This window comes from Plecotus auritus (assembly GCF_963455305.1).
Source record: "Plecotus auritus genome assembly, chromosome: 11".
Classification (NCBI taxonomy): Eukaryota; Metazoa; Chordata; class Mammalia; order Chiroptera; family Vespertilionidae; genus Plecotus; species Plecotus auritus.
This window is the reverse complement of record NC_137777.1, coordinates 13,780,203-13,852,291: the sequence shown is the minus strand read 5'-3', so window position 1 is coordinate 13,852,291 and position 72,089 is coordinate 13,780,203. Positions and strand designations below refer to the sequence as shown.

General features: G+C 41.6%; 1 protein-coding gene across 5 annotated transcripts; it reads left to right on the top strand.

The window, feature by feature from the left end:
- Positions 1-35,132: 35,132 nt before the first annotated feature.
- YWHAZ (tyrosine 3-monooxygenase/tryptophan 5-monooxygenase activation protein zeta) lies at positions 35,133-63,148 on the top strand. 5 transcript variants are annotated; one of them, XM_080646866.1, is made up of 7 exons: positions 35,133-35,230; positions 35,878-36,063; positions 38,942-39,246; positions 56,883-57,006; positions 57,968-58,131; positions 58,210-58,305; positions 61,134-63,148. In XM_080646866.1, the coding sequence occupies exons 3-7, from the start codon at positions 38,953-38,955 to the stop codon at positions 61,191-61,193; spliced, it is 738 nt and encodes a 245-aa protein (XP_080502992.1). In that variant the 5' UTR covers positions 35,133-35,230; positions 35,878-36,063; positions 38,942-38,952; the 3' UTR covers positions 61,194-63,148. The 5 variants fall into 5 exon arrangements, with proteins under 5 accessions (XP_080502992.1, XP_080502991.1, XP_080502990.1 ...); XM_080646865.1 differs by having other exon boundaries at positions 35,181-35,230; positions 35,812-36,063; XM_080646864.1 differs by lacking the exon at positions 35,133-35,230 and having other exon boundaries at positions 35,571-36,063.
- The last annotated feature ends 8,941 nt before the right edge of the window (positions 63,149-72,089 follow it).

Genomic DNA, 72,089 nt, shown 5'->3' with positions numbered 1-72,089 from the left:
GATATTTTTTGCCTCAGAGAGCATCTAAGAGCAAGTAGCTCTCCAAGGACCTCAAAGGCCTAGAACTCTGCCACCCTGTATTTCCTGCTGAAGACAAATACCACACCCACATATCCTTAAAGGCCCCCTGGGAACACAATGCCGCACCTGCCCCGGGCCAGGTTGGACCACGTGGCCCATCATCCACCCTAGTCCTGGACACAGCTGACCTGAGCGGGGAAAGCTGGGTGATCTGCTCTGACTAATGAGGAAAGCCAGTTTGATTCTTGCTCTTGGGAACCTGAAGTCGGAACTAGAGGGGGTCCCACCATCAGCAGAGACACTGAAGGAAGCAGCACAGAGGCTTGGGTCAGGTGGTGCTAGAAGGGCTGTGAGCCAGCGGAAGCTCTGAGGAAGCACAGGGTAGTAAAAGCTATGAGACGGAGGAAAGCTCTTTAAAAATAGAAAGAGGTGAAGAATTCCCCAGATCCTTGCCCCAAAGGTCCCTGGAGCTGCCCTGGATTCAGGACCATATCTGGCTTCACTCTGCAAGGCCTGCCTCGTCCACAGATCCTGTTTTCCAGAAGCTTCCATCACCCTCACTGCTTTGCAGTTTCTTCACCACAAACCTCTTCACTAGAACTGCACTGAGTGACCCTTTATTTCTTGCAACCCAAGGAAGCTAAGTAAAAATAGAAACACATGAGCGTTTGCTGTGTTGGAGACACTGCAGGGGAAGACAACATTCCAGGAGATGGTGCCTATGCCTTTGCTTTCACCTGTGCTTCTCTCCACAGCAACACACCCTCTGACGGTGCTCCACAGCCTTTCTACTCCACCTGCGGCCCCAAACCCACCTGCATGGATATCACCTAGGACCGTGGTCGGCAAACTGCGGCTCGCGAGCCACATGCGGCTCTTTGGCCCCTTGAGTGTGGCTCTTCCACAAAATACCACGGCCTGGGCGAGTCTATTTTGAAGAAGCGGCATTAGAAGAAGTTTAAGTTTAAAAAATTTGGCTCTCCAAAGAAATTTCAATCGTTGTACTTGAAAGATGAAACAGAGGCCGGAACCTGGATGCCAGGATACAGGCTTTATTGGAGAGAAGACCCCTGCTGGCTCCCTTCCAGAGGGGAAAAGAGAGCGTGCTGGGGGTGAAAGCGCCTTTTGAGGGGAGGAAAGGAGGGGACGGGGCTTAGGGTACTTGGCAGGTGCTGATTGGTGGTTTCATATAAGGCACATGATTAGGCACTTAGGTACTTAGGAATCGGGGGCTTAGGGTATTTGGCAGGTGCTGATTGGTGGTTCAATGTGTAGTCCATATAAGGTGCCTGGTTAGGTGCTCAGGAATGTCCAGGCCGCAGGTGGAGTTTACGTCATTGTCCATCAGTTGGGGGAAGGGAGGATCTATCAGTACTGTTGATATTTGGCTCTGTTGACTAATGAGTTTGCTGACCACTGGCCTAGGAGGTCCTTGAAAAGGCAGAATCTGGCCTCAGCCCAGACCCGCTCAGCCCCAAGCAAACTGTAGGAACATTGAAGTTTGAGGAGCACTGACTGTGTCCCCCCAGCCAATAGTCCCAAAGTCATTGTCCCAATCATCTTTTCCCTGCTGGCCTCCCATCTGCTGAGTTGATAGCCAACATCAACAATTCTATGGATGTTAAAGCTATTGGCAAAAGCCTCAGTCTGAAAAATGCAGGCTTCTTAAAGCTGTTCCTTTGCTTCAGATTTGGTCTTTCATTAGATTTGGTTTGCAATGGTATTGTAAATGCTTATCATTTTTCAGAGGTTCACCCTGTTTTGGTAAAATCCTGTTGAGTAAATCCAAGGACTGAGAAAATCTGTTCGTCTCCCCTGTTCTTTACTGTAGATGATCTCTAATGAGCATTTTAACTACATTCTTTCAACATGCTGTCATCCTTGAGAAGTATCTATAGTTTCAGGTTATAGCTTGTTCTCAGCTCAAGACACCAGAGAAAGAAAAACCTCATCAAGAGACGAAACAACAAGAAATAAAATGAGACCATTTTTCTAGGAAAGATCCATGTTTCTGGTTTCTAAACCAGAAGCCCTCAAGTGTCTACTTCATGGGTCAGTGGCTGGGCTGGGGGTCCCATGCCTTCAGGGCCAGCCATGCCCACCTACATTTGCAAGCCTGCCAGCAGGTCCTCAGAAAGGGGATCTGGAACTGGATGAAGCTCTGTGTGCACCCACCTCTGATTTTTTTTTCTTCCTGCCATCCCTCTTTTCTCTTTTGTGCCCTTTATTTATCTTTCCTTCCTCCCAATAGGATGTATTAATGGTCCACACATTGTGGTGTAGGCACTGAAGTAGTAGCCGTAAACAAGACAGACAGACATAGGCCCACTTCATGGAGTTTTCCAGCAGGGAGACCTGTGAAATTAGTCATCAATTAAATCAGTTCAATTATGAGTGCTGTGTAGGAGAATTTCGGGGTGATAAGAGAATGTATAAGGGGGGACGTGACCCTGGTCTTGGGGCTGCCTTAAGAAAATGATGTCTGAGCTGAAGCCCAAGCGATGAGTAGTGGTGAGCCAGGCAAAGGAAGAAGAGGGGTCTCCTTGTCTCCCGATTGACCTCTTTGCCCACCCCACCAACGAAGAACCCCTGCTCCCACTTGGCGTCTCTGGCTGTTGACTCCACACTGACCTTGCCTAATGCCCTGTGCTGCTGACAGCTCCACAGCTTGGACACTTGCCTCTGTCCTTGTCTGTATCTGACCTTGGCCTGGGCCATTTTCTGCCCACTTCTCCCACATTGGTGCTGACAGCTCACAGGATCACCACCCAGCTGAGAGCAAAATATGTGATGGCATCACTTTCCTCTTAGTTTATTAGAAAGCACTTTTTTCCAAACAGAGTTATTTTTTGCTCTCAGGACAATAACTGGCTCAGTGCAGGGTTTATGTTTGTGGTGTGGTCAGTGGTTGTGCAGGAAACCATTTCTAACACAGCTGCATCTTCTTGGTGCCAAACGCCCGCTAGGGCTTGGTGGGGTGGTGAGCAGGAGAGCCGTGCTTGCGGGGTCAAGTCACGTTGCCTCTTGCCGATGCCCTCCTCCAGGCTGATGGCGACTGGCGTGAGTGATGTTTCCCACATGTTTCCTCCCCACAAGCAGCTGCTGGATTCCTCTCTCGCTCTGAATACATTCAGTTGTTTTGCTAACTGGACTACGGCTTCTTTTTTCAGAACGTCCCAGGCATATTTGGGGGGTTTGTGAACAGGTGCTGCAGGAAGCACGATTCATTTGTTTATTAGGATATTACCCTGTGTTTTGAAAAACCATTTGAAAAGGGAAAACGGCCTAGCCGATGCCTTTTGCTTTTCTCATCAGGCCCGACACTGTAAACGACTGCTGTTACCTTTGGTTTACCGAGTCCCCATCTGGTTAGGTACTTTGATTGATGCTGGCTGTAATCCAGAACAGCTGATTTGGTTTATTTTAAGAAGGTTTATTTTAAGAAACTTTTGACATTTAAGAATTTAATTGGAACAATCTGTACCCAGAAATTTTTTAATGCAGTCTAGGATTAAAAGACGTTCTTCAGCCTGTGTAGGGTTTAAGAAGAAAGCAAGGCTTTCCACACCTGTCTAGTCTCTGTCCTTCAGGAGTCTGTTCAAGGTGTGGTGAGAGAATCCTCAGGCTGGGACTTCCATCAGTGATGAGAGGGGACAGAGTGGCTACTTCCAAAAAAAAGACTATTCTGACCCTCAAGCCCATTCCTTAAGTGGCTCACCTAGCTCTTTGAGGGGGGCGGGGGCGGGCAGGCTGTCTATCCGGGGCCAGCTCCCGGGAGTTGAAGGGCATTCAGTCCATTCTCATGAGGTAGTCATGCCTAACCTGGGACGGACTCAGGAAATCTGCCTCATTCCCTTGACCAAAGGTCAAGTTTTCCTGGTTCTGAGAGGCAGAAAGACCGTGCTGTTTCCGAGTTCCTCCACCCTGAGAAGTAAAGTAGCAACTGCAAGTTCAAGGGCCTGGCAGGGTTTGATACTACCAAGAAGCATCTCAACTTCCAGACTCTGGCCTGACTGTCCAGGAACATCAGGTACAGTCCCCAGAATTCTTAGTACTTTGGTGAGCTACCGCTGATCCTCGATCTCCGATTGCTGCTCATTGAAGCAGACCTTCCTAACTCCAAGAGTGGACGAGAGATGGAGAAACCAGAGCGCTTCAAACCTGTGGATCCTATGAAATGGAAGAGAGTATCATGTTCACCGTTACCCAGGCAGCAACTTGCAAGCCATACCTTTCTCTGGCCCCTGCTTCTCTCCCAGAGTCCACCTTTGCTGCCAGGTATCGCCACATGTGTGCACAACCAGCACTCAGACTCAACAGGTTTCCCCTAATTCTTCTACTTCCTTGTTTCTCCAGGTGGCACCCCCGTCACCCATTGTCCCAGTCACCAACTTAGAGTCATTATTCAACTCACTTTACTGCCATAAGACTCAATAATAAACTGTATATTCCTGGTTTCTTAATTTCTCTGAGCTCCAGTCTCAACAGCTATTTTTTTTTTTAATGCCTACCTATGGAGAGCCTCAGATGCCAAGAGTTTGAATGTTATTTGGGAAACAAAGGTTTGGGGGTGGGGGGGTGGGGGGGAGAAGGGTGTTAACTTTTCTGAGCACTATGTGTCAGCCTCTATTAGACATTTTACACTGAAGCTTTAGACTTAATTAAAATATCCCTCCCTCAGCTTTCACTCCTAATTGCTATTATTCTCCTCCTTGTATTTTACTCTGGGCAAACTAGACTTTATTCTTTCTTACTTGAGCAAGCTTGAATGTGCTCCTATTTTTTTTTGTCTTTGATCATACTCTTCTTTCTACCTGGCATATACCACCTCTCCAGGGTGAAATCCTACCATCCTTTAAGGTTTATCAGGGGTGTACTGGTTTGTATTGAACAACCAGTTCTGCAGATAGAAAGAGTCCTGATTTGTAGAGTTTGCCAATTTTCATCGTGTAAATACTCTCACTGTTGCCCATTTCAAGCTCCCAAGCTGATATCAACGGTCTCAGGAAATTTCTGAAAATTGAGCTCTTAGAGACCAGAGTGAGCCGGCTCTCGCACCACTGAGTCTACAGTTTCGCCTTTCTTAACAACCCCGATCTGTAGAATGTTTTTCTTCCTCTGAACTTTGTTAGTCATTTTTACTCTCTTGTGAAAAGTTGTCTCCATTACATTATGGTTGTAATGAATTCCTATGAGCATTTTCATTACCTTTTTAAGATCATGAACAGTGTGTTGCTCAGCTATGAATTATTCACAGTGGTGCCTAGAACAATAATGATGTTCAATAAATACTTGCTGCATTAGACCAATGCTGAAGATGCTCACTACCTCTTGACACAGTTGTGGGGAGGATAACAATGAGATCAAGTATGTAAAGCACTTCCAGAGGGCTTGGTCCAGGGAGTGCTCCATTAGTGACAGCGAATTTTACTATCAGCTGTGGCTTCTGGAATTAAGGGAGCACAAATATCAGGTCCCAACAGTGGTCTTCAACAACTCCCCCCACCGCAACACACACTCATTATACTCAACTGGAGAACTTTTAAACCCTCATGCCCAGGCCAATGAATGGGACACATTTATTTTGTAATTTCCCCTCCTGATTCTGTTGTGCACCGAATTTGAGAATCACTATCCTATATGCTTCCAATTCTCTCCTTCACTGATGAGTCAGGAGTGTCAAAAAGGAAATAGAACCAGCTAGTCCTTTAAGAAAAAAAAATCCTCCTGTTCACTAAACAGTTCCAGTAAATAGGAGGAAAACTCACTTGCAGGGCTGCTTTATTTGGTCATGTTGGGTGGAGTCACCTGGGAGTGGAAAGGCTGGGAATGAGTAATCAGCCTTCTGTAGGGGCAGAAGAGACAGGAAATACCTCTTTGTCAGCACACTCCTGTAGTGAAGTTGTTCAAGCTGGAGAATTTTCTAAGCATCTCATTTAAACTAGATTTGGTCCTTGTGGTAATGTACTACAGGGTAAACATAAGTGAATGTTATTTTATTTTAAGCATAAGTGTATGTTCCCAATTCTTTTGTTCCACTGGGATTTTGTTGTGTTGAAATAACTGAGCTATATTAAGGCTCAGAATGATTTTATTCTCATATTTATGGTAATGAGGATGGAGTTCAAGTCAAGACAATAACGCATTTGTATTTGTATCTTCTGGAAGCTGGGATTGCTTTCCCCTTAGAGTTGGTGAAACCCAAACAAAGTGGAATCTGATTGGTCCAAAGCCACACAAGGGGAGGCCAAACAGGAAGTAAAAGATTCCTGTCCTGATCACTTGACACACTTCATCTTTTGTAGATATTTGGTTATTGTGGTTTTTATCATCTCTCTCATATTAAAGGTATTCACCAAATAATCCTTCTAAAGGATTTGACCTGAACAATAAATAAAACAATTCTGCTTTAAAAGGTTACTCCCTTTGCTTTTCTTATGAGAATGATGAGTCTGGTAGTTCACTTTAAAGAAGGGGGTTGCAGAGAAGAAAAGAGTTGTGTGTGTGTGTGTGTGTGTGTGTGTGTGTGTGTGTTACAAAGTTAAATTTTAGAGGTCTCATATGCTACCTTTATTTGCTGTCTCCCTATGAATGTCTTTAAAAGTACTTTTTAAATTTATTTCTGAGGCCCTGAATAAATGTGCATGGAAGTGTGAGATGGCTAATGGAAATTAGCACTACTGGCCCTGTTGGACCACACCAGATGCTTTTGCAAAAACCATGTTTATTCTACTCTGAGTCCAATTTGGAACTTACTTATAAAACTCTAGATTGCCTTTGAAATAAACATTTTAGCCCAATGTCATTCAATGGGTTATAATTTTTTCCCTCCTATGATATTTGCACATTGTTAAAATATGTGGATTATTGTGACTTTTAAAAGAACTCTTAGTAGAAGACGTTAGCTCAAGGCTGCATAATGCCATAACTCCTTCAGATTTACAGCATGATCAGTACTCTGGCTGCCATGTGACTCGCAGCCTCAAAACCATGACTTGACTTTTTATTACATTTTCTCTGTTCTGACATTATGAATGGATGGACATGTATATACGATTCCAACTTCCCGTATATCAAATTTATTTAAAGTACTACCAACAGGGATCACTAAATACCAAACTAGGAATCAAGAGCTCTGATATTGTCCTAAATATTTAAGTGATTTTGAGTCACCAGATAAAGTTACAGGTCTGGCTATCGAATCGGACTGACTAAAATATCTAGCAGATTTTACCTGATGCTGCAAGTCTAAAAAGAGACAGTAGCAATAGAAATCGGAAAAGTCCACCTTCAGGTGTCATACATCAGTCTTTGTTCTCTGCACAGGACTCTGTGATAATCTCTCAGCCGGACTGATTGCATAACTATGCAGGGAGCATCTCAGACTCCCCTTCTGTTGAGAAAACGGGAAGGATTGTACAAGTTCCCTGAGCTCATTGAAATCTGGGTCCTACCCAGAATCAAGTCACCTAACGCCCCAGTGTGTTGCAGTAGTGATAAAAAGGATGAGAAACCAAGGTCCAGTTGGGTTGCTAGGATGAACTGCGAGGAGGAAAAGAGGGAAGGGCTATTGTTATTGCAAACATTGTCTGAGGGGAAGAAGAGCAATGGATGGGCCCAATTATCGGAGTGCCTAAGGACCCTTTGGAAGTCTCATTAATTGTAACTACAAAGGAAGGAAACCCTTAATATACTAAAAAAGCAATACGCTTGCAAATATACCCCATTTTAACCCTGTGAATAGCTAGACAGATAACTTCAGAAGATCCCTGGCACCCTTACAATCTTTTGCTGTCAAATATAAGAAACATGATAAAAAGAACACTGAGAAGAGTTCTACTTTGTACTTAAAATATTATGCAAGCTTGAGAATTCAGAAGGCAACACATGACTCTACGCGGCCTTCAGAAATATTAACCATCTGTACTGACAAACAGGGGCATCTAATTTTCTCTTTTATGCTACCAGATTGATGTGAAAGCCAGGGAAAGAATGTTCGGGCTGAAATGAATAGAAAGAACATTGTACATGAGTAACAGGATAATTAAAGCATGAAGGCTCCTACATCTTGAGATAATGGCAATGCTGTGTGTGGTTTTAACTAATTAAATGGTTAAGAACAATTTGCCTCAGTGACTATCTTACATTTGAACATGAAACTGCTAACAACTGAGAATAGAATGATCGTGGAGCTTGTAAAACAAATAGCTTTTGGCCACCAAAGGTGTAATTACAAGTCGGAGAACCCAATGTGAATTAGTCCTACAGAGACAATTTTCCTCTTGACGCTATAGAATTCCTCGAGATTCATAGAGGGCATAGCTCCCTTCAACTACAATACATCCTCTTCAAAACCTTTTACCATGTGAGAAAGGAAGTGTCATTACATGTTGGATTGAACATGTTCTTAACCCAAAACAGTACTCCACAGCTTGAAAAATCACATACCTCTTCCTCAGCCCTGACCCCTGATAACTTTTGGCAGTTTCTAAATATCAAACCCACCCTGGAAGCAGGAGGATTTTTCAATCTGATAATGTTCAGAAGAAAAAGCCATAGAGTCAGAAATTAAAGCCACAGGAGGAATTCCAGGAACGTTGTGCGCCAAGTCAGCAGTGTTCAAATTAATATGTGGTGGTATGAGGTCATTGCCTCCCAACTTACTTTGAAGGGGACTTGTTCCTTTATTGTTCAGTTCTGAGTGATTTGCTATAAATCAGCATCATTACTTTTATAGTCAAACCTTTACAGACTTGTTGCTGAGTAAATCCAATCTTCTAGGCTGCAAGAATGATGACAAGAAACAAATTCAAGAACTATCTTGAAATTGATTTTCAAATTACTTAATTTTCCAGTTGAATCATAATTATGTGTAAAAAGAATGCATAAGAACAAAAATGGAAGGAGATTTACCAGAACCTTAAGATGAATCAGATTAAAGACAATTTTATCCTCTATTCCTGTAAAATTTACTTCCTGCATTTTCCACAATGATTAGGTAATACTTTGGTAATCAAGATCAAAGAGAAAAGTTTAAAACTGAAAAAAATTCTCTCTCTATCTGTATATGTATATCCCCTTCCCCCACAGAATGGTGCAATCTAATCCTAGACATTTTTGAGCTTGTCCAAGTTCCATTTTATTGTTCTCAACAACAATTTCCTAGGTAGACCAGGAAACAACATGAGAAATAAAAACTAAAATACAAATTACCTTTTTGTAACATAGATTTCCCACCCCCTTTACTGCAAAGCAATCTTAATACACCTTTACTCTCAATTCTCTTAAAGGCAAAGGGAGCCGGCTCTTCTCTTCCTTGTCGTCCCTAAGAGGTAAAGGGTAGGTGGGAGTCCATTATCCCTTCAGTAACCTCTGCTCCCCTCTCCCTCTCCTCACAAGTCATTAAGCCTCCCGCCTTCAGATACTGAGTATTTAGAACTGTAAATGATCATTTCTGCATGTTTTAACCAATCCTGCCAGCCAGTCAAGATAAACAACCTTTTTAGAAGTTGGCCCCAGATTCTTCCCTCCCGGTGGGACGGGTTGGTTGGCCCTCCCTCTGGGCCTCAGACCAATCCCTGGAGAAGTCTTCTACATTTAGGAGGTGGGGCGGGGTGGGGGGGGCGGGGATGACTGCTATCCAGCCAGCCCTTGGTGTCCTACACTCAAAGAGGAGGAGCATGACTCCTCTGCCAGGTCAAAGGGTATCTGTGTTTTCATCAAGATGCACCCCGACTTTCTCGAGGTCTGCTGTGGAAAAGATACCCAGATCCCTTCCTCCTCCAAGTCCAGCAGATCCAGAGGCCAGATGTGACCTTGAGAAGTTTCTGTTTGTTCCTGGAGAGGGAGTTGCACCTGATGACCCCCAACACCTCAAAAGGGCTGTGATTCCAATTCCAGGGTAGACTAGTATGCTTCAGGGTAAGTGAGGACACGTGGGAGAGCCTTCTCTCTGCTTTTCCAGGGTGGTTTGTTTGTATCTGGGAATAGTGAATCTTGTCCCAGTTCCGACCTCTTGCTCGGAGACTTAGCCACAAATTTCTAGCATCTCTGCAGCAAGGACCTAGGCATTAGGGCATGTATTTTGCACTCACCTCACTCCGGTTCCCAATTTACTTTACTACCTTTGTTTTCCTTTGTGTCATTTTTCTTGTTTTTTTTTGTTTTCTTTTTTTTTTTTTTTGTGGTATTGTTCTTATCCATTTTATATTGTGTGTCTACTTTAAAGCTTCTTAACATCTTTTTTGGAACAAAGTAGAATATAAATAAAGTCAATCAATTTTTTTTAAAAAAATATGTGTGATGGCGTGTTTCCTTTTCTGCTTATTTCTGTCTTCTTATCACAGTTTCCCCCTGCATCCAAAAGGGGATCCCAACTCCACGGATCTGATTACACACAGTATCTTCAATTACGAACACTTGGTGTCATTTGACTATAAATTTCAGCGAGCAGGGATCAGGTCTGACCAGGGATCAGGTCTGACCGGCAAAGCGCTGTGCAGTGGGAGGGAGGAGCCGGCGAAAGTGTCACTTCCAGCCGCCCTCCCCCTCCCCCCACAACTACCCTAGGTGTTTGACCTTGAGCAGGGCCCTTCTTTCCGCATCTCCATTTCCTTGTTTATAAAATGAGGAGGTTGGACCAGGTCACCTTTAAAAACCCTTCCAGCTCTGAAATTCACTGACTCCCTCACCCATTGTGGGCGCTTAATAAATAACCAGCACACGGCCCCAGAACCTCAAGAATGACTTGCGTTTGGACACTTGGGTCAACAAATACTGACTTGGTGTCCACTCAGCCTGTGGCTGCTGTGGGGGACGAATCAGAGCCAGGCCCCTGTCGCTCCTGTGGAGTCTTCAGACCAAAAAGGGAGACTTAGACACTTGTTTGTCCCCACTGCCTGTGGGTTCCAAGTTTTTCCAAGATCACTAGAAGCTGAAACTCCTTGCCGGGATAGAGAACCAAAGGCACAGGAGAAAAAAGCAGCATTCATGAGAAAAGGAGTTTATCTACTTTTAGAAAAATAAGATTGTGTTAGTCCTTTGGAGTAGAGGGGGAGAGAGATTTTTTCAATTAAGTTTTCATTTTAATACTCTACACGTCAAAAGGAACATATTTAAAAATATGAAAGGTATTATGTGTGATTTAGTTTAGCCACAAAATGATTGTGCTTGATATACTTGCTCTTTAAAATTAATCATCATTCATTATAAATATGCTGATGGATATTTGCTCTAAATTGTTTGCACTTTTTAACACAGAGAGAGTCCAAGTTACTAATAGCATCTTTTAAGGTTTATGAGGAATGGAGCCAAGTTAAGAATAAACCATCAACACTATAAAAAGGCTTGTGTGCCCATTAAGTGTTCGTGAATGCAAGCAGTGCCCGCCATTATCAGAAAAAGACTGAGAAAGAAGGGGGGATGGCCTCACCAAATACTATTTGTCACATAAACAACTTTCTCCTATTCCTCATCTTTCTAAACTGTTCCGGGAAGTCTTCATACCCATGGCTTCATTTTAATCATCACAGAAGATGATTTCTCGATACACAGAGGATTTCTCTTGAGATGCATCTTTGCCTTTCTAAAGGACAAATTGTTGTGTCTTTCCCCTTAAGTATCAACAGACAGGGCCAAGTTCCTGCTCGTGTGTTAGAGGGTAGATGTGAGAGGTGTCAGCGGCAGAGCTGGGCAAGGACCTCTCACCCCAGGGTGGGAGGGATGTGGTCCCCAGAATCCCGGACCAAACATCTGGGCAAAACGCCTGAAAATCTTTGTGTCCTGCAAAATATAAAACCTTATCTCCAACATCAGTGGCCAAGTGTGCTTTGTAATTCTAACAAATTCAGGAACACTGTAATTTATGCCTTCTAATTCAGGGGCTTTTCAGCACGCTGACAACTTCCTGCGTCTTAACAAGCGTTTTCATTTGCTTCCTTCCATCCTTCCAAGTGGAAATGAACTTGAAGTCGTTGTGTGTGTGTGTGTGTGTGTGTGTGTGTGTGTGTGTGTATTTATCAAAGTCATGGCCTGAAGGATAGCTAGCAAAGGGGCACTTGGTTTTAGACAAGTCCTCTGGGAGGTTAAAAAGGCTGAGTCACTGCCCTCCTTTGAAGCTCCAGGTCTAATTTTCTTTCATTGGAGACTATTCAAAATAGGGTGAATGTATGTAGCATTTTTTTAAATGATTAGTTTTAATAAGTCGAATTTTTTTTTTTTAATCGTCACCCAAGGAGACTTTTCCATTGATTTTTAGAGAGAGGATAAGAGAGAGGGAAAGACGGAGAGTACATAAGAGAGACACGTTGATTGGTTGCTTCCTGCACGAGCCCCAACGAGGGCCTGGGCCAGGAGGGAGCCTGCAACCAAAATATGCGCCCTTGACCAGAATCAAACCTGGGACCCTTTGGTCCACAGGCAGAAGTTCCATCCACTGAGCCAAACCAGCTAGGGCCGTGGTCGGCAAACCGCGGCTCGTGAGCCACATGCGGCTCTTTGGCCCCTTGAGTGTGGCTCTTCCACAAAATACCACGGCCTGGGCGAGTCTATTTTGAAGAAGTGGTGTTAGAAGAAGTTTAAGTTTAAAAAATTTGGCTCTCAAAAGAAATTTCAATTGTTGTCCTGTTGCTATTTGGCTCTGTTGACTAATGAGTTTGCCGACCGCTGAGCTAGGGCAATCATTTGAAACTCTTAACATGTACACACATACAAAATACAATGCAATCAGTAATAATATAATAATTAATGACAAATAATAATAACAATGCAACAAAATAAAGCTAAATAATCACAGAATTTATTAAAATATTAATTCATAACACACAATTATTGGTGTAGCTTATTATGGGGCTCAAGTCAAGTTACTATATGAGGAGCGTTTTATTGTAATCCCATCGGGCATTTTGTGACTAGATATTTAATTTAATCTGAAGATAAAGGTGAAGCTCTTAAACAAACTTGAGACCCAAGCCCAGTCCTCCCCTCTCTCCCCACCTTGGGGTTGTGTCATGAAACTGGCCTTAAAGTCCTCAGGGCCACCTGCCAACAACATCCTCATCAGCTACAGTGATCCTTAAAACTAAGGCACGAAAAGTGGTTATTTTTTTTTTAAATAGCCTCTTATTTTTTAGAAAACCCTAGGAGTGGTACCGACCACACCTTTTCTATCATTCTGGGATTTTAAATGACATTGTTTATTCCTGTGCATTCTTTTCTTTTGAAGAGAGCAGCTCTCCTAGGAATAATGTTTTATATTCCCTATCCCTTTCTTGGATCTCCTGTAGCTCTCTGGAAAGCACCCAATTGATGATGTCACGAAGAAGCAAGTTTGGGCCATGAAAACAGCAACCCATTGTGGTCATCTGCAAGTCCGTCCAGCTCTCCCCCACTGTGTCCTTGTTTCCTGCGGAGTCAGCAAGCCAGAGTCACCTCCATGGTCTGTGGGACCTCCCACATTGATAACGTATCTGCACTCTGTTCGTTGTCTTCTACTCTCCATGAAACAAACTAACCAAAAAGTCCTTGGGGTGTTGGCATCACATAAGCCAGTTACCCCTCTATCCATTAATCTGTAAACATTTTGAAAGATAATGCTCGACTGATTGCTGCTTAAGCAGACTGCCTTCCTGGGTCATATTCTCAGAGCCTGTCTTCAGGGCAAACACTGCGCTGATCTTAATAATTGAAGCACTTCCTGCCAGGATGCACTTTTTGTTGTAGATTGTAAGTGTTCCAGAAAATATAGATTGGTCTAGTCATTACCCTGCCCCGGCCCCTGGATCAGCCATGAAGCCAGTAACATTTTTTATTGGATAGCTCCAAATATTTGATTTCTCCAGGTTAATAATTAGATGCTCCTTGCAACGATGCTTTAAAAAACAAAAACAAAGAAGCAGCAGTGGGCATGTTAGATCAAGTACACATGGAAGAGATCAATGGACAGATGTAGAATGATATTCACTGTAAGAATCTTATAACCACGTTCAAAATTTTATTTTGATGAAGATACAGTTGAAAAGCTTTATGAATATCTCATCTTAAATTGTATTTATGATTTGTCAAATATGCCAATACAAAACATGTTCTTTTTTTTTTAATTTGGGGAGCAAGTCTTCAGACATGTATGGGGCAAACAACCCTACCCCTCTCTGTTACACCCAGGGCCTCACCCTCTTGGTGCTCTGCAGTGTGAGACCACCGAGCAGCCAGGTGTACTGAGAAGTGTACAAACAAGTCAGAGCGGGTTCCAATTCCGACTCCAGCAATTACTAGCGGCGAGACCCAGAGGAAGTTACTTGACTACGTTGTGACTCCATTTACTCCCAGAGCTTGTGTGAAAAGGAAAAAATACCTGGTTTTACCAGAATAAGTTTATAGTCGACAATGCTAATCCCCATCCCTCTGGGAGGTGGAAGTAAGGTCTCAGGTTGATGTAATATCTTCAGGCGAGGACACAAGCACTCCCATAAGAAGGAACCCTTGGCATTTTGTGTGAGCAATGTGGAGCCCTGGCCAGTGCCCTCCCATACTCATCTTCTCGTCCCTCAACCTGACTGCCAACTGCCACTTGCTTGCAACCACCTGGGTGGCCATCACTTGACATGCTCACCTCTCCCTCTCCCCAGGATGAGGAGGGATCAAAAGACAGGTGTGGCTGGTGCCCCTCTCTAGAAATAGACAAGAACCCTCCCCCTGTGGGAGACACTAGATTCACTCAAATGATCATGAAATGGTCTTTAAAAACAATCTCACCCTTGCCTTTGACTATTTTTGAGAAGTATTTTCATGTGGAATGGGCAAAGCTTTCCTTACAGACCTAGTAAAATTTCACATTTGCCTACTTATGCTTTCCACGGCTGACTTTCACCAGAGAAGACCTGTTTTGACTTTATCCAGCACCCACTGTGCCACGCCCACACCAACACCCACTGTGCTCCCTGACCCATCTGCCACATGAAAGGCTTGTCCATGAGGTGCTCCTTTCCGAAGCCCATCTTTCTGATGCGAAGGCCTCTGAAGATTAATAAGGATAGTTGTGCTAGTGGGAGGAGATATAAGCTTTTACTAGACGTTCAGAGATAGTCACAATCAGTCAAAAAGTAGAAATGAATTCGGATTCTCTGCTTCCCCTTCTCCCTGCTCCACCATCTTCCTTCTAGTTTCCTGCGCTTCATCAGAGTTATGGTTTCTGGGTTTCTCCTGTCATGGCTTTGGCTTTTACTACCAATCCATTCTCTTTTACATTTTTCTGTTGTTGTTTCTTTGTAATTTCCTTTCATTGCTTTTAACTTGTCTCCCTTTCTGACACTGGCATTATTTCTTGCCTTCTAATTTCTCATCTCTTCCATAAAAGGAATAAGCTTCATTGTCCCTGACCAAGTCTGTCTATTTTTTGTTCTCTGTGGGCTCATGCTGAAGCTCTGTTTAAAACTGCCAGTGTACACTGGGCCCTGATAAAACCATGGAAAGTGGAGAATCCACCCCAAAAATAAACAGTCACTTCCTTCTTGGAAGGGCCATTAGTAGTACAACCAATGCTCCTTTCATCAAAAGCTAGGAAAGGCAAACTATTTTCATACCAGTCGGGTACCATGAAGCTGGCCTCCTATGTTCCATCCACAAGCATTTCTTGAGTCTCACAAGGCCAGGCAGTATGAAAAGTGATGAGTTCAAGACATCAACTGGCTCGGTGTCTGTTCTTGAGAAGGCACCTGAGTAAACAAATAAAAAGACCCATCACTGACTCCCTTTCTCCCACTATTCCCACCCCCTTTCCTGCGTCATTTTTATCCATATCACTTATCACCGTATGACATGCCCTATATTTTACCATGTTCTTGTCAGTTTTCCCCCAACTAGAATGCAAGCTCCATGGCAAAGAGATTTTCATTTCTTGACTTCTGGCTGAATCCCTAGTGCTGAATACTGCCCAGCTTATGAAGGGTTCAAACATATGGGCTGAGTGAAGGACATGCAATATGATGGGTACAAGATCAGAAATGTGGATAAAATGCTAAGGAATTACAGGAATCCACAAGAATCTGTGTGTGTGTGTGTGTGTGTGTGTGTGTGTGTGTGTGTGTGTGTGTAGATCAGATTCAGAGAGAAATCTGATGCTTTTGGAGTGATGTAAGTAAAATACCGAAGAGTTCAGAAGAGGCTTGGTCATCTGGTGCTGGGTTGGAGATCTGAAAGGGAGAGGAAGATGTGACATTTCCACCCTTAATGCTTGTTAAAGTGCCTCTTCCTGTACTGAGTTGTATCAGAAATGCTTACACTTCATTTGGAAGAAGAGGGAATGAGGGGCATGCTCAGCGCTTCCTTAGAACACAGAAGGAAATCCAGGTCCCAGCAGTCAGAGAGGCAGGCAGGAGGGGCTTAGAATGCAGGTGCGGGAAGTTCAGGTTTCTCTCCAGTCTCTGCAGTGTGACTTGGAGCATGTTGCCTTACCTCTCTGAGGCCTGCCTCACTGGAATATAATAATACAGACCTTGTAGGGTTGTCTTAAGAATTAAATAAGAGCTTGACCGGTGTGGCTAGGTGATTGAGCATCCACCTATGAACCAGGAGGTCAGGGTTCCATTTCCGGTCAGGGCACATGCCCTGGTTTCAGACTCAATCCCCAGTAGGGGGCATGCAGGAGGCAGCCGATCAAAATGATTCCCTTTCATCACTGATGTTTCTATTTTTCTCTCTCCCTCTCCCTTCTTCTCTGAACTCAATAAAAATGTATTTAAAAAACAAATTTTTAAAAAAATGTTTTTAAAGATTTAAATAAGAAAATGAATGCAGAATGTTGAACACAGTGCCTGCCTGTTAAGCCCACAATAAAAAGGTAGCGAATCTCATAGTAAGGTCACAGGAGCAAAAGACAAAGCTCCTGCATGTTGCTAAAAAGTGGGAATGCCGCATTGCAAAGGGTATGTATGTAATTGAAGGTGAGGTCTAAGCTCATTTCCTCAGCCTTTTATTCCTATACAGATTGGCACTGAACACAACATAAATTAGGCACCAATCAATATTAATACCCGCTCCTGTTCCCAACCTTTCCCAGACCTAGGGAGCTGAAAAAAGAGAGATCATTGCCTCTTTTTTCTCCTACTACTGAGGAGCCGTGATAATTTCCTTCCCCTCAGAGATGGTTACCTGGGTGACTAAGTCATTATACTGTTCCTCCCTCCTCTTCACACACGCTCCTTTCTTACCTCCCATTACTTCTGCTAAAAAGCTTTTAGTAGAAAAAGTTCATCTACAATTTTACAAGCTGCTATTTGAACATTATTTCCTTTCCTGAATGCATGAGAACATATTTTTTAACATATTGCAGAAAACACCTTTTCTCTAGGGGAGAGGAAGGGAATAAGAAGGAACTCATGAACGAGAAAGGAGCAAGGGGCTAGGAAGTAGGAAAGCCAGCAGGATCCTCTGGGTCTACCTGGACTTCCTGGGGGGTTTGCACCTGTGGAGATGGACCGCTGAAAGAAATGGGGTCCCCTGGCCAGGTTTGGCATCTGGGTCCTTAGCTTCCCTGCTTGGTCAACTTGAGCACTAGATGAAACTTTGGACCCACAAGATAAACCTGAGGGCTCTCACTAGGTTCTTCTGCCTGTTTTGTGAGTCCTTGCTGTTACCACATGCTAAAATGAACCTGGTTGCTGCTGATTTTAAGCAAACACATAGTTGGAAGAACAAGACAGTAGGCCTGCTTTATGGCAAAGCAAAAAAGTTCACTGCACAGGTCAGTCCATCTTTTGGGACTCAGTGCAAGGGAGCAAAATGATGCAGAAGACACTCACTGTCGGCGACTTTGGGTAGCCGCATAGCTTTTGGGAATGTCATAAAAGTGCGGCAGACAGATCAGCCTGTCGGGTGTGACAGCTCCTGCTGTGGGAAAAAGCTGAATGTGTTCAAGGTTTACCAAAGTTGCCCACACTAGGAACTAAGCAGCAGGTCTTCGAGGTTCAGGGTCCATCCTTATCTTTTCACCCACTTTCAGAAAGAAGATATAACCATCAGCATTGTCATTTTGAAATTCAAAGGACAGGCTCTTTGAGGAATGAACGTGGCTAGGTCACCTGTGATGACTGGATTTCCTGCACGGATATTGGGTAGCAAAGAACATATTGGCCCTTCCGGCAAGCATAGGGCCTATGGGTCCCACTGCTCTCTAGATAGCTCAGTGCGGTCGGAGAGAAGGACAACAATAGCTCAGTGTCCTTTGGGACACACCCTGAGCAGGCTTCAATCTTTCCTGTATATTGAACACTTGAGTCTTTCAAAGCGGGTGTCCTGAGTTTGTTGGTCCCCAATCAAAACGGTACGGTTTACATCAGCCACCTGCGCCTTGGGCTGTGGTGACCCCCTGGCTGGCCCTATCAGTGGCAGCTAAGGAGCGTGGTTGGTCACTCAACAAAACAGGCACGAGCCTTTGGCAACTTATGCAGAAAATAATTGGCCTAGTTGAAGGCAGCTGTGGGTTGGTGGGAAGAGATTGTATCCCAACCAAACTATGTCTATTGATGGCAGTGCTATCCAAGTTATCAGAGTTATCTTTAACCTCTCATCTTCAGACCTGACCAATTACAAAGACTTGTCAAGACTTCTCTGCAGTGTCTGCCAGATTCCTCCATTCTTCCCCTCTGGGGGCAGACACACGGTGTGTGTTGCTCAGAGCCCTCTTCAACAAATGGCTCTCTGGCCAGCTGTGGGAAATGTCCAGTAGCCTCCAGCTGTCAGCTCTTTCAGGATCTGCCCCAGCTTTTCACGCCAACGTCACCCTCATCTTGGGGACTGAACAAGGTGGCGGTGCAAAGGCCCAGCCATTTCCCCTCAGGCAAGACTCTTCCTACCGGTGGTCTCTGGGCAGAGCGCCTCATGGGGCTGGCAGACTTTGTCAAGTGTGATCGCCTTCCGACGGCTCGCCTGCCCCGTTCTGCTTCCTGCCCTTTTCCTTTATGACTCTTACCTCCCAATAACCCTCTTGTACTTGCAGCTCTCTCTCAGGATCCTCTGCTTGGAGGACCTAACCTGCCGCAGTGGGTCTCTTTCCTTGCCCTTAGGGTCTGTATGACTCCACAGCTAGACAATTTCATTGCCAGACAGTTGTGTGGTTTCAAAAGTCTCCCAAAATCCTGCAGTCATTCCAGAGATTCTGATATTTCCTACTAAGGACTTTTTATCTAGATAGGAGAGTATAAAGGAAAACACAAATGATGTGCTCAAAACTTGAATAGCCAGTACATAAAAAAAAAAAGAAAAGAAAGAAAAGAAAAATGGATACAAATGACCAGGTTTTGGTTCAATATTGGAATTTCTTTTTTCTTTCCCATTTTAATAACCACTAGAAATATTCAGCAATAGAATTAGTTGCCACCTGAATTCAGAAACTCTAGTCACTGGGCTATTCAAAAAGCTGGATTCGTTGAATAATTGGGCTGCATGAATTCTAAAGTCCAGGTTCTGTGATTCTAATGAGATTACAGCATTCTTTACTTGCTGTAGGTGATACAAAGAAGCCTGCCTTTGACTCAAATAGTTCACAATCTAATTAGCAGGACCCTGTCTCAAGTAGACCTCATTTAAAGTTATATCCTCTCTAAGTAAAACTGTTTGTAATACCATCCATGCAATAGTAAAGTCGTATACTCACCCAATATGGGAAGTCTTAAAGGCATACTTAAAAACGAGAACTGAGCTACACACACACACACACACACACACACACACACACACACACGCAAATTAGAAGCAGGTGGCCCTTGTCTTTAATTCCTTCCTTCTACAGCAGGTTTGGAATCCTTTGATGTTCAGATCATGGAATAAGAATCCTCTATTTCCTTGAGGCAAGTAGAGGCCAAATTAAAAGGAAAAAGGTTGTGACACAGGGAATTTTGATTTTTGAAACAGTAATCAAAATTGTAGTTTGAAAATTAAGAATTTTAAGAGTTCGAAGGTAAAAGTAAAGAAAAAATAAAGTTACAATACTCAGACTTACTCATTTCTTTTCAACATGTTAATTTAAAATTTAGAGATATTTTAACATATATCAATATTCATTCTCTACACTGGTCCTTGGGAATTTTTTGATACTTTTTAATTGAATGGAATATCACCAATTGAAACAAGTCAGCTTCTAAATTCTAGGCCCTGTAGGGGAGAAAAACCTAGATGTGGTTCAAGTTTATATGTGTTACAATTCTAATAATTTAGATGAATAATATCTTCAATGGCATAGGTGAGGGCAGGTTTAAGACAAGGTGAGCTTTAGATTAGGTAAAGCTTAGAATGCAAATAAAAATAAAGGTGGTAGGCAGGAGAGTGTAGTAGTTAAATTACCAGTGTCAGAGTCTGGCTTTGGTTTGAATTCAAGCTCTGCCTTTTACTAACTGAAGAATCTTGAGCTAGTTACTTCACCTTTGTGTGTCTCTGATTTCTGTAAAATAAAAATAAGGAAACCTACCTCCTGTTAGTTTTGTGAGGATCCATATGTAAAGCACTTAGCACACAGCTTGGCACACAGTAAGTGGCCAATTAATGAAAACATTGTATAACAAAATGTAACATTAAAATAAAAACCTTATCGCAATGATCACTTCTCATTTTTAAGTGGTTAACTTAAGTTGTAAATTAGGAAGACTGAAATATGAGAATAGTTTTTATTACTTATGGAAACTTTACTATGAGCCAAGCAGAGATGAGGAGACTTTATTTACATATCACTAATTTTCACATTCCAGCTGGTATTATTATCTCTATTTTATAGATGAAAAATCTCAGGATCAGAAAGTCAGAGAGGTTGCAAGTGACTCTACAACCCAATCTGTATTTACTGTTATATAGCCTCTAAGAATTGTGATGCAATCAAATCAAGCTGTAAATAAATTTTATATATTTTAAACAATGTAACCAATTGCTGACTTCTGTATCATTCTGTGATGTCATGCAACTTTTGTTGGAATTATTTCCAAAGATGAGGTTTATTCTCTTTGAGGTGGCACATTTCACTGATGTCGACAGAATTCTCCTTTATTTTAGTGAAATGTGCTTCCGTGGTTGATTTGCACAAAGTAGAAGGATTGCCCTGTAGGTGAGCAAGTACTTTTACACCTTTCACGATGTGATAAACTTGTTCTCCTGGATTGGCATCATAGGTCTTAGAGTGCCTGGTGGACCCTGGTCTCAAATCTACTGGATTGAAACAAAAAGCAAGATAAAAGATTCCACTGCCCTCCATCCCTCTCTTAATGCCACTGCACTTCTGGGTTTGTGGCATACTGATGCTGTCCCTAGAAGATGCATGCCATCTTTGGCAACATAGAGAGGCTTTTCATAGTTAGAGGAAGGAATGATCATCTTTAAGAGGGTTCAGAAAATTTACTAAAAAAGAGTTGTTCACTAAATGATAACACGCTGACTTGAAGAAGGTAAGTCCTTCACATTCCATTAGCAATCTCACCACCAAAATACTATGTTCGCTTTAATTCACCAAAGGATGAGCAGTAAGCACTATGTTTTTTTCCCATTATTCTGTTATTTCCCCTCTTATAAGCCACTTAGTTCTGTACATGAAATCCAAATACAGGCTTGGGCAAAAGTAGGTTTGCAGTGGTTCATATGGAAAGTAATACAGTAATCCTATATAATAAAGAGGTAATATGCCAATTAACCCTCACGCCCTCACAAGATGGCTGCCTATGACTAGGCCGGCAGAGGGGTTAGTGAGGGATGACAAATGACTGAATAGCAGGCTGCGTAGGGCGACCAGGCTGGTGAGGGGGCATGAGGAGTGACCAGGCCAGCGGGGGGTGGAGCAGTTGGGGGTGATTAGGCTGGCGGGGGGGCAGTGAGGGATGACTAGGCTGGGGGGGGGGGGCAGTTGGGGGTGACCAGAAAGGCAGGGAAGGGCAATTAGGGGCAACCAGGCCAGCAGAGGAGGACAGTTGGAGGCAACCAGGCCAGCAGGGGGGGCAGTAAGGGGTGACCAGGCCGGCAGGGAGGGGGCCAGTTGGAGGTGACCTGGCCAGCAGCAGGGGGCAGTTAGGGGTGACCAGGCAAGCAGGCAGGTGAGCGATTAGGAGCCAGCGGTCCAGGATTGTGAGAGGGTGCAGGCTGGGCTGAGGGGACCCCACACACACACGAATTTTGTGCACCGGGCCTCTAGTTAATAAATAATAGTACAGGAACAAGCTCTGTGTTTTGCATCCTCACAACTGTAAATCTACTTTTGTGCAACCTTGTATATACACAAAATGCATTAGGAAAGTTGTTCTCTCAGATGTATATATTTTTAAATGAGGAGTGACTTTTGTTTTCTTGATGACCTAAGAGCCTTTGAAGCTGGGAAGAACCACTTCAGGATTCCTTTGGAGATAAACTCCCTCAAAATACGTATTTGGTAGTTTTTAAATTCACAACTAATAAGACAAAAAAAAATTAGGAAAAAAGATGGCAAGTAAGCACATGAAAAGGTATTCAACATCATCAGTCACTAGGGAAATGCATTTTAAAACCACAATGAGCTAGCAAGAACACCCCATTATGAGTGGCTATCATCAAAGAGGCTGACCATACTAAGTGTTGACAAGGCTGTAGAACAACTGGAACTCCTGTACATTGCTTGTGGGGATGCAAAATAGTACAACCAATTTGGAAAACAGTTTAGACGTTTCTTTTAAAATTAAACTACACTTACTATACAATCCCTTAATCTCACTCCGAGATATTTACCCAAGAGAAATGAAAGCATAAGTCCACACAGAAACTGGTATGTAAGTGTTCACAGCAATCTTATTCATAACTAGAGGCCTGATCCACGAAGATTCGTGCAAGAATAGGCCTTCCTTCCCCTGGCTGCCGGCACCGCCTTCGCTCCTGCCAGAGCCACCTTTCTACCTTCCCACGCTGCCCAGAGGCCCAGAGTGCCTGGGGAGGTATGAAATGCCTGCATTGTTGCCCCCCACCCCAGCCACTCAGCACCTGTGTATGCAAATTAACCTTCCATCTTTGTTGGGTTAATTTGCATACTCACTCCTGATTGGCTGGTGGGTGTCATGAAGGTATGGTCAATTTGCATCTTACTCTTTTATTAGTATAGATAGCCAAAAGCAAAGAAATAGCCAAATGTCAACTTCAGGTGAATGGATAAAGACATTGTGATATACCCATATAATGGAATATTCTGTAATGAAAAAAAGGAATGAATTCAACAGACCCTCACAAATATGCCCAATTGGCTTCTTGGTAAAGGTGCAAAAGTAATTTAGTAGAGGAAGGATAGCTTTTCCAAAAAATGGTGCTAGAGCAATTGGACATCCATAGGCAAAAAAAAAACACACAAAAAAAACCTCAACCTAGAATAATAACAATTTTAGGGCTATTGTATGCCACTATTGGTTAGGGTTAGGTCTGATGCAAATGACAGAAACTCCAAATTATCAAGAACTTAATTACATCAAGTTCTATTTATGAAAAACAACAATAAGAATGCCATCTGGGGCAAGTACAGCTGTTTCCAGAGGTTGTAAAACTACTAGACTCCTTCCGATTTGCTATTCCACTTTCCTTGGTATGTCTCCTCAGTCCAGATTGGCTGTCCAAGTCCTCACTGCGTCCACATTCTGGCCAGCAGAAAGGGGAAGGGACAAAGCAGTGGTCATCCTTTCTCTTCATGGACTCTTCCCAGAACGCATACATGAAACATCTCCTTACACGTTTTGGCCATCACTTACTTACAAGGCCCACCTAGCTGGATGGGCAGGGAGAAATGTGGTCTTTATTCCAGGTACCATTACCCAGCTGAATATCAGAAACTTCTATTAATATTCCTAAGAAAAAAGAAAGAAGATGGCCCTGGCTGGTTTGGCTCAGTGGATAGAGCATCAGCCTATGGACTGAAAGGTCCCAGGTTTGATTCCAGTCAAGGGCACATGCCTGGGTTGTGGGCTCAACCCCCAGTAGGGGGCGTGCAGGAGGCAGCCGATCAATGGTTCTTTCTCATCATTGATGTTTCTCTCTCTCTTTCCCTCTCCCCCTTCCTCTCTGAAATCAATAAAATATATATTTAAAAAGTTACATTTAATTATTTTAAAAAAAGAAGAAGAAAGAAAGAAGATGTATTAGAGAAAACTTGCAGACTCTTCTGCAGGCCACATTTGTGGTCCAGAAGTGTCTTTTTTGTTTCCTTCTTTCCGCTCTCAGCACCTGTTACATCTGGTATATAAATAGCTATTCCATAGACATCTGTTCAAGAATGAATGAGGGGGAAGGGGGGAAAGGGGGAGGGATGGGGGACATCTGTAATAATGTCAACGATTTTAAAAAAAGAATGAATGAATGAAAGAATAAATGTGGTCTTTCCAGAACCCAGATCCATCGATGATGATCTCTTTTCCTAAAGACAATGAAAACAATACATGGTGATGTTGAACTTTTCACTGACATTCTGGAATCCCCTGGTCCTCGTAGTATTTATTTTCCCTTCTAGAAAGGCCCTTGAGATGTTTCAGTCAAGAGCAGTAGACTACCATAACCAAGGCATTGTCATAGAATGCGCTGTTCAGTCTATGTCTCTGCAGCAGACATTAGATGATTTCCCCCATTTAGTGTCCCCTCCACTCTTGGTCAAGTACAACACCCACTGACCTCTGATTCTCAACGTACTCTAATGAAACAACCAAGCCTTGTTTGTTAGCAGCACACAGTTAATTGTTCCTTCTAAAGCTTGACCTTCGTACTGCTTCTAATCCCCACACTCTCATATCTACAGATGCTGCATAGCTGATATATTTTAACTTATTTATGCCACTTGCGTGCATAAGCTATTGCTAGCTGTGCAGCATCTAGCAATAGCTTAGATAGGAAAGTCACAAAAAGAAAGTGACCTCATCTTATAAATTGCTTAGAAAGATCTTTTGACAAATGGTGGTTTAGAGAAACAGTTCAGCACATGTGTCCTTTACTTCTATTGGCCACGTACCAATTGAAAATGTTCCGACAGTTGTTATTTATTCATTTTTAATTGCCCAAGCTTGAAGCCTACTGACTATATTAGCCTGACTGAAAAATCAATGTTTAACAAAGAAGTGAGTCATTAACTGTATAAAAGTTAATCATATAAAAAAAAAAAAACACACATCTGACTTGCCCAGAATAACCATCTCATGTCCTATCGAGTGAGTGGGTTTGGTTTAAATTTCTTATCAAGTTGCTGAGATATTGAAATATTTCAGGGATTTCTGAGGGTTTCAGAACTAAGAAAGTGTGTGAGTTTTTTTTAATTTAATAAATCTTTATTGTTCAGATTATTACAATTGTTCCTCTTTTTTCCCCCCATAGCTCCCCTCCACCCGGTTCCCACCCCACCCTCTGCCCTTACCCACCCCCCCCCCACTGTCCTCATCCATAGGTGTACGATTTTTGTCCAGTCTCTTCCCGCACCCCCCCACACACCTTTCCCCCCGAGAATTGTCAGTCCACTCCCTTTCTATGCCCCTGATTCTATTATATTCACTAATTTATTCTGTTCATCAGATTTTTTTATTCACTTGATTTTTAGATTCACTTGTTGATAGGTATGTATTTGTTGTTCATAATTTTTATCTTCACCTTTTTCTTCTTCTTCCTCTTCTTAAAGAATACCTTTCGGCATTTCATATAATACTGGTTTGGTGTTGATGAACTCCTTTAGCTTTTTCTTATCTGTGAGGCTCTTTATCTGACCTTCAATTCTGAATGATAGCTTTGCTGGGTAGAGTAATCTTGGTTGTAGGTTCTTGCTATTCATCACTTTGAATATTTCTTGCCACTCCCTTCTGGCCTGCATAGTTTCTGTTGAGAAATCAGCTGACAGTCGTATGGGTGCTCCCTTGTAGGTAACTAACTGTTTTTCTCTTGCTGCTTTTAATATTCTCTCTTTGTCTTTTGCTCTTGGCATTTTAATTATAATGTGTCTTGGTGTGGTCCTCTATGGATTCCTTTTGTTTGGGGTTCTCTGCGCCTTCCTGGACTTCTAAGTCTATTTCTTTCACCAGGTGGGGTAAGTTTTCGGTCATTATTTCTTCAAATAGGTTTTCACTATCTTGCTCTCTCTCTTCTTCTGGCACCCCCATAATTCTGATATTGGTACGCTTGAAGTTGTCCCAGAGGCTCCTTGCACTATCTTCATATTTTCGGTTGAGTGTTTTTTGCTTCTTTGTATTTCAAATCTTTGACTTGAGTCTTGCAATCCTCTAGTCTGCTGTTAGATCTCTGTATAATATTTTTTATTTCAGTCAGTGTATGCTTAATTTTAGTTGGTCCTTTTTCATATCCTCGAGGGTCTCGCTAAATTTATTGGCCTTTTCTAGAAAATTCTTGAAAAACCTTATAACCATAGTTTTGAACTCTATATCCAGTCGTTTGCTTTCCTCCATTTCTTTCATTTGTGATCTGTTTCTTTGCCTCCACATTTTGGCTGCTTCCCTGAGTTGATAGAGTGGCTTTGTGTGCTAGGTGTCCTATAGGGCCCAGTGGCTCAGCCTCCCCAGTTACCTGAGGTGGACACTCTTGGTGCACTCCTTTGTGGGCTGTGTGCACAGTCTTGTTGTAGTTAAGCCTTGATTGTTGTTGGTATGACTGGGAGGAATTGACCTCCAGGCCAATTGGCTGTGAGGATCAGCTGTGTCTACAATGGGAAAACTTCTGTGCTGGAGACACCCTTATGAGATAAGACTTGCAAAAGCTTCTGTGCTCAGCTTGGATGGGGCGGAGTCTCAGGGAGGAGCAGACAGCATTGGTTTCTCGTCAGCCCTGCCCTAATAGGCCTCTGTGTCTCAGTGTCCCGTGGTAATCACTGCAAGCACCTCTGAGAGAAAGCCGTCCTCAAGTTTCGCCCACTGCCAGACAGTCCAGTTTCTCCCCGAATGAGTCTGGGTCCCCAGAGTCTTGCCCGGAACTGGAGTTCAGCACAGTCGGGAGCTTTTGTCTCCCTCCCGCTTGAGAAAACCAACCGCGCACTCAGTTGCCAGTCCTCTCCGCGCATGCGTCTCAGTACCTCTGTCTCCTGCAGCTCCTCTGAGTCTCGGTGTGCTTTTCTCTTTCCTTCTAGTTGTAGAATTTCCACTCAGCCAGCCTTCCTGTGGTTCTGGATGATGTCCGTTTTGTCTTTTAGTTGTAGTTTTGAAATTGTTGTGCGAGGCAGCAGTTTAGGTGTTTACCTATGCCGCCATCTTGGTTTCTCCTCCAAAGTGTGTGAATGTTTGCTAAAAAATAATTTCAAGTTGAGAGCAGTTGCCCCTGAGGAAGGACCAGGGAAACTAGAGTACAGAAATTCTGCTCGTCGGTCTAGGAAGAATTTTATATCAAGTCCCAGGAAAACTGCCAGAAGCTCACAGTGCCCTTGATTCCTTTTCCAGATGCTTGTTTTGCTAGAGGGGGAATTTTTTTAAATGTGTTCTGATATGTATGCATTCTTATTATATTTTAAACACTTAATGAATTCCAAATGTTCTTTTTGCTTATTCGTGGGTACTTAAGACTGAAAAGCAGGCCAGAAAGGGACATATTCTTCCTCTGACCTTTCCACTCCATGAAGGCCACTGGTCACTTTTGAATTGTAAATGATGTACTTTTGAAACTGTGAGCTCCCAGCTGCCTTTACCTGCCTCCAGCCATCATCACGTGGCTCGCAAGCTCCGCAGGATGAGCAGACACGGCAGTACCTTGCACCTTTTCTCATTTTTCTTTGTATATATGAATATTTCTCATATGAAATTATTCCTGAATTCAAACAAAATTTCTGGTATTATAAACCAGCATTTTCAAGTTTGTGTCACTAATCTCAATGTTAACTTCTGTTGACCTTCAACAAATAGACAGTAACATATTTTTCTAACAAAATGGGTTTATTTAGAAACAACAAAGAATTGCAATTTGGGACATGTGGGTCTAATGCAGCCGTGGGCAAACTACGGCCCGCGGGCCAGATCCGGCCCATTCGGCTGTTCTATCCGGCCCGCGGAGCCGAAAGAGCGGAGGGTTCTCTTGTTCTCCCCTCTGCTCCTTTACTTTGAATTTATATTAGTTCACACAAACACTCCATCCATGCTTTTGTTCCGGCCCTCCGGTCCAGTTTAAGAACCCATTGTGGCCCTCGAGTCAAAAAGTTTGCCCACCCCTGGCTCTAATGGCAAATCACCAACAAATCAGGAGAAACAAAGAGGGGGGGGGGAGGAAATGCTCTTTTATGAACTTGGGAGGAGCTCTTGTAAACGAGGAGTCCATTGGAAGAAACTGAAAGTTCGAAGCACAGTGACTTTTCACTGGCTGAGTTATGGCCGGCTCCCATAGACTGAGCTGGTACTGAACAAGGAGGAATCTTTTCTTCCTCCTGCTGAGAAAGTAAAGTAGTATCACTTCCTGTGGGAGATGCAAGGTACATCTCTTCCTGTTTGGGTCAGTAGTGTGTGTTGAGTGACACATGCTTCAGAGTTCTTTTAGTCTCCCAAATCAATTAATTAGTTTCTGTTTATTAATTTTTACACATCCAAAAGCTATTCCAATGCTTAACAGCAAATTAAAGTCTTTGCTTGCAAAATATAAAAATACAATACATTAAAAATATAATTGATCAAGAGAATGATGAGACAGACCACAGACTGGGAGAAGATATTTGCAAAAGACACATCTGATAAAGGACTAGTATCCAAACTGTACAAAAAACTCATAAAACTCAACAGTGGGAAAACAAACAACCAGATTAAAAAGTGTGCCAAAGACCCTAACAGACACTTCAACGGAGAAGACACACAAATGGCAAATAAGCACATGAAAAGATGCTTCACATCATTGTCATCAAGGAAATGGAAATTCAAACAACAAAGAGGTACCCCTACATGCCTATGAGAATGGCCCAAATCCAGAACCCTGACACCAAATGCTGGAGAGGATGTGGAGCAATAGGAAGTCTTAGAGCAAAACCATACAGCCACTGTGGAAGACGGTTTGGCAGTTTCTTACAAAACGAAACATTCTCTTAACATAAACTCCACCCATCATGCTCCTTGGTGTTTACCCAAAGGAGTTGAAAACTTATATCCACACAAAAACTTTCACACCAATGTTTATTCATTATTGCCAAAGTAGGACACAACCCATATGTCCTTCCGTAGGTAAATGGGTAAATAAACTGTAATATATCGAGACAATGAAATACAATTCAGCACTAAAAAGAAATGGAGGAAAACCATGAAAAGCACGGAGAAACCTTAAACACACATTACTAAGTCAAAGAAGCCTATGTGAGAAGGCTACATACTAAAGGATCATAACTCTGTGACTTTCTGGAAAAGGCAAAATTGTGGAGACAGTCAAAAGATAAGTAGGTGCAGAAACAAATAGTGGAGCAGAGGATTTTTAGAACAGTGAAATGACTCTGTGTGATACATAATGATGGATATATGTCTTTGCATAATTGTTCAAACCTATAGAAGGTACAACATCAAGAGTGAACCCTAATGTAAACTTTTACTTAGGATGATATAATGATTTGTGAATGTATTTTAATAAAATACACCAATTTTAACAAATCAATTTTATCAGTTTTAACATATATACCACTCTGGTGGTAGATATTAAAAATAGGAGAGGCTATGCATGAGTGGGGGCAAAGGGTAGATAGAAATCTCTGTATCTTCCCCTTAATTTTACTGTGAACCTAAAACTGCTCTAAAAAATAAATTTGACATATGTATGTATGTATGTATTTATACTGGTGCTTAAGGGTTAAGATATTAAAATGATGCCAAACTAAGATTCTTGTTACAACCTTTCTCATCTTCCCATTATAATATCATGGGTTTTTGAAAATTAAGAATCAACCATTTGTGAGAGGAATTTCCACTGACTACAGAGCAGAGGAGGCTAAACCAAGAAACTTTATCACAAATACTTTATCCTCTGAAAAAGAAGAGCAAAATTGGTAGGAAGAAATTGACCCCTCAAAGTGTTATTCAATCAAAACCTACAAATCCCAGGAGAAGGCACAAGAGTACAGAGGGCCAGGGAGGCAGAGGTGGCTGGTTACAAAATGGGATGGTAAATCCGTGGAATAAGGAGCTGCAGATATAGCAGCATGCGGAAGCGTGCTGACCAGCCCAGTATGTTCAAGTTTGTAGTTTCTTCATTTATCACAGCTGATTAAAAAAGAATCACAGATAGCCTGTGATTCTTGACAACATTAATTCTCTTCATGGCAGACAACTGGACAATGGGTCAGGGGAAGATCGTGTCATGGTGGCTGCTCAACAGGTGGTAAGTGTAAATGTCTGCCGGATGCCAGAATTTAGGCAAGGGAGCGTGCATTTGCACTCTCCTGAAACTTGAGACCTATCCTTTCTCAAGAGGATGGCAGGAAAGCAGAGGAAATTTCATCTGTCAGTTAGCCGACTCTGAGACTGGAAGGAACTTCCCTCATTGACATGTATTAGGAAAAAAGAACACTACCACAACATAAGACCTACCCAAAATTCTAAGTACAAGGAAACAACGCTATCCGAAGACTCCAAGGAAGAGCATAGACTTGAAGATGCTTTACTATAGGAAAAGAAAACTTTAGAAAACGTCTGTGTCCTTAAAAATAAAATAAAATAAAATAAAAGCATGTGAGGAGATATAGTGACCTACCTTGCTCCCCACAAAAAAGAAAAAAATATGACCCAGAAGTTAAGAATGTAAAGAAAGTAAAAAATTTCACTTTGGAATTAGAAATGCCATTGGATGCAAGACAGCAAAATTGACTCATTGATAATCAAATAGGATGAATATGAGTTTTTTTTCAGGGAATCTCCCCCACCTCTCCATGGACAGTGCTCATAGCTCAGATTTCCAAAAACACAATTTTCTCACCTTTATTAGCTCTTACTTCACTGTGCTGCACTGTAACTGCACTTGGTGTCTTTCTCTGTCCCTAGACTTGCGGGCTCCTTCAGGGAGGGACCATGATCTTTGCACTTTTATCCCATAATCTAACCAGTTGGCCCTCATTAAGTGCTTGATGGATGTATGAAATGAGAGTTCAGTCAGTTTGGCTTTCTAATTGGTTTACATTTTTGTTTTTTTAATCAGCATGCAGAAACCCAGCCTGTCACCAAAGTATCATAGAACATAGGCTAAGGTCTGGAGTGAGGGAATAGAGTTTAAAGGCATGGGATGAAAACAAAAGTTTTTTTTTAAATAAGGCTCAAGTAGTAGACAAAGAAACGAAGATGGCATAAACTAAATAGTAAATTTTAAAAGTAAACAAATTGTAGAATTAAGTGAGGAAAAAATTACTTTCCTAAGGTAATTCTAGAAGTCAACAGATTAGCTAAGAATACTTAAATTGCCTTTTATCATAAGATCAGGTTACCTTAATTTCTTTTATTTTTTTCCTTTTTTTTTTCTGTCCCATTTTCTTCTTTAAAAAAAATCTTTACCATGTGTTGGACTTGCCAATGACATCTATGGAAATTACAGTGCTAGGTATCATAACAGATAAACCATAAATCTCAGTGGCTTAAAAATGGAAGTTAGCCTTAGCCGGTTTGGCTCAGTGGCTAGAGCATCTGCCCTCGGACTGAAGGGTCTCAGGTTTGATTCCCATCAAGGGCAGGTACCTCAGTTACAGGCTTAATCCCCAGCCCTGGTCCAACCCAGGTGGGAGGCAACCAATCGATGTGTCTCTCTCACATCAATGTTTCTCTGTCTCTCCCCCTCCCTTCTACTCTCTCTGAAAATCAATGGAAAAAAATATCCTTGGGTGAGGATTTAAAAGAAAAGGATGTTATTCCTCAATAAAGTCTAAAATGATTGGGACGGGCTTTCACAGACTTTCAGAAGCCTGGGCTCCTTTAATTTTATGGTCCTACCATCCTATAAAACCTTGAAATCAACTCCATTCAGTTGGCAGACACGGTTCATCCAGGGACCCCATAGAGGTACAGAGAGATTTTTGTGTACCAGGGCCACAAGTGGAGCACATTACTTTGATTATATCCTAGTAGTTAGCTCAGCCACACAACCTCACCTAATTGCAAGGGAGCTGAGGCTCTGATAGGGAAAAATGGGTTTGGTGAATTTGTTATTCTGCCCCTGACACGAACTCCAAATTATTCCAACAATAGATCATCATGATCTAGAGCACTATAAGTAGCCCTCTCCTTACTTTCTCATTTATCCGTGCAATGATCTGATGGACTTGGATGTTACTATAGTACATCCAATAACCTAAGGTCACATAGCTCTGAATAACAATGCACAATTTGTACCCCATTCTGGCCCTAAAAGCCCACTGTACTATGCTGTATTTCTTCAATTAAATCATGCTTAAGTGAGATTATAACCTGACTGAATTGTGATTAAACTTAAAAGTTCACGTAACTGCCACACACTAGTAGAGTCCATCCTTTGTGATGTTTTTCCAGTTGGAATGATGTTTTTCCAGTTGGAATGATGGATTTATGCTAATTCACCTAAACTCTTTCCCATTTTACTGTTTAGCACAGATCTGAAGGGATCACTGCGGCCCCTGGTATAGGAAAGGAGTGATACACATTGTCTCATCATTTGCGTCTCATTAGTGCTAACAGACTACCACCAATTTGCATTTCCAGAGTGAACATATGTATACCTCACACTTTAAAAATACGTTTTCAATGTAGTTTCAATTTATTTTCACAACCTTTTGAAAAGTAGACATCCAATAAATTCATTTACAAATGAGTACTATTAGCTGTTACTTTGTGTAAGCATTACATATATATCTACACATTATATATAGATATAAATTATAAAGTAATATATGTGTATATATAACTTCATTTAATTCTCAATGTCATTTAATAAGTGTTTTTAATACCAGTATTTTATTGATGTGAAAACCAAGGAACAGGTTAAGCAATTTAACTGAGGCACCAGAGATGAACAGTAAAGAAAATAAATCAGGACAGGCTACTAGTGAAAGTCGCCTGTAATTTTCTTAAAGTTGGCCTGGCTGGTATTGCACTGAGCAGTGGTTAGAGCAACATTCCATGCACCTTGGGATCAGGGCATATCCCAGGTTTTGGGTTAGATCCCCTGACAGAGTGTGTATAGGAGGCAACCGATTGGTGTTTCTCTCTCACATAGATGTTTCTCTCTCTAGAATCAGTGGGGAAAAAACACATATCCTTGGGTAATCATTAAAAAAATAAATTTTCACAAAGTTCAAGTCCATAGGTTCTATTTATTCTTTGTTTTGCCATTATCCTTGTCATGTATTATTCCTCTTCCTCAAAATACTTATCACTTGGGGCTCTCATGACATTCTCTATTTTTGCTACGTGGCAACTTCATTCATTACACCTTTATTCCATGAACATGTTGATTTGAGTATGTAAAACCTAATAGCTCCTACTATTTCACTAAAAAGTGCCTTGCTATTGAAAGCATGAAGCAAAAAAACGAAAAACCAAAAAACAAAACACCTAACGTAACTGTTTCCTAAGGTAAATCCACAAGTTATGGAGAGGAATCCTCCACTTCCTCTTAAAAAACAAAAAGGCATATATTCTATACTTTCACATATTTGAGATATTAAAGGCACATCCATTTCTGTTCTAAGAAAGATTTAACTTAATATCTTCTGTCAAATTTTTGGTGCCTAACACAAAACTGGAGACAACTTCAAAAAAAAAAGAAAGCTCTTGAAATATTAGTCATTTTAAGTGACTCACTCTCTAAAAGAAATTATTTGGGGGGGAGGGGGTCAAAGAAAGGTGACTTTACTATCTCAGAAATTAAACCCTGATCAATTTGTTCATCCATTCAGTCTACTATGAACGGGCTGAGGTGGAAACTTGCGGGAAAATAAAAAACACTGAAATTGAACTGGTCACTGGAAACGCTCCTCCTGGTTTATACTTTACTATCCAAATGCCAGCTGGAACTTAAGACACAATGTAATTGGTACAAGTCTTGCGGCACAGTGCATTCATCAAACAAAGCGCTAGAAGAGGGAGGAACCATTTCGAGTCTGCCCCTGACAAATGCAATCCTCTGCAGAGCGTGAGGCTGCATCTTTTGAGGCTCCTTCGTCAAATTCGCCCAAAGCGGACCCCTCCTAGGTGTTTAATAAAGATGCGTTAGAAAGACCAATGAGGCCGAAACCGGTTTGGCTCAGTGGATAGAGCCTCCGCCTGCGGACTGAAAGGTCCCAGGTTCGATTCCGGTCAAGGGCATGTACCTTAAGGGCATGTACCTTGGTTGCGGGCACGTCCCCGGTGGGGGGTGTGCAGGAGGCAGCTGATCGATGTTTCTCTCTCATGGATGTTTCTAACTCTCTATCCCTCTCCCTTCCTCTCTGTAAAAAAACAATAAAATATATTAAAAAAAAAAAAAAGAAGAAGAAAGAAAGACCAATGAGGCCCAGGTAGAATGCACTCAGGGGTAGGAGGAGAGTTTTGGGTTCTCTCACTTCCAACTGTAAACTCTCAATGACTCTTGCGACTGGTTTCGCAGGTCATCCAAGCACTCATCCCGTCTGAGCTCTAACACCGTTCGGGGGAGAAGGGGCAGAGCCATGTTACCCTGTGAACGTAGTGCTTTGAACTTCCCTAAGTAGACTGGGTGGAGGCACTACCGGTTTAGGTTGGCAGGTTTGTGCGGCACCTGCAATTTCCGCCCTTTTCTTTCCCTCTTCCTGGGTCTTGGTCCGGTCCTCGCCCGGCCAGAGGCCACCCCACCCCACCCCCCGACGGCTGGATCGGCAGGGGCCCTGGGAACGACCACGTGCCTCAAACCTGTATCCAGGGGAAATAGGTAATGATCGGTATGTTTTAAATCACTGGACATGAGGTCTTCAAGTGAAAGTTTTAATTGGGTATTAAAATCTAACCTACGAGAAATGAGTCAGTCCGTAGGGCCTCGATGATCACCCCAAACCCTCCATCAAGAAAGCGGTCTTTTCCGCTCGCGAGTAGTAGGCTTTCTGAAAGGGGCGGTGTCTCCTCCCTGGCTCACCCCCGCCCCCTCCGCTCCCCGGATCCATCTCACCCCCTCTTCGCGCCCACCCATTGTCCCCTCGCAGCTGTCACTGCGCGCAGATCCCGAGCTCCCGATTGGAAAACCTTCCCGTCACTCAGCCCACACTCCGGGGCCGGACGCCACACTCCCTATTCCCAGCCTTAAATGGTCTAAGACCGAGTTCCGGGAGCAGCAGGTAAAGCCGCGCGGCGGAAGGGAGGAAGGGAGGGCCGCGCGCCCCGGTCGGTCCGCCCGGCGCGGGGAGGGGCGCGGGCAGCAGCGGGGCGGGGGGAGCTTGCCACATGGCCCCTCCCTCACTGGGCAGGACCGCACCCTGACACCCCCTCCTCCCCAAGTCCCGATCATAATGCCCAGCTGCGGAGCCCCTCGTTATCCAACCCCCGGACGGCCTGGGGGTCAGTTACCGCCGCGAAGCACCGAGGGCTGGGCAGGGTGGGGAGGGGGTGGGGGATGTGAAAGGTCCCGGATGTTGCTGAACCAGAGCCCCTTCTAGAGGGAGTGACTGGCGCAGGCGCAGGCCGGCCCGGGAAGCTGGGGTGGGGGTGGGGAGAAGTTTCCTTCTCGCAGGTTGAAACTGAGTGAGCCGGCGGAGGCTGCTGGGGCTCGAGGGGAAGACGAATTAGGGGGAAGTGGTGGGGCAGGGGGGAAGGAGTTTCCTGCCCCGGCACACTTGGGGCTGGAGAAGTCGGAGGCTGAGCAGGGTGGAAGGAGGGCTGGAAGCGGGCGAGGACCCGTGCTCCTCTGCTCGCCCTCTAGCGCGGGGAGCGGCGGTTGCGCTGGGCCCCCAGAACTGTGGGCACCAATCAACGGTTGCCATAGCAGCGTTTGACGTCATCGTGCGTGTGGTGCCCCTGCTGCCGGGGCTGGTGATTGGAGGAAACCCCGTGTCTGCGGAGCGGCTGTAGCCTGTGAGCAGCGAGATCTAGGGACAGAGTCTCAGCCTCGCCGCGCTGCCGCCCAGAGACTGCTGAGTCCCCGTCCGTCCGCCGCCACCCACTCCGGCCACAGGTAAGGGACCGGCCGCCGTGCCCTCGCCCCACTCCTCGTGTCCCAGACCATCTTCGGAGAGCGCGGGGACCCGCCCCGCTCCACATCCCCTCGGCCCCGCTCGCCCGGAGGCAGCGGCGCTGGGCTGAGGCGGAGTCTCCAGGCGGAGACGGGCGGCGGCTTTCCTTCCGCTGGACTCGGCGGGCGGCTAGCGGCTGCCTCGGGCTACTCGCTTCCGGATCGGCGCCTCGGCCCCGATCAGCGCCCGTTCCTGTGTCCCTTCCGGGGGGTGGGAAAGGCGCCTACACGCGAGATCCCCCGGGGGACCTGCCCGGCTGCTGCTCCCGGGGTGGCGGAGGCACCACCAGCCGCGATCCGTTCCCCCCGCCGCCCTGGGCCTCCGGAGTCCCTTCCCCCTCGCGCCCGCTCCCCCTTCCGCCGGGAGGCGCAGCGTGTTGCAGTGGCGCAGGTGAGGCCGCCCCCTCCCCGGCCTCCCGCCTTTGCCCCCCGCCCTCTCCTCGGCGCAGCCTCTGCGCCCCGCGCTGCGGCGGCGGCACCCCGCCCTCCCCCACCCGGGCGGCGGCTGGGCCGGGCCTGGCGACCGGGTCCCGAGCTGAGGCCGCCCGGGGGCGCCCGCCAGGTAGACGAGGTGAGGCCGCGGGGGTGAGCGGGCTCCGGCTGGGGCTCGCCTGACACCTAGAGCCGAATTTCCTGGGTTCCGAGGGGGGGCCCTCGAATATTCCGGGGTGGGGGATGGGAGTGGCCTTTTCTTCTGGTGGATAGGGGCTCGGAGGCCAGGTAGGGGTAGAGAAGATGGGCAGGACGGCGGGCGGCCCTCCTCGCTTGCCTACCGGGCCTCGGGCGAGCTGGAGCTGGAGGGTCCCCTGCTCTGCGGGGCGGGGAAGCCGGAGCGTAACAGCCGGCGGTGGCCGGGCTCGCCTGGGTGTGGCTCCTGCCCCCTCCCCCACCGGCCGCAGCTGTCGGGCCCTACCGACTGGAGCACCGCGGTGTCGGGTGGCGCAGGGGACGCCGGTGGGAGAGTGGGGTGTGTCCGGGGCCGGCGGGCCGTGGTCCTGCCGCTGCGGGCGGCGTCGGCCTTGTGGCCTCTGCCCCCGCGGTGGGCGGCGGCTCGCCGGTACCAGGGCGAGGGCGCTGCTCCTCCCTCCAGCTCCGGTGGGGGAAATTAACACTCGGCAGTAGGTTGGGCTCCTTGACACAGATCCGCCATGACAAAGGGAGAGTCGGGGACTTGTGCTGAGGCACCAGCTTGGGCGGAGCCAAGGAGGGGGAGGCTGCAGATAGCGCGGACCCACGGATTTGCGCTGTAAAGCCACGGTCCACCGGTTTTCCGTTCACCCAACTGGACGTTTTACGTCGGTTAAGGGTTAAATGGGTGCGGCGAGGCGTCGGAGCGCTAGTTATTCTGTGAGGAACCCAACCCACTTCCCCTTGTATCCGAGCGGCTGGGGAGAGAAACCTTTAGACTGGCTTTAGGTAATCTTTCGTTAGAAGCAGCATTAATCTGAGAGCGTTTTTGAGTGCCTAGGGGGAAAATTAGTGATTTCTAGAAACGTGGGTGGGGTGAAGGGGTTATGCGATCACAAATTTTAAAGTTTCCAAATTGAACCACTATACCTTGCATCCAAGCTGATTACTTGCATGAATACTGGGGACCTGTTCCCGATTTTATTTTATTTTTATGTATTGTAGGATTTTCCTGGGAAGATAAAAATACGGTATTGGGGAGTCATTTCCCATAGTGAGTGACAGTGGCTCTTCTGTTCACCTTTTAATAATTGTACTTTATACCGTACAATTTTATTTAAAATCATTTCTTCTGTGGGATCACTGTATGTTTTAGTATCTTTTTGTGTTGTTTTGGCACTTTTCAAAAGGACTTCTTTAAGGAAAAGTATAACGAGGGTAAATTGTAAAGTCTAGGGACCTTTAAAATGAGAAAGAATTAGATGGGAAGTCATGGTAAGGGCAGCTTAAGTGATAATTAATTTTGACTACTAGAAACAGAATGAAGTAATTCTATATTTAAACTGGAACAATGACATCAGAAGCCCTGGTCACCCTGGAAGCACTTAATATGTAAATTTTAGTGTTCACAGTAAGTGGAAGTTTGAGTACTCGTGGGTATATATATATATATATATATATGTATACACATATATATATATTTAAGCATATATGCATATAACAAGGTACAGCTAACTGAGACTTTAGGATCAGTTACTGATTGTTTTGTATTTAAAATATATATTAAAACAAGCAACTTGGTAATTTCTTCCAGAAAATTGTCATTCCGAGATTAGCTATTCTGAGGTAGGAGTAATACCAACTAAAATTTAAACTTAAAACCTCCTGAAAAGAAATTAGTATTATGAAAGTAAAAAGACATGAATTACACATTAAACTGATAAGTAAGAGAAATGTATTGTTCTTCATAGGCAGTGTTTTCACTAAAGGAAAAGCTGCTTAATTTTTGATTACTTAGTGATATTGGAGACTGGAGTTGAAATTTTGGCCAAGATAAGGGTTGGTTTTTAAGGTGGCCTCTGTGCTTTGACCTTATGTGAATTAGGATCTTCTGAAAAAAAAAAAAACAGTAATTTTAATTTTGCTGAACTGATGTTAATGGCTTTAAATTTCCCCCTGTGTGCCATTTTTTATTTTTCTATTCTGATCAGTATGTGTGTGGGTGGGTGTCTGCATTAAATTCCTCCAGTGAAGAATCTTCCATAGGCAATTAATCTTCCATAGTCAGTTAAATTTGAGGTGTTAAGTACAGATTATTTTTTTAAAACAAAAGGTGTAATTTTGAGTCTGTTCATTTTGATGGAAAAAATATCTAAATGCTTCTCTTTTTTTTTTTCTTTTTTTTTTTCTGCAGAACATCCAGTCATGGATAAAAATGAGCTGGTGCAGAAGGCCAAACTGGCCGAGCAGGCTGAGCGATATGATGACATGGCAGCCTGCATGAAGTCTGTAACTGAGCAAGGAGCTGAATTATCCAATGAGGAGAGGAATCTTCTCTCAGTTGCTTATAAAAATGTTGTAGGAGCCCGTAGGTCATCTTGGAGGGTCGTCTCAAGTATTGAGCAAAAGACAGAAGGTGCTGAGAAAAAACAGCAGATGGCTCGAGAATACAGAGAAAAAATTGAGACCGAGCTAAGAGATATCTGCAATGATGTACTGGTGAGAATCAAACATTCACTCTAGCCTCACTGTACTATAGGGTTCCTATCAATTATGATACTGTTAATTTTTTTTCTTTTAAAAATTGAGTGTTCTAAATTTGAAGTCTTCAGAGTGTCACACTAAAAGATGTTAAAACAGTGTAGTTAAGTTTGCATAAAATAAATGCAATAATTTCAGTCACTCCAAAGAGACTATAAAATAGACTGTGGTAGTGTTTTTTTCACTAATTGAAAAGTTTACTAGTATTACCATTTCAGTTATGGTTGGAATATTTGTAGTATTTCTAGAGCTAATTTTAAAAAATGTACATGTGGATATAATAGCTTTACATATCTTGGTGTGTTTTTAATTCTCACCAGAGGATATGTTTTTTTATTTTAGAGATAGAGGGGAACATTTATGTGATAAAGAAACATGGATTGGTTGCCTCCTGTACATGCCCCCACTGGGGATTGAACTCCAAACCTAGGTATGTGCCCTGACCAGAAATTAAACCCACAACCTTTGGCTGTATGGGACGATGCTCTAACCAACTGAGCCACTTGGCCAGGGCTATATATCTTGTCCTATCTAATAAAGAGGGAACATGCAAATTGACCATCACACCATCACAAATATGGTGACACCCATAGCCACAAGATGGCAGTTCCCAGTCCCCTCAGCCCCACCGGAGTCCCATAGTCCTTTCAGCCCAGCTGGGCAGGTGCACAGTGCAGCTGGACCCACCCTCAGCCCCCCAGCAGCCCAGGGCAGGCCTGAGGCACAGGAAAGCCTTGGATGGTGGCTGCCCAGCCGCCCAGGGCCACCCGAGGCTCAGGTAACCAAGGCAGGCTGAGACTTGTGCTGCCAACAGTGGCAGCAACAGAGATATGAGAGGCCAGGCTGAGGGGCTCCCCACTCCAGTGCATGAATTTTCATGCACCAGGCCTCTAGTTTTTATATAAAAGAGATGTAATAGTAGACTCAGTGTAGACATATTACCTACCCTTCCCTGGGTTGGCCACCATAATGTTAATATGAGTCAGCCATGCAGAAAACACTAGCTTCAGTTGCTTTTACCTCTTGCTGAATTTGTGTTGGAATTCAACTTTGAATACTGACAACCACAATAAAAGGTTAAAGTGGTTTTGCTAAATGATTACCCTTATATAGCAGGACTTGAGGTTACATATTGGGTCTCAGTATGGTAGGGCTCTGGTATATAGAGAGATGTCGGATCTCAATTTCTTGGGACAGGTTACTGAATCTGGGACTCAGTATGGAAATCCAGATGCAGTACTTACTATTTGTATCTTATTCATGGAAGAACTACTATAATGAACATTATAGGCTTTTGTTAAACTTGTGATGGTATTTTGATTTTACACTAGTCTTTAGTTGCTAATGGAATAGCTTCACTTCCTAAATTATGAGTACTTTTCTCAAATGGTCTTTTTAAAGAACAATATTTTTTATCTTAACACGGGCTCATGTGGTATCTGCCTTGGGTGTATTTTTTATTGCTTTTATTTGAAATCTTTACATTGATAACTGTCATATCTGAGATGAGAAAATTCCATGATTTATCAAGGCTAAATGACAATGCCTTTCTTATGATTGATTTATCTTATTGCAAAGGTAATAATATTTAAAATTTAATAATAATCATGGTTTTCTATAATAAAAAATGTGTTGGGCATTCTCTCCCTTGCTCTCTTTACTACTAACTAGTTAGTACCTGTGTACATGTTACTGAATTTTGTTCATTCTGGTGGTTTTCCTCCGATTATTATATCTGCTAGATCAAGTCATTTTTATTTTGGTTTCAAAGGGTTTGTTACAAGTTATAATTTCCCTTAAAACAAGTCAATTTAGGATTAAAGAGGGACGTGGTAACATTTACCTTCTAACAAGCTTATTTGCTATTCCAGGTACGTAGGTATTTGCATATTTTCCACACTAAAAGTATAAAAGCTCTTGTCAGTGTGAGGATTTTCCTAGGAAAAGCCTGTAGCAGTTTTAATTATGTTTTCCTTTAGTTTCCTTATCAAGAAAAGTATTGCATAGGATCAGTGGGTGAGAATAAGACAATTTCTAAATAGCTCTTTGTTGATAAGATTATTAAGAGGGTTTGCTACTGGTCACTACCCTTATTCTTCAGAATAGCACTGACTTCTCCCCAAGTTTAACTGAAATTTGCGCTTTGAAAGTTTAGATAAAGGAAAGTTTTAATCCCTTTACCATACAAAAGGCTCTGAAAATGCTAAAAAAGCTTTTACTTCCAGCCCTGGTCTTTTCATGAGAAAAACTCTTTTAAGTGATCTTTGTATAGCTCATGCCTCCTCACCTATAGTAGAGACACTCAAACTTTTAAGTAAATGAGCAAAAGGGCTTCTTTTGGAAAAGAGGATAGTAGAACTAGGTCAGCAGCACTGCTAATTTTTCAACTTGGGAAAATTCGATATTTACAGATAATGTGGGTTTTTACAAGCAGACTTCTTGACAGGTAATGTTGACTCTGGAAACATCTTACATAAAATTCTTGCTCCCTTTCTAGTAAAATGGAATAATAAAATATAGCAGAACCAGTATTTCTCCCAGAAAAAAAACATCTTTGAACTGATGAACTTGATGTTTAGTAAAAATGTGCTTTAATTATATACTGCATGCCCCCTTCCTGGGGATCAAGCCCAGAACCCCGGCATGTGCCCTAACCAGGAATGCAATTGGCAACCTTTTGGTGCACAGAACAATGCTCAAACAACTGAGCCACACTGGCCAGGGCTGCTTTAATTATATTTTAAAATCTTACGTATTATCAATTATTATTACTTTTTCTGAACTTACTTATATATGAGAAAAATAAGCAGGTAAATCCTCTTTCAGAATTAATGTTATTGGCTGATAGTGTCAATGATGAACCAGAGTTCATTGTACTGGTGAGCACCTAGCTAAGAAAATACCCTCTTTCTTCCCATAAAAAGGAGCTAATCTCTAGAGTTTTAAGTTTTTCTGAGATGAAGAGCTCTTTAGTACGTTATTAATGGTTACTACCATTCTGTTCATGTGCACTTGTCAAGTGTTTAATATACTAAGCAGCCAAAGTAGGAACTATGTTACTTTGTACAAGAGTTGAAGAACATTACTGGGAGAAATGGTCATTGGCATATTCTTCCAACGTGGACTTCTCTTTATGTAAAATTGGGGTTCTTCTCTTGCATTGTTAATTTGAAATTGCATTATGTGAACTAATGCAATCCGCCTTCCTGCCAGATCATAGACTGATTAGGGGAGGTCTTGGTAGTAGGGGAGGAACTTAACACTAGTGATCCCTAATAGCTTTTCTGCATAAATCCACAAAAAGAAGCCAAAGTTTGGGTAGTTTTGTCTTGACTGATGAGATGAAGAACAAAATGAGGCAAGACATATTAGGAAACCTGATTCACAAAGAAGAATTTAGTGGTATAAAAAGTTTCATATTTTGAGTCAGACCAACTTTTTACCATGTAATAGCTTCTTGGCCTAAGTAAATCCCTCAGTCCTCTGAGGAAACTGAACTCAATTAAATGCAACTAATATCCACCCCTCCCCCCCCATAGGATTGTTGTGGAGAATAACAATAAGGTAAAGAAAGCCCTTGACTACCTTCTTGGCCCTGTTTATCTCAGGTTGGGGATTTTGTTTAAAAGCAATGACAGCAATATGAGCCTGCCTATAATAGTATAGGGGTCTCTTAACTCAAATCCAAGCATGAGATTTAAAAGATCGGAGAAGCCTTAAAAACTTTCTGGGGCAGAGGGTTCATTACTGGCCAACAAGTTTTCAAAATTTCATTTAAAAATTAAAACCAGTATAAGGCAAAGAATGGTTTCCAGAGATCTCCTTTCTAGGAGGTGAAGCAGTAAAATAGTCTAATATTTTAATATTCAGCAACAATAGTTGAGTAATAGTAATGGTGATTCCCATTTTATCATGCTTCTCTGCGTTTTTATTTGCCCGGGGCCGTTTTAAGATGTTGCTGGACACTTGTTTTTACCTCCAGCCCACAGAACTACCATTAAGCAGGAGCAAGCTAGGGAACCAGGCAGCTTTTGGGTCCTTCCTAATCTGAATATATTAAAATGTATCTTGGACTTTAAAAACTACTGTATGGAGTTGTAAGCCAAAAATCATTAGGCAGCTCATTTGTTGGATTAAGAGCTTCTCAAAAGAATGCTGTAGTGTTAGACTTATCTTTATGACTAAAGCATTTTCACAGTAATTACTAAGTATTCCACTGGTGTGTTTTGTAGAGTTCAGAAGTCTAGGGTATAGGAAGTGGAAATGAAAGAAAATAAAGGAATGAGAATGGAAAGGTAGATGTTTGCTATTGGTGGGAAAGGAAAGAAGAACCAACAAGTTGGTTAGTTATTCTTTTTTTTCAGTATAACAATTTATAATAAAAGCGTAATATGCTAATTAGACCAGATGACCTTCTGGCTGCAAGGGAAGCCCGGGTCCCGGGTGTCAGAGGGAAGCTGATGCCAGCAGCCGGGGCAGGGGGCGCGGAGGAAGGCCTACTCTTGCACGAATTTTGTGCATGGGGCCTCTAGTACTTAACAGGTTAAGCACCATGTTAGTCACCGGTGACTGACTACTTTCCGTCTGGAAGACAAAACAGGCTGGGCGCTTAACGTGTTAAATAAGAATAGTGTTCTTCCAACCTGTTCTAGTAAGAGGTGCAGATGACCTGGAAATGTTTGGTGATTATTAGATGAGCTGTGAAGATAGTTAAAAGTGAACTAGGAGGAAGAGTTTAAGGATTAGAAATTGGAATTAGTGAAAAACTTGACTAATGACTCAAGTATATAAAGAACAAGGACACTTTTGAAATAATGACTCAACTTTTAATCTAGCAAAAACGAGAAAGACATTGTAAGCCCATTTTTAAAGACCTGTTTTTTGAATATGTATAGATATATAGTTTGGAAATAATTTGCTAAGCCACCCCATAAGTGTGTCTTTTGTAAAATTTTCTAAAAGGCCATTTGAGTTTGCAAAGTGGAGTGAGAACTTATATACTTAATAAGTAGTCAGTTCAGAATCCTAGAAATGTGTAGTTTATTCTAATCCTTTAATTGTTTGTCCAACCCAAGTGATTTGTGTGTGATTCTCCTTTTTAAAAATGTATTCTTTGTAAAGCATTCAACTTACAGCATTTAAGTAACAGCATTTTATGTTGTTACTAGTGGCCCAGTGCATGAAATTCGTGCACATTAAAAGGGGATTAATTTGAGGAAATAATTTAATACTGCTATTTGCCCTTTCTCTATAATAGAAGTGTCAGAGATGAAGGAAAATTAGTAAAATGTATATGAAAACCTTCCTCCTATCAGAGTCTGGGGCGCACCATGGGACCCAGAGTCAAGTCCCTGCCCACCCACATGCGCCTCAAAATTGCGTGAGACACAGACCTGGCCACCCCACTGGTCAGGGGACGTAGCTTCAGATCCCTTGGCCCAGCGCCAGGATGGGGGGCGTGGCCTGAGATCCCCCAGACTGGGGCGGGGGTGTGCCTTAAGGTCCCCCGTCAAGTCCCGCCAGGTAGGGGACACGGCCTGAGGTCCCCCAGCCTGGTGCCAAGGTGGGAGGCACAGCCTGAAGTCCCCTGTCAAGCCCCACGTGGTGGGGGGCATGGCCTGAGGTCCCCCAACCTGGCGCTGGGGTGAGGGGAGCAGCCTGAGGTCCCCTGTCAAGCCCCACAGGGGCAGGGGAAGGGCATAGCCTCAGGTCCCTGCTGATTGCTCGTTAAGGCTCCTTATGGGAACTTGGTCTCGGCTGTGGGTGCAGCCACCTTTGTGACGGAGTGATGGTCAATTAGCATATTCCCTCATTATTAGATAGGATAGCCTGAATGATGGCATAGTTTTGGAAACAAATCATCAGACTCTTAAATAAGGATGTTACTGTTAATAGAAGCTGGAGGGGGTTATAGAGAGTAGCTGGAAAATCTATCCTTAAGCACTTAGCCCAAGTAATGGTCATCAGTGTTTACCTAGGAATGAAGAAACTAGTGTAAGCCAGGCTCTCAAATGAAATTTTGTTATTTCAACAAATTAAGTGAAGGTTTTATAAAAGATTTACTGCATTTTGTTGTTTCTTGGAATTTGGGTTTTAACCTATAAAAGACTTAGGGTTTTTTTTTTTTAACCCATGAATATAATACCGATTTTCAAATCTGGTAAGTGGTCCTAGCACATAAAGTGGGGGAGCCCAGTACAGGAGGTAGTTCTGCGTTTATAATATGGAATTAAATATTATTGGGGTACTGAGATAAATTTGATCACATGTTTTTTATTTCAAAATATGTGTTCTTTAGCACATTTAATATTGAAGAGTGTGTGTGTGAGAGAGAGAAATAAGTTTTTTAAAAGTCAAAATGTGTTTTCTGATCAGTAAGTTAAAAAACTTGTCCATTAAAATTCTAATGTCTTAGAATGTCGTTTTCTGTTCTTTGCTTTGCTTTTCTAGAATTCCTGAGATCCTTATTGTGGTTTCATATTGGTTCCCATTATGCCGGTTTTACATTGCGAATAAACACTGCTCTTTAGAGGATTTAGAATTGTTGTCAATTTCAGTATGCTGAAAGCCTGGGTTCATCTTCCTTTTGAAAATACCTGTCCTTTCTAACTACCTAATTTTAGCACATTTTCTAGACTTAATTAAAATGACATCTTGGACTCAACTTGGACTTCATTTTCTGATTGCAAGTTACTGCTGTGTTGACTAGATCATTGGTTCTCAACTTTTTACATTCATGTTGATAACTCGTGTGTATGATAGACTCCCAGGGGCAGTACCAGGATTATTTGTCATTCCCATTGTAGTAGTAGTAGTTCTACAACCCTTACTCTTCCACTCAAAAGCATATTGGCAAGAAAGTAATATTGTCAGGATAAATATGATCTAATTTATTGGACAAAAGCTACATTATAAGTCTTTTACTGCTTCTGGTTGCTCATTCACTCGGACTTGATATGCTCTGTGGTGCATACAGCTCTTAATTCTTATCTTTCATTAAATAACTGCTTTCCCATCTGCTCAGTCTTCTTCCAAACTCCCTACAGACTCTAGTTTGGTGTTCTCACTGTCCACACAAGCCATTGCTAATTCCCATCTTTATGGCATGTGGGTTTCTGCTTTATTACTCTGATTTAGAACTTACTTTAATCTTGATGTCTTAAGTTGTCTTCAACTGTAGAGGATGGCTTCATCTCTTCCTTCTCCTCGAAAACAGGATCATTAATATTTGATATTGAATTTGTAAAGTACACTGAAGGAATAGGATATGCTTAATATTTTTTAGGTAGTACAGATTTGAATTAGGCTTGGGAGGAATAGTGTGTTTAGCCATCATATCTCAATAGTTCCCATGGTACTAGGTACATTTCTGTGCAGCGGTCCATTTCCATTTGTTCTTTAGTGAATAATTCCCTGAAGTGATGAACAGCTGATACCTTTGTGAAAATTGCTGTACAGTAGCAGTTGTCATTTGTCATTGATTTATTAGATTTGCGTTTTCTGTTAAGGTATAATGTGACATAAGTTGTAACATGGTATAAAATAGTCATATCTTGGCAGAGTCCACTAATTTCTTGCTATTGACATTCTTTTGCTAAAGTGTGGATTTTGGAGGCAGCAAAGCATGGCTAAGAATAGCTGGTTTATCAGTATGATCCTATATGGCATGGGCAGTATTTGTTTACATTGGACTAGATTACTAAAGCTTTCCACATATAAGCATTTGTGAGTTTCTTGACAGAATTTGTTGTGAGCCTTCTTCCCTCCTCCCCCAAATAAAAATACACTTACAGTGGTATTAGCATAGGTAGGATGGCAAGGTAATATAAGTACATTCACTCAGTGTGCTCAATTTTTGCTATATTTGAATGCTACTTACCTGAATTATTAATTGACTTGGACATAATTAGAAAAGTTAGAAACATTTTTTAGTGGAGGTTAATTTCCATCTTGCAACCCAGTTTTGGGATCTAGGAGTTTTTTTAAATTAGCAATATTACCAAGGAGAACCCAGTGATGAGTTGAATGTTTCTCATCTCAGCGATTACAAATGTTTTCTGAGAAAGACCTATTTCTCTTGTTGATCCAAGATTTATGAACTGTTAGCTCAAATTTTTGCTAAAGGTGTAGAAGGGACCTACTTGGACCACATTCATCCCAAGGACACTTGATGAAAATCCTATCCAAAACACATTATTATATTTATTTTTATTATTTTTTAAAAATATGTTTTATTGATTTTTTAGAGAGGAAGGGGGAGAGATGGAAACATCAATGAGAAAGAAACATCATTTGGCAGCCTTTTGCACTCCCCCTACTGGAAATCCAGCCTGCATCCTGGGCATGTACCCTGACTGGGAATAAAACCAGTAAGGCCTCTTGGTTCATGGGTCAACACTTAACCACTGAGCACACCAGCTGGGCCAAAACACATTACTTTTTAAAGTTGACAGTTGAGGACAGTATTATGTATGAAGGATGTAGTATGCTTAGAACAGGCAAGTTCTCAATTCAGTAAATCATTGAATATTTTACTACCATGTTTGGAAATATAACATCCCAAAGTGATCATGCTTTTTGTTAAGAGTAGTGACTTTTCTTTCCAGTTAGTTTCACCTTTGGTGGTTTTCATCTGATTAAAAGGGGATTATCATCAGACTGTTAATTGTGTCACAGGGATACGACTAAATAAAAGAAACGGTGTGTAGTACTGCTTTAGAGGGTGATAAAACCTACCACAGGCTATGGAGACATTTTGGGTTTGAAATTTTAATTCATTTTGTGACTTTGGACAAGTTATTGCATCTTCCACTTCTTCAAAATGCAAATGGTTTAGGATGTTTTGAGCATTATTGAGTTAACACACTCCTGGTGATATTAAGTAGTAAATATAATGCTTTCCTTTTATACCTTTGCAATATCACTTCAGTGTAATTTATTAATTTTGAAATTTAAGAATTTTAATAAACTGCTTAAATCTGTACTTTCAACATTTATTGATCACCTGTTTCATGGGCCCTGTGCTATAAAAAGTAAATAAAATAAATATTTTCCCCCCCAAAAAAAACCCTTTAAAAACATCTTCACAACCTAGAGAGGAAAATAGGCATGTATACAAATAATATCCTATGTAATAAGGAGCTAATATGCTAATTAGACTGGATGGTGGAAAGACCTGCCGGAATGACCAGTGGGCAGGGGGCAGGGCCAGTGAGCCTGTGCCACCAGACCAGCCATGGTGGTCCCGGCGCGCCCCGCCCCCCCTTCCGCAGAGGTGGCGGGAGAGGCAGCGGTGCTGGCCCAGTCCTGGTCCTGGCACCGCACCTTCCGCAGAGGCAGCCGCAGGGGAGTGGGCCTAAGCCGTAGTCGGACATCCCCCGAGGGCTGCCAGAGGGATGTCTGACTGCCAGCTTAGGCCTGCTCCCAGGGGGCAGGTGGACATCCCCCAAGGAGTCCAAGACTGCAAGAGGGCGCAGACCAGACTGAGGGGACCTCCGTCCCCCCCAACGGAGTGCACAAATTTTCGTGCACCGGGCCTCTAGTAACAGAATAAGAGGGAAAGTACTACTACATGTTGGTCGAATATGGACAAGCTGCTCTTCAACCTTTTTTAAAAAAACGGCTGATAAAATCTAGTCCCATTAGGGAGTTTAAACATAATATACAATGTGCAAGTTATAAAACTATCAAGAATGGTGTTTTGAACAAACCAAAAAAAAAAAAAAAATGCAAACACCAAGGAGCAATTGAGAATTATAATGAAATTTTAGGCTGGCTTTAACAAATTCCTTAAACACCAGGGATAATACGTCTTGGCTTTAACATATTTCTTGTTTGATTTTTTAAAAAGTTAAATGATGAAGACCTGCCATCTGTTATTAATGGGAAATGCAGAAGTTAAGTGATTGGTCAGTCTTTTATGATTTCATCTATGAAGTTAAGCAGCGCTGTTCCTTCATATCTATATGATCTTATCACTCACAGAATACTTAAATACTTTACTTTCTTATGCAAACATTGCACAAGAAGGTGAGTTTGGAGTCAAAATGTCTGCTAATACCCACTAAATTAGTTCTTTACATCACCCGAGTTTCAGCAATTTTGATGGAGCATTTTTCTAATTGGTTGAAAGCGAAGGATGGTTACAGTTGAAGGAAAGGAAGACATTCTAGCCACAAGGGGGAGTAAGAGACTAATTTCCAAATTGATGGGCCCCTATTGCAACAAAAAATACTAGTTTGCATTTGTTTTAGAATTTTAAGAAATCTAAGGAAGGTAAAAGGCCCAGTGGCTTTACAGAATAAAGTGGAAGTTCTGGGAAATTTCTCTTTGTGCACAAGGGAATTGTGCAATAGAATTGGAATTAAATTTCCTATTTAGGATGTTATTTAAAATGACATCTGTGGGGCAGTCTTTTAGTTTCTTTCTTGGATAATAAAATAAATTGAGGGTTGAACTTTATAGAACCATTGAATTTTAGGTTTGAAAGAGCATCCAGCCTAGCTTTTTCATTTTTATAGGTCAGGAAACTGAAGCTAGGAGGGAGGTTCAGTGATTTCCATTAGGTCATGCTCTAAGCCTAATAATTTCTGTCCTTGTGGTAGTATTCACTTGGTTATAGATTAAAACAAGGTATTTACTCTGCTATGATGTATGGGTTTTAGGAGTGATGGATTGGGGGCTGTCAGAATAACGACTTTAATTAAAAGGCATGACACAGTTTTAGACTATATTTTAGGGTTCTTGAATGAAAATAACAAGATTTATATTTGAGGCCCCTTGTGTTTCTTGCCAGCTTTTAACCACCAGCATTTTTTATGCATGGTTTGTATGAAAGAATATTGGTTTCCTAACTACTTACTCTTCATCTGTTGTGTTCATGGAAGAGGGGCCATGATAGTACAATCTAAAACAGGAATGGGTTATGGAGGCTTTGGTCTTTCCAAGTCATATTTGGTGAGGTCAAATTAAAGGAGACCGTTACCTCAGCCATATTTTTAAATTGCAGTTCATAAATGTCTCATTAGTGGTTGATTGCTTTGATAGTCCAAGGGCTATTAACTATTGCTCATGACATTTTATGTATATTTATCTTTGTGAAAATTAACACTACTTTTCATTTTGAAATAATTTAAAATTTTTTAAGTGGAGGTTAATAAATTAATTTATAAAATAAGCTATATAATCTGTGGAATTTATTCACAAATTATACCACTTTAATTATGGTTCAGAATTCAATCCAGAATCACACTTTGCATTTCATTGCCCTATCTCCTTGCTCTCTTTTATTCTGGATCCGTTTTTCAATCTTTGCCATTCACAATTTTGATACTTTTTAAAACGGTACTGGCCAGTTATTTTGTAGAATGTCCCTAAATGTATGTCTGGCGATTCTTCATGATTAAATTCAGATGGTACATAGTGGGAAGAATTCCTGGAAATGATATTGGGCCCTCCTTGGTGCATCATATTAGGAGACACGATATATTCTTGTTACTTAACCATTTAGATAGGACATTAGGTATCCCAACTCCATAACTTGCAATTTTCTTTGAAATATATTTTTCATTAGTTGGTTTTTATGTATATTCTAATTGGCAAGCCCAAATGACAGCACACAGCCCAGTTATTTGAGTGCACAGTTGCAAGTGACCATTCTTTAAATAAATGTATGGACAGTCCCCAAACTTAACAATGGTTCTAGTTAATGATTTTTTAACTTTATGGTGGTATGGTATAAAAGTGATATGCATTCAGTAGAAACCACACTTCGAATTTTGAATTTTGATCTTTTCCCAGGCTAGTGATGTGCAATACTCTGTAATAATGCTGGGCAGCAGCAGCGAGCCACAGCTCCCAGTCAGGCACAAGAACAAGAGAGTGAACCACCAGTACTCTACAGGATGTACTATCGCCAACGTTTTTTGGATATTGCGTTCTGATAGGCTAGGCTAAACTGATTTTCGGTAGGTTAAATATATTAAGTGCATTTTGAACTTAACTATATCTTTCAACTTGTGTTGGGTTTATTAGGATGTAACCCCATTGTGTTAGGGAGCATCTGTATGAACACTTTATAATAAGTATGTAGTTTCTTTGAGTTTAATCCGAGGACCCTTAGTCTATAAATTCTGATTCCTATTAAGAAAGAAAAAGTGACCTTGAATTTTATTTTATTTTATAATCCTCATCTGGGAATATGTATTTTTATTGATTTTTGGGGAGACACACAAACACACACACACATCAGTTGCCTTCCATATGCGCCCCGACCTGGATCGAACCCACAACCTTTTGGTGTATGGGATGACGATCCAGGGTGTGACCTTGAATTTTAAAAAAATCTAAGTGGTGGGGTGGCAAATGTTCAGTGTATTAGAGGTTTCCTGGAATAAAATTGGAAGGGGGATTTTGAAATTAATGCTATAGTGAAAAGAAAATTGATGAGGGTGCAGGTTGTGATTTTGCTCTTATCACTCCTCTTGGTAATAGAGTTAGTTCCAAAGTCCAGGGCTCCTGACTTGCAAACAAATTTACTCTGCTTTGCTGCCTCAAACTACCCTCCCACCCTATCTCTGATGGATGTTTTGTCTCCCTTAGCTTCCTTCTCCAGGGTTATTATGTAGAAACCTGGAGCCTTATCCAAGGATTCTGAAAGCCTATTAGGATGTTCCTAGCCTGCTCTTTGGCTGCTGTTTCTGAATATATGTGCTTTGAGCAATTTCTTAAGTCTTCTGAGAAGCAGAATATTGAATATTTTTTCATTAACATACAGTATCAATTTCAGTAATTATTATCATGTTTTGTCTTAACTATTTCGAAGTTTGGTAAGATGATGAACGCTTGATAGTCTTCAGCATGCTGACCTAAGATTTTCATCCTCACTCTCTTAAGATCATTCTAAGTTTTCTGTTATATTTAAATGAAGCATTTCAAATTATGCATCTATTATAATTCAACCTTGGGCTTAATATTTGAATGCCTAATATGTGCAAAATGTGTCTTTAAGGAGCCAGTAAATAGATTAAGAATGCATATATGTATGTGAAAAGTTAAAGGTGCAAAATCATAATTTTATTTTAAGTTATACTTCATCTGAATAGTAATAGTATAACATAGGATATAAAGTAAAAAATTAAAACTCTCTTGACATTTCACTACCTCGGAGGTAATCTCTCTCAGGCCTTTTTATATCCTGGAAATTTGCATTCTATCTTTGAAGAATGTATGTGAGTAGGATCATAGACAGGCTATCCTGTCATGACACTTTAAGGAAGAGAAATGGTATTTGTAAATAATGATAAGATTAAAGCTTTGAAACAAAAATGAGAATTTTGGAAAACCTTGATCTTGTCAGCTTTCTAAAAAAATTTGATGAGTATAAAGTGATCTTAGGACCAAAAACTTTTAAACCATAAACATAGAGCATTTGTTGTTACTACTAAGTTTTTTTGCAGGAAAGTAAATAGTTGGTTCGGGAATTTGGTTCAGATTGGACTTTTGATAACACTTCTTGTTCTGTTCTAAATGCTCTGTATATTAACTCATTTAAACTTCGCAATCACTTTGTGTGTTATATCTATGACTACTATCTCCCTTTTATAGATGAGAACCCTGGCCCCGGGGAGATTCCATTTCTCCTTAAAATCTGTATAAGGAGTGAAACACACTTTCTGACTTGGGTGGCCTATTCCAAGCTTGGACCATTCATACAATTTTTCGCATATTGAGAAGATATCTTGCCTCTTGCTGAACTTAACTAGTCTTGTCTTCTGGAGCCATTCATATAATAGTCTTTCAGTCTTCATGGTAGTTTCTAGTTTCCTCATTATTCTTGCTTGCTTTCCTTAGAAACTCTCCAGTTTGAAAATGCCTGTCTTGGTACATTATAAAAACAATAACAATATACTCTAGATTAGTTCTCATTAGCCCAGTGTGAAACTTAATCATTTTCCTTAACTTTCTTTCTAATTTTATTAATTAATATCTTGGAGTCACAGCCTTTTTAGTAGGCACATCATCCTATTGAAACAAAATGTAATATGGTACCACAGGTCAGATTGCCTAGTTGGAGTTGTATCTTCACAAGTAAGCTGTGGTTTTAAACACATTACATTGTCTTATAAGATGGGAATCATTGTAGTTTGTACCTTATAGGTAAAGTTATGGAAGGATCAAATTAAGTAATCCATATAAAATGCTTAATTGAGGTGTCAAAAATGTCATGTTTATTATTGAAATAATGTTATGATTATTTTCTTCATTTGCTTATTGTATAACAAACCAGTCAAAACTTAGTGACTTAAAACAATGATATGTTCTTGTAATTCTTTGGCTTGCCTAGACTCTTGGCCAGTTCTTTACATTGTATTGGCTGAGGTCACTTATTGGCTCTGCATTCACCTAGGGCGAAATAACTGAGTGGCTTCATTTAACATCTATCCTGACTGGAGCTGACTTGGCCTTTCTCTCCAGAAGGGTACTTTTTGCATGCTGGCCCAGGGCTCCAAGAGAGCAAAGAGGGGGAAGTTGCCAGTCCTCAAAGGTTAGGCCCAGAACTGGAACAGCAGTCATTTCCACCACATTCTATTGGTCTGAGCAAGTCAACAAAGTAAGCCTAGACTCTGGGGAAAGGAAAGAAATGTTACCTCTTGACAGGTGAATGAGTGGCATACGTGAACAGGTTGACAGGAATTGGTGGAGGCCATCTTTGGAGACAGTCAACCACAGTTTTGTTATTTCATAACTAGTTTTCTGAACCAACGTGTTAGTCCCTTTAAATTTAATCTTTAGTCCAGTCTTCCTTGCTTTTTATTTTTTAAATCTTAATAGTTCTCTTAGCTTTATGTAATCAGTAGATTTGATAGACAAAAGTATGCCATTTATCCTTTCTTGGCTTCTTTTATTTTTTAACAGCTTTATTGAGATAACATAGACATACAAAGAACTGCACGTATTTTTTAAGACTTTTTTAAATTGATTTTGAGGTAGAGAGGAGGGGAAAGGGAGAGAGAGAGGCAGCGATGTGAGAGTGAAACATCAGTTGGCTGCCTCCTGCATGCCCCACACTGGGGGATCAAGCCTACAAATCAGGCATGTGCCTTGATTGGGAATCGAACCCACAACCATTCGGTGCACGGGAAGTTGCCCAACCAGCTGAGCAACACTAGCCGGGACAGAACTGCACATATTTAATGTGTGCAGTTTGATGTTTGCTTTCTTGATTTTGTTTTTTTGTTGTTTTTTTAGATTTTTTTTCAATTACAGTTTATACTCAGTATTATTTTGTATTAGTTTCAGACGTATAGTATAGTGGTTAGACAAAGTGAAGTCCTGTTCTCCCCTGCCCCACCCACCCATCACCCCCCCACCGCCAATCCCGTCAACTTAGTGTAGTTAGCATTTCACTAGAAACTTTTCGACCATTGATACTTGGTCCTTTTGTTCCATTATTAGGCCAGTAAGCAGCCTGACTATTGTTATCTCATCTTCCTGTTACTTCTAGGTTCCAGTTAATAGCTTTAAAGTTATTTTTGTTGTTACTGTTTTCATCAGATGTAATAACGAATTTAGTGTTCACCTTGGGGGGAAGAGGTGCTTACCTACTATTTTTAAAAATCTCTATGAGTTTATTTTTGTGTAAAGTAACATTTTTTAGGGATACAGAAGTTGCTAAAGAGGTGAATTACTAGTTCTCATAACATTTATTGGCAATTTTTCTAAATAACTTACACAAGTTTTCTGATGTTTGTGTTAAGGTTTTACATCTTAAGTGATTCACCATTATCTAACTGCACAATTGTGGCCTGCATCTTTACATATGTTGAGTGGGTTAGATAAAGTAATTGAAAAGTGAAGGACATGACTAGGCAGTGTTCATAGTTTCAGTTGTCTTTCCTGCTAGACCACTTATCCACAAACTAGAGACTGTCTTGCTTGCTCACCATTATATTCTCAGTGCCTAGCACAGTGTCATTTAAAATGTATTTGGAGAAGAAGTGAATGTAAAATGTGAAATAGGAATGCCTAGGTAGAGAATTGATTTCAAGGCTGGGCCTAGTTATTACTACTTTTTTTATTTGAAAACAGTCTTAGTATCTTAATACCTTAGATATATGTAAATGAGCCAGAGAGCAGTTCACAATTGAATTGTATATGAAGCCTTCTTTAAGTTTATCTTTTCTCCAGTTGTTTAATTTGAAGTTGTTTTTGAATTCTAGTTAATCACATTACACTATTTCTTTAGTTATACTTAATAGTCTAACCTTTAGTTTAGCCAATCAGAAATAGAATTTACCCTTAAACATGTGGAGTTGTCATAGTTTAAACCTAGACTGACTCCAAAGCCATATACCATGTCTCATAGTTGAATGAAAAATACATTACCTGAAAAGGCCTAGTCATTTGCTGCTTAAGTGAAAAAAAATCCACTCACTATCTTCTGCTGTTTTAGGAACATTTCCAAAGAGCATGTTGTTCAAAGGGCTAAACACTTTTGCAGCTGAGAGATCTTGGAATATGAAGGTCTGGGTGTGGTGTAGTAACAATTTTGTTATCCTAATCAAAGTGCTCTTCTGATTTCAGGCCAATGGTTTTCTTTTTTTATTAAGACATACCAAAGGGTATGTTTTCACTGTTTTGAGAGAGAGAGAGGATGGGGGGAGAGGAGGAAAAAGAGATGAAATATTGATGTGAGAGAAAAGCATCAATCGGTTGCCTCCCATAAGCAACCCCCGACCAAGGATCAAACTGGCCACCTTTTGGTATACAGGACTAAGCTCTAACCAACTAAGCTACACCGGCCAGGGCCAGGCCAGTGGTTTTAAATACTGGTTAATAATCACAGAGGACATTTCAAGTTGACTTAGGTTACCTTCATTCCTGTTTTTATAATAGAGTGCAGTTTAGTCCTACTGCACTCCACAACTTGGCCATTACCCACTTCATGTATCTTACTAGCTAAAAATGAAAGGTTTACTCTTCAGAACTGTAATTTTCATAATTCTACTGCGCTCTTAATTTAGTTAGGAAAACTAAAACTTGTACTTTGAACATTTTTACCTGTCATGTGAAGTATTACTTGAGTGTATTCTTATAAATGAAGTTAATTTTGTTCTGCTTCCTCTGTCATGAACTCTGGTAGTTTCTATTACATTATTAGTTTCTGCGTAAGTCGTAATTCCTTCAGAGTCCCAAAAAATTCATCTCTTACGTTTGTTTGTTTTTCCATTCTATCATGACTACCTTGAAAATGGAAATTTTGCCAGCTTTTTAGAAATGTGGACTATCATTGAGACATGCAATCTATTTTGGCATGTAAAATAGCACTGTGGGAGAGGGGGAAGGGTGGTATTCAAATGTATAAACCTTAAATAATAAACTGTACACTAACTTCAAATTTTAAGTGTTGCTTTCTAAAGCATTCTGCTTTTAAAGCCACAAATTCATGAGCCTACTGCATTCAACAATTGTATTATTGGCGATGACTGTATTAAAGTCTTATAACTTAGGCTATAGTGTGCTCTTAAGAAATGCAGGTTCCTTCAGTTTTGTAAATGTTTTATTCTTATTATGACTTTCTTTTCTTCCCCAAGTCTCTCTTGGAAAAGTTCTTGATCCCCAATGCTTCACAAGCAGAGAGCAAAGTCTTCTATTTGAAAATGAAAGGCGACTACTACCGTTACTTGGCTGAGGTTGCTGCTGGGGATGACAAGAAAGGTATGCTATATTTTTCAACCTGTATAAAAAAAAATTGTGGAAGTGGTCTTTTTCTAAAGTGCAAGCAGTTGTTTTTGTTTTTTATTTTTTTAAATATATCCTCATTGATTTCAGATAGGAAGGGAGAGGGAGAGATAGATAGAAACATCAATGATGAGAGAGAATCATTGATTGGCTGTCTCCTGCACATCCCCCAATGGGGATCGAGCCCGCAACCCAGGCATGTGCCCTTGACCGGAATCGAACGTGGGACCCTTCAGTCCGCAGGCCGATGCTCTGTCCACTGAGCCAAACCAGCTAGAGCTATTATTTTTTTAATTGCTTAGAGCAGTGGTAGGCAAACTGCGGCTCGCGAGCCGCGGTTTGCTGCTCTGTTGACTGAGTTTGCCGACCACTGCGTAAGGCATTACCTTTACCCAGAAATTTTGACTTCAGGTTAAAGACATTAGTACATTATTAAAATGTTTTTAAGTGTTTTTCCCTAAGGCAGTGGTCGGCAAACTCATTAATCAACAGAGCCTCAACGCAGCTCACGAGCCGCAGTTTGTCGACCACTGGCTTAGAGCATTAAATGAAGGACAGTAATGCACTTTTTTTTCTCTCTTTTTTTTTTTTTAGTCCTGAGACTACTGCCTAGTACTGGTATTCTAAAATTGCAGCTGGTCAGAAAGCCAATTTTGTGCATAGGAGTGTTTCCTCAGTTTTAAGAAATAGTGATCACAGCATAACTGTAGAGCATTGTAAACTCTAATAAAATATAATACTGAGATGATTAGAGTCGGTTTTGTCTTGACATTGACCAATAGCTAGTGTGGTATCCCAGGAGAAGCTTATTTTTTAAATTAAAGAACCTCATTCAATTAAGGTTGCTACAAGTTGATATTTCATAGGATATTTCATTGGATATTGAGGGATGAAGTACAAGTTTCATCAATATATTTCTGTGTGTTTTATTACCCAGGGATTGTGGACCAGTCACAACAAGCATACCAAGAAGCTTTTGAAATCAGCAAAAAGGAAATGCAACCAACACATCCTATCAGATTGGGTCTGGCCCTTAACTTCTCTGTGTTCTATTATGAGATTCTGAACTCCCCGGAGAAAGCCTGCTCTCTTGCAAAGACAGTACGTATTTTACCTGTTGTGTGGAAATACAGTGATCTTTATTATTTGAGCACTGAAATGTACTTTTTTAAATCATAGGCTTTTGATGAAGCCATTGCTGAACTTGATACATTAAGTGAAGAGTCATACAAAGACAGCACACTAATAATGCAGTTACTGAGAGACAACTTGACAGTAAGTACATAGTTAATGTGGTTGAAGAGATTGTTTTATAGATTACTACAAGGAATATTTCCTTTTTTTTAATATTAAGGAAAAGATCCTATCTGCTGTTAAAACTGAAGAAAACCACTGTTAAAACTGAAGAAAAAAAACACTGTTAAAACTGAAATATTAAACCAAAGACTTAAAAATGTTCAGTTTCGCCCTCACCGGTGTTTCTCAGTGGTTAAAGCATCAGCCTGCAGACCGAAGGGTTGTGGATTCAATTCCTAGTCTAGGGCATGTACCTGGGTTGCAGGTTCATTCCCTGGCCCCAGTCGGGGTGTGTGCAGGGGGGCAACCAATCAATGTGTCTCTCACATCGATGTCTCGTTCCTCCTATCCCCGCTTCCACTCTATCTAATAATAATCATCAATGGAAAAATGTCGTCAGCTGAGGATTAACAACAACAAAAAGTTGAGTTTCATTAGTTACATATCTATTGTTAAAATAATTTTGTAATCCATGATTTTTGCATTTCAAACACGTAGGCCATTTTATTTTCCATTCTAACTTGGGTGATGCCATTTTTTTTTTTTTCCTTTTCATCTATTTTGCCTAGTCTCTTAGTTTAAAAGGTCATGATAATCCTTGGAATATGCCGGACCCACCCCCCACCCCCAAAAAAAGCCCACATGCCATTATAACTGAAAAAAATTGACAATAATTTAATTATGTTAAATATCTCAATAGTGGAGGAGTGTCAAATTCTCATTGTCTCTATTTTTCTTTTAAGTTTTTCATTTTTTCTAAACTTTTTTATCCGAATTGGGATCCAAATAAAGTCTACATATTGCAATTTTTTTATATGTCTCTTTGGTCCCATAGGTTTTCCATTCTCCTTCAGATAAATATTAAATTTGAAGTTAGATGAAAAATTACCAAGTATCTGCTGGTATGCCAGGTAAAGAGCTAGGGAGGAAGATTATAGACTAGTGCTACTGGTTTTTGTTGCTTTAGGGCCTTTTCTCTTGGGGACTAAATCATTTTATACATTTCATTTCTTCCAGCTTTATTCTAGTCCACTGCTGATTTCCTGAGCCAGTTCTACATTTTAGTGTTGAATTTCTTCACAGAGAGTTTTTTAAGCAGTCTTGTGTACTTGTTTATTATTAATAAACACTTAAAAATTATTTTTTAAATACATTTTTATTGATTTCAGAGAGGAAAGGAGAAGGAGACAGGGATAGAAACATCAATGATGAGAGAGAATCATTGATTGGCTGCCTCCTGCACTCCCCCAACTGGGGATCGAGCCTGCAACCCAGGCATGTGCCCTTACCTGGGACCCTTCAGTCTGCAGGCTGACACACTATCCACTGAGCCAAATCAGCCAGGCACTTAACATTATTTTAGAAAGTGTAATTAGGGGGCTACCTACAAACTTGTGAGAATAAGCCATGGTTTCTTACAGAATAAATCTTTTTATATCAAACTAGAGGCCCGGTGCACAAGTTCATGCACCAGTGGGGTCCCTCGGCCTGGCCTGTGGGATCGGGCCGAAACCAGCTCTCCAACATCCCCCTGCGGATCCTGCATTCTGAGAGGGTGCAGGCCAAGCCAAGGGATCGCGGGAGGGCTCCGGGGCATGTCTGTCCCGTCTTGCTCAGTCCCGATCAGCCAGACCCCAGCAGCAAGCTAACCTACCAGTTGGAGCGTCTGCCCCCTGGTGGTCAGTGCACATCATAGGAAGCGGTTGAGCAGCCTTAGCATATCATTAGCATATTACGCTTTGATTGGTTGAACGGCCGAACTGGTGAACAGACACTTAGCATATTAGGTTTTTATTATTTAGGATAGGATAAAAGCGGAATTTGCTAGCTAATTTTAATATAATTTTTTCTGTTTGAAGTGATGAGAACTTGTCATTCTGAAAGGCAGACCCTGAGACCTAGTTACTGTGTTATATTGTCATCACTTTTTTTTTTTTTTTTTAAAGAGAGAGGGAGAGAAACATCAATTGATTGCCTCTCCCACACTCCCAGACCGGGAATTGAACTCAACCTGGATATGTACCCTGACCGAGAATTCAGCCATCACCCTTTGGTGCATGGAATGATGCTCCAACCAACTAAGTTGCCCAGTTAGTGTGGCTCAGTGGTTGAGTGTCAACCCATGAACCAGGGTTTGATTTCTGGTTGTGTGCTTGATCCCCAGTTAGGGCATGCAGGAGGAAGCTGGTCAGTGACTCTTCTAAAATTACAGCATAGTAATAAGACTTTTAAAAAATTACTAATATTTCAAGCACCTGAAATAATTTTTTAACCTGCTGAAAAACTGTAACACTGATGAAAAAATTAATAGAATCCATAATTCTTACCACTATGGGACAATTCAATTTTTTCCTCTTAGAAGATTTGGTTCTGACCATGCTGGTTTGTGTTCAGCTATTTATTTTGAATTAAATTCATAAAGGTACGTTTTTATAAGCTAAAAATACTAGAAAAGCTAAACTTGTATTTTTACTTAGTATCCTGGCTCTTGAATTTCATGGGGTGTGGTATTCTCTTTGGAGTGGGAGTATAAGTTTTAAAAGGGGAAAGTGCCTTGTGCATAAGCCAAATTAGATGATTCTGATTTAGTTGCACTAAATGTATACATCAATCTGCTATTGGAGCTATTCAGGACAATCTAATATTCTGATAATTATTGATACTTAGCATTTCTATGATTTCTTCTACTTTCTCTTTACTTTCTATGAATAACCATGAATTTCTTATATTTGACTTTACTTGAAGACATATCTGTTAATACTTTTTTCAAACTGAAACATGCTAAAAATCTTTCCTTCTTTTACCAGTTGTGGACATCGGATACCCAAGGAGATGAAGCTGAAGCAGGAGAAGGAGGAGAAAATTAACCGGCCTTCAAACTTTTGTCTGCCTCATTCTAAAATTTACACAGTAGACCATTTGTCATCCATGCTGTCCCACAAATAGTTTTTTGTTTACGATTTATGACAGGTTTATGTTACTTCTATTTGAATTTCTATATTTCCCATGTGGTTTTTATGTTTAATATTAGGGGAGTAGAGCCAGTTAACATTTAGGGAGTTACGTTTTCATCTTGAGGTGGCCAATATGGGGATGTGGAATTTTTATACGAGTTATAAATGTTTGGTATAGTACTTTTGGTACATTGTGGCTTCACAGGGCCAGTGTTAAAATTGCTTCCATGTCTAAGCAAAGAAAACTGCCTACATATTGGTTTGTCCTGGTGGGGAATAAAAGGGATAATTGGTTCCAGTCACAGGTGTAGTTGTTGTGGGTACTTTAAGTTTTGGAGCACTTAGAGTGCTGTGTTAGAAGTGGATATCCCATGGGTAGTCCATGTTGAACCATGTGTGTATCTGTGGAATACTCAGTCTCAGTGCGCACACCTTCAACTACAGCTGCAGAGTGTTCCTTTAGTTGTGACCCAATTAACTCTGGATAAGGGCAGAAACGGTTCACATTCCATTATTTGTAAAGTTACCTGCTGTTTGCTTTCATTATTTTTGCTACACTCAATTTTATTTGTATTTAAATGTTTTAGGCAACCTAAGAACAAATGTACAAGTAAAGATGCAGTAAAATGAATTGCTTGGTATCCATTACTTCATGTATATCAAGCATAGCAGTAAAACAAAAAACCCATGTATTTAACTTTTTTTAGGTTTTTTTTTTTTTTTTTTGCTTTTGTGATTTTTTTTTTTATACTTGCCTAACATGCATGTGCTGTAAAAATAGTTAACAGGGAAATAACTTGAGATGATGGCTAGCTTTGTTTAATGTCTTATGAAATTTTCATGAACAATCTAAGCATAATTGTTAAGAACACGTGTATTAAGTTCATGTAAGTGGAATAAAAGTTTTATGAATGGACTTTTCAACTACTTCTCTACAGCTTTTCATGTAAATTAGTCTTTTGGTTCTGAAATTTCTCTAAAGGAAATTGTACATTTTTGGAAATTTATTCCTTATTCCCTCTTGGCAGCTAATGGGCTTTTACCAAGTTTAAATACAAAGTTTATCATAACAAAATACTACTAACAGAACTACTGTTCCCAACCAGGTCCCATATTCCCCATCCTTCCAGCCCCCCAAACTCCCTGAAAAAAAGGTGTTGGGTTTGTTTGTTTCCAGAGGTGTGGGGATTGATTGGAAAAAATAATATGTTCCATTTAAAATTTTAGTATATGGCCTTTTCTAACTTGGAAGCCACAATGTTCTTGGCCCATCATGACATTGGGTAGCATTAACTGTAAGTTTTGTGCTTCCAAATTGCTTTTGTTTGTAAGAATTTCTTGATACTTTTACAACCTGCCTTCAACTTTGATCCTTTATTCTTTCTATTTGTCAGGTGCACACAGGATTATCTTTTTCAGCCTTCTGTCTGTCACCAACCATTATTACTTGGTGGCCATGTACTTGGAATTAAAGGCCGCATGATCTTTCTGGCTCCACTCAATGTCTAAGGATACCCTGCTTCCTTTGCTTGCATCCCATAAACTATTTCCCTCATCCTATTTACTGCAGCAAATGTCTCCTTGTTTTATCTCCCTGTGAAACTCTACCTATCTGGAATGGTCTGTCATTGGCTGCCTTTCAAATCTTTCTTCCTCTCTTCTTTAAATAATGGGGCTAAGTTATACCCAAAGCTCGCCCTACAGACTATTTCCTAAGTACCTTGCAAACACCAAATAAAAATACCATTTTAAAAGAGGTGTATTTTTTCTTTTAGAATGTAAGCTCCTCAAGAGCAGGGACAATGTTTTCTTGTATGTTCTATTGTGCCTAGTACACTGTAAATGCTCAATAAATATTGATGATGGGAGGCAGTGAGTCTTGATGATAAGGGGGAGAAACCAAAATCCCAAATAGTGTTTTGTTCCTTGTTTATTATGACCTCAGATTAATCGGGAACTATCAGCCCTTTGGACAATTGTCCCAAATATTACATTCAAATAAAAGTGCAATGGAGCCCTTGGGGTCTTTCCAAGGAAAAAAGATTTCATGAATTTGGAACAACAATGCATTTTCACTCACAGCTCTTTTTTTTTCTTCTTCTTTTTTTTTAATTTCTCCCGACTCCCAGGCCAAGGCCATGAAATAATCCATAGCTTAGGAAAATTTAGCTAGACTGAGAAGATGGATCTCATTGAAGTATAAGTAAAATCTAAAGCTTGTCACATTTGCCTATTTATATGTGTCAGTCATCTACTAAGCTAGTTTGATTCTGAAGTAAATTGTGGTAATACTTTCCAACCTGGGATTTTTTTGCCTTGGATTTGAAAAATAAAATTTTTATAATTTATTTAATTGTTCCAAATCCAGGCTTCATGTCTGTTTTTGTCGATATGTAGTTCCAGGAATTTGGAGGATTCAGCATATTTTGTGTGTGTGGTATTGGAATTGCTGAGGAATACATGTATGTCCACTTTAGAGTTGTGCTTTGAGAGTAGAGCAGCAGTGGGATCAGTTGGAAGTATGGACTTCTCTGCAGTTCTGGCCTATGGCCCTGGCTTTTTAAAGTAGCTATTACTTTGTGCTACAAGGATCATGGAAATGTATGTCTAGTGGTTCAGTTTTTTCCCCCTTCCTGTCTTTCCTGAAAAATAATACTGCCACAGCCCAAAGCATATTGTAAAACTAGTCAAGGCCAATTTGGAGCCTGCAATCTTAGATTATTTGTAGCCATATCTCAACTTGAGAGTGTAACCTTGATTAAATAACTTGGAGTTCTGTTTTGAGATGTTTAAAAGTCTTTCATAGACTGAATGCAGATATAAGGATTTTGATGTTTAACAAACTTGCACAGACAATGCAGATAAAAGGAGTTTGGAGACTTTCCAGCAGTGGCAGCATCATTTAAATGGTTTATATCATCTTGAGGGGAGAACAGTACTTTATTTGGATGCAAATATATCAGTAGAGTCACTGCATGAGAGCCTGCAATATTACAGAGTTTCTAACTGATGCTATATGCTCAGAGATAGTTTTACATGTCCCCTGTAAGGGAAAGATGACATCTTACATAGCTTTATTATATTTTGTCATACCACATAGAAAATTACTATAGTGGAAGAAAAATATCTAAAGTTGGTGGCTGAGCCTGGGGATTTGTAAAATAGCTAGATTTGCATCTTTTCTAAACGTGAAATTACACCAGTGAAATACTTTTGTTGAGTGTATCTTATAGCAGTCACAATCTTGGTTAACTCTGGCTCTCCTTTGGAAAGACTAGTGACCTAAAAGTATTTCTGGGTCCGGGTGAGTATATAAAGAAACTTCACAACAGTCCTCTAAAAAGGATAGTACTCTTGGATGACAAAATAGTGTTCAATAACTCATCACAGTAGATGTGCTTTAAAAACTCAAACTGACCTTAAAATATTGCTTGTGTACATACAAATCTGCTAATGCTGCTCCCTTGGATCCTTTGAAGACACGTGACTGTCAACCCCCACATATTTCAGAACTTGAAAGTTACTGCAACAACAAAACTTTTGATAAGCCAACTATTTGGAAGACATCTGCCTCTGCCCTGTACTACTACCATAACCAATTTATAAGAATGTTCAGCTATCATGTTGGACAAGCAAGTGTGTCTTTGGAGCAGAAACCAAGTTAAGAGAATGGATATATTTAGGCAGAGCTAATACCCTTGGTGATGGCAGAGACTCAGTTGATTACTTTGAGTCCATTCCATGAAATTTCTGAAAGCCCAAACTTGTCTAATGTTAAAGACTTGTCAATATGAAATCAATTTCCAATTCCCGAACTTCAAAACCTACCAATAGTTTCACTAGGTGCTTACATTTTTTGTTATTGGGTGTTGGTTTGGGCCAGCACTGTTATGTTTAAGAAGACTTTCTCAGAAGATTTGTGTTCGAGTCAAGATTTGGTGAATGAATGGGATCCAGATGGAGGTCACAGCATGTGCAAAGGCATCAAGAGAACAACTTCCCTGAATGTGCAAGTGAGGGGCTCAGTGTAAATAGAATAGGTTATGTTCTGCTATCTAAACAAGCTATGGTTTTCACTTTTAATGCTTTTGGTCATCTGAGGGTAACTTGTTTTAAATGCTTGTTCCCAGCACCAGGTCTCAAGGATTATAATTTCTTACATTGGAACCCAGGAATAAGCATTTTTGGGAAATCCCCTGGGCTGTATGATTCGGTGTCTGCACTGCTGAAGTCTGCAGGGGTAGGGTGAGCATATACAATGCATGGGAAAACGGGTGTGCAAGACTATTTCAAGCCAAAAGCTATTTCTAAAACTACAGTTTGCAAAACAATTTGTGGATCTGCTCAGCAAATCTGTTTCCCAAGCAAAAAGGTTAAGGTTAAAGGTTACCTGTTAAAACAGGTTTTTCACATTAATGACTCTGGTTTAGTTTGAGAGGAGGTACCATATCTGGAAGTGAAAAGATAAGCAACTGAAACAAGATAACACATAAAATATTACAAGAAAAGGAGATAAAAGGTAACGATTTTGAACAGTCAATTTCATAGAGCAAGTATGTGACCAATATACAAAGAGGCTTAACTAAGGAAATGCAAAAACCAAGACCACAATTTGATACCACAACTTTATCCTATTGATTAGTATAACTTGAAAATTGTCAGACCAAATGTTGGCTATGATGTGGACTGAGATGTCTTGCACATTGCTGATGGGAGTGTAAATTAATACACCCCTTTAGAAAACAATTTGGCATTATCTTGTAAAGTTGAACATTTATATCTACATCTGAGCATTCTTTCCTGGGTGTGTATCCTAGAACACTTGCATGAAATGAGTATTCACAGCTGCACTGTTTGAATTGTTTTTAGCAAAAAACAAGACAATCCAAATGTCCATTGAAAGAAAAATGGACATTTATCCAGTGACAGTATTAGTGAAAATGAATCAACTACAGCCCAATTGGTAACATGGGTGAATTTTAATAACAATATTGATTTTTGCCCGGCTGGCATGGCTCAATGGTTGAGCATTGACCTGTGAACCAGGAGGTCACGGTTCAATTCCTGGTCAGGGCACAAGCCCTGGTTGCGGGCTCAATACCCAGTTGGGGCGTGCAGGAGGCAGCTGATCAATGATTCTCATTGTTGATGTTTTTATCCCTCTCCCTTTCTCTCTGAAATCAATAAAAATATTTTTTAAAAATATTGATCTTTATAAAGCCCCAGTAGACTACATAATACCATATGATATCCTTATAAAGTTCAATAATTAAATCTTTTGCTTAGGGAGTTTGTATACATGATAAAATTTGTTTCCTCTACCAAGAATCTGAATGACAAGTCAAAATTATAACAGGCTAGGCCAGGGGTGGGCAAACTTTTTGACTCGAGGGCCACAATGGGTTCTTAAACTGGACCGGAGGGCCGGAACAAAAGCATGGATGGAGTGTTTGTGTGAACTAATATAAATTCAAAGTAAACATCATTACATAAAAGGGTACGGTCTTTTTTTTATTTCAATAGTTTTATTCATTTCAAACATTTTAACAAGAAGAATGTAAACACTAATTATTATAATTTGAAACTTCAAAAAATGGAGGAATCATAGCACAATAACATACCTTATATTGAAGATGGCAAAGGCAAAATAAAATTGCCTAACAAAGGAAAGGTACAAAAGCCTTTCAAATTACTTAAATATAATAAAATAATTTAAAACTAAAACAAATAGAAAAGAACAAAATGTGTAAACAGTAAATTAAACATTTTCTTTAGTGCAACTTCCAAATTATGCCCGGGACGTAGATGTAGATGGCAATGTAGACTGGGTTGAAAGGTTTTTGGTCTTTAAAACATCAACTTCAGTGGGAACAGTGTTGTTGGTCTCCTTTTTAGCTAATGCTCTGACTCTGTGCTCTCCAGGGGCGTGTCTCCCTACATCACCACCATAACGTGTCTACGCATTCCCAGGGTGATGTCGGGGGACACGTCCGCGGCATTACAAGGAGCCTCTGGAAGATTGAGAGGTTGTTCCTTCTACTGAATGGGGGATATAAATCCGCCCACTCAGAAGAAGGAGCTGCGGCTGTGTTCCCCAACGTTGCCATGTTAACACTGCTGCTGGTGAAGGAGCGGAGGGGAGAGCAAGAGAACCCTCCGCTCTTTCGGCTCCGCGGGCCGGATAGAACAGCCGAATGGGCCAGATCCGGCCCGTGGGCCGTAGTTTGCCCACGGCTGGGCTAGGCCCTAACTGGTTTGGCTCAGTGGATAGAGCGTCGGCCTGTGGACCCAACGGTCCCAGGTTTGATTCCGGTCTAGGGCACATGCCTGGGCTGTGGGCTTGGTCCAATGTGCAGGAGGCAGCCAATCAATGATTCTCTCTCATCATTGCTGTTTCTATATCTCCCTCTCCTTTCCTCTCTGAAATAAAAATATATTAAAAATTATAACAGGCTAGGGCAGGAGGACAAAAGTCAATGTAAGACTGCTAATGTTATATCAGTTTGGGACCAAGGTGGTGGGTTCACAAATACTCATTAGAAAGGGATGAAATTGAATTCTGATCAGTTCTGGACTTTAGAGATCACAGAAAGAAAAAAAGTGTGGTGAGCCAATACATTCATTAGTCAAAGTCTTGCTTGAATGGTAAAAATAGGATTGGCAGATAAAATAAGAAAAATGGTCACCAAACAGCACTCAATAAAATTGAGTTTTCTATTCAATTTAAAAATTGCTATTCTATTCAGTGCACCTTACCATTGTCCCACTTCCTTTCCATTTAAGTGAAGGAGCAGGGAGCAGGACCTGGAGGTTTAGTCAAAGGACGGACTGATCGGGGTGGGCTGGAGCATGAAGCAAGTGAAAGGTACAGCTCTCAAATGAAGGAGCAGGTAAGTCTTCAAGCACTTTTGGTGGCACACAGTGGTAGCAAATGTTTGTGAATAAACTTTAACCCCAACCTTCTGGTATCTTTGCTAACAAAAAGATGCCCCTTTTTGACTTTGCAAACACCTATTGTAGTGACTTAGAATAGGTGCTCAAAAAATGTTGGGTCAGAGAGAATGTCTCTCACTTGTGGTCATTTGCTCTCATTCTTATTTCCAGAATAAATTTTGTTTTGTATTTAACAACTGCTTGTTTTTTAATATTACAAAAAGTATCAAGGACTATTGATAACAGCAGTATCACTTTGCGTTATCGGTTAATTTGGAAGGAACTTTAAAGGTAGATGTACCTAGCTTCTAAGGTTCTCTAGCCCAAGGTCAGCATTATTGTGTGCCGCGCCACCATAGCCAGGTTTGGTGAGTCTGAGAGGCGGCGGTGAAGGATTGAGAAAAGACATGAGAAAAAAGCTGGGTCTGGGTGGAATGCTGTCCTCTGATGGAGAACTAGCCACAGCGCCACGGCCTGCAAGCCGAGTCTTTATTTTATAGCCAGTTTCCACGAGGCAAAGTAAGGGCATGGTTACAACATTCTCGCAGTTTCGAATCTACTCAATTACATGCACCTGATCAAGCTTTGTTTACTTGTTGCACCTCCCGCAGCCCATATCACTCAGCACGTGGGACCACAGGTTCGGACCATAGGTTCAAGCTTACAACTATAGCCTTTGGGCATAATTGTGCTGGGACTTGCACGTGGCTTTGCCACGAGAGGGTCGTGCCCTCTCAGGTGTCCCAGGCTGGAACCTGTCCAAACGCTGTAGCCACTCTCCACATTATTGTTGATGTCTGTCCTGAGGATTGGTGGGGCTGCTCTTGTTCACACCTGTCAGCTCTGGATTATGGCCTTTTCTGCTCCCTGATCTCAACGAGATCTGTTTTGCTCTTTTGAACCTACAATCAGAGAGTCATATCTGCCTTCACTTACCAGAAATAGGCCTGCTGCTTGCTCATAGTCCCATGGTCTTACGTCCTCTTTGGGAATGTAGAGCTCATCTTTCCAGGATGATGCGGTCAGGCTGGGACTGGAGTCACATTTGCCTGGTAACTTGCAGCAATACAAGTAAAACTTCCAGGGCCCTGGGGGTGGTGGTGGTGGTGGTGGTGGTGTGTGTGTGTGTGTGTGTGTGTGTGTGAGTGTACACGTGTGTGACGGAGAAACAGAGACAGACCCACTACAAGTTTGCCAGCTTTGATTTGGAAAGAGCAGCGCCTGAACAAAACAACATCCAGCTGTTCCCACACTGATAACAAGGCTCGAGAAAGAACTCCAGAGCAGTGGTTCCTATACTTGGCTGCCCATCAGAATCACCTGGAACTTAGAACCCCTAATACCCTGGCAGCACTCAGGCCTCCGGTGTATCACTGTCTGGCATCATTCCTTTAGGCTCCCCTGAGGACTCCGGTGTGCAGGCAAGGCTGAGAACCAGAGCTGACAGCAGGTCAGAGATTAGGAGCTGTAGGACTGCACGGTCTATACAGGGGTCCTCAAACTTTTTAAACAGGGGGCCAGTTCACTGTCCCTCAGACCGTTGGAGGGCCGGACTATAGTTTAAAAAAAAAACTATGAACAAATTCCTATGCGCACTGCGGGCCCAGGACGAGTCGGCTGCTAAGCAGGACAGGCAGCGGCACCCGGCAGGCCGGATAAATGTCCTCGGCGGGCCGCATGTGGCCCACGGGCCGTAGCCACCGACCACGGGCAGCTATGGCACTCTAGGGCTGAACAGAGCTGTGCATTAATAAAATGCATACAAATTATGAAGACCTGGTTAAAGAAAACAATGTAAAAAAATCTTGACAATTTTGTTATTGGTTATATGTTGTAATGATAATGTTTGGGGTATATTGGGTTAAATAAAATATATGATTAAAATTAATTTTACCTTTTTGCCTTTTTTTAATGTTGCTAGTAGGCAGTTTTAAATGACATATGTGGCTCACATTGTATTTCTATTCAACAATGCTGCTCCAGAAAATCAAATTATCAGTCGACATATCACTCCTGCTGAATCCAAATGGGGACCGCGGAGCTAGAGCATCAGGACGCAGCCCCGCAGGTCTTTAGAATGATTAAATAGGATGATGTACGTGACAGAGGAAATGCTTCGGATCAGTTCCTGTCCCCCACCTGCCTGCACCCTGCAGCCTCGGCCAGCTCCTCCCTCCAGGGACAGTCCCGCGGGTGACTCATCTCTACACACAGTATGGCAGTGACTTGCCCAGCCAGGCCCAAGTGTTGCCAGCTGAGAAACACTTCTCAGAAACTTCCCATGTTTTTAATGCTTACTCATCTACAACTCTCCGCAGCCTCCAGTGGGGCTCAAACATCCTCCTCCTCCTCATTCTCAGAAAGGCTGGGAAAGGGAAGAGCGGCTTCTAACTAACCCCTCAGGCAGATCAAGTCTCCAACCCAAGCAGCCACCAGAAGGGACAACTGTGCTGTCCACTCTACAGGTGGCCAGGAGGCTAAGCCCCACCAGCCAATACTTTGCCCGTGTCTTAGACCAGTTCGTTCGGTGGCGGAGTGACGTCACAGAAGGCAAAGATGTGTGTGTAGAGCTCATCTTTCCAGGATGAGCTTTACACCCTTCAGTAAAAATGCACACACACAAGGAACTTTTATAAGAAAGGCCTTACGTTCAGGCATTTCTGCCAGTCCAGCTGTTCATAGCGGTGGCCTGTTACGATTGGCTGGTGCCCATGCCATCCCAGTTAAACGTTGTTACTTAAATAGTTCCTGTGGGTGAAGGTGTGCTTTCATGAACCTCTCAAGGTGCCTCCATTGAGCCATGATCTTTCCCATTTCCAAGCTATTTACTTTCTTATCAGGCAGGCCCTGATCCCTTTCCATTGCTCTTTCTCTTTCTTTTCCACCAGATTTAATAAATAAATAAATAAATAAATAAATAAATAAATAAATAAATAAATAAATAAATAAATAAATAATAAACCAACCAACCCCTCCTCTGTAACTTGCCCGGCCCATGCCCATGGGTACTCCAGCCCAGAACTGCTAGCCATTAACTGGCTAATGACTTGGGTGTCCTGGATCGAGGAAATGAGCGGGGTCCATCAGACTGCTGTTCCTTTCCAGCATTCGAAGTCATTCTGTAAACTGTGGCCAGGTAGTGATAAAACAAAAAAATAATGCAAAACGAAACATGGCACTGTACAGACATGCATCTGGCGTCTGGCCTTGGGGGTCTGTGACAGCATTTTGTGGTTCTTCACAAGCTGATGAGCAAGCAGAAGCTGATCCTCAGAGAAAAAGGAGACACACATATCAGGAATCAGAAATGAGATAGAGAGAGAGACGGAGACAGAGAGGAGAGCGGGGAAGGGGGTGAGGGCAGGAGGAGGGCGGGAAGGGGAGGACCCGGAGCCGCAGTGGCTGCTCCAGTCTGTGCAGTGTCCAGTTCAATGACCCTGGGCTGCATAACGCACTTCCTGAGCGTGGGTTCCACGAGATGCCTCAAGTCTTAAACGCTTCTCCTTCTCGTTAACTAGTTTGAAGATATTTCTATTCCTCGAAGCCAAAAAAGCCTTGCCTGCAGTCTTTTTCTTTGAGACTGGGATTGAATGTACCTTCTTGAGAGAGGAACGAGCCAGCCCTGCCCGCTCCACCCTTGGGCCCCTCAGCCCTTGTCTGAGCCCCGACGCAGCCCTCAACAGTCACTGCGATTGGCCGTCTCCCTGTCCCGGTCCAAGGCTCCTCCCGGGCAGGGGCTCACTACGCATTGGTGCCTCGTATCTGACGGTTGGTTGAGAGAGTTAAATGTATCTCGTGTTTTCATCCTCCGGTGAAAATTCCTCGCCTTTGCATGGCTTTCATAGCGTATAAAACAAGCTCATCCCCATGCTAGTC

Coding starts and splice junctions, on each gene's coding strand:
- YWHAZ (XM_080646866.1), top strand. CDS start 38,953: ATGGATAAAAATGAGCTGGTGCAGAAGGCCAAACTGGCCGAGCAGGCT. Junction 39,247..56,882: donor ATATCTGCAATGATGTACTG/GTGAGAATCAAA, acceptor TTCTTCCCCAAG/TCTCTCTTGGAAAAGTTCTT. Junction 58,132..58,209: donor CCTGCTCTCTTGCAAAGACA/GTACGTATTTTA, acceptor TTTAAATCATAG/GCTTTTGATGAAGCCATTGC.